The 72,089-nt window shown below is 39.2% G+C and overlaps 1 protein-coding gene across 1 annotated transcript; it reads right to left on the bottom strand.

Moving 5' to 3' along the window:
- Positions 1-43,610: 43,610 nt before the first annotated feature.
- On the bottom strand, positions 43,611-64,631 carry tk2 (thymidine kinase 2). Its single transcript, XM_080507975.1, has 10 exons — positions 64,366-64,631; positions 62,866-62,903; positions 61,508-61,582; positions 61,271-61,324; positions 58,357-58,446; positions 56,697-56,770; positions 49,587-49,675; positions 45,989-46,068; positions 45,745-45,825; positions 43,611-44,156 (listed from the first exon to the last, which is right to left on the bottom strand). Exons 1-10 carry the CDS (start codon positions 64,451-64,453, stop codon positions 44,070-44,072), a joined length of 756 nt encoding a protein of 251 aa, XP_080364101.1. The 5' UTR covers positions 64,454-64,631; the 3' UTR covers positions 43,611-44,069.
- Positions 64,632-72,089: the final 7,458 nt, after the last annotated feature.

Genomic DNA, 72,089 nt, shown 5'->3' with positions numbered 1-72,089 from the left:
ATAGAAGAGATAATAAGTGTGAAGGTAGGTCTTAATAACAAGGAGAGAAGAGATAATAAGTGTGAAGGTAGGTCTTAATAACAAGGATAATAGAAGAGATAATAAGTGTGAAGGTAGGTCTTAATAACAAGGATAATAGAAGAGATAATTAGTGTGAAGGTAGGTCTTAATAACAAGGATAATAGAAGAGATAATTAGTGTGAAGGTAGGTCTTAATAACAAGGAGAGAAGAGATAATAAGTGTGAAGGTAGGTCTTAATAACAAGGATAATAGAAGAGATAATAAGTGTGAAGGTAGGTCTTAATAACAAGGATAATAGAAGAGATAATAAGTGTGAAGGTAGGTCTTAATAACAAGGATAATAGAAGAGATAATAAGTATGAAGGTAGGTCTTAATAACAAGGAGAGAAGAGATAATAAGTATGAAGGTAGGTCTTAATAACAAGGATAATAGAAGAGATAATAAGTGTGAAGGTAGGTCTTAATAACAAGGAGAGAAGAGATAATAAGTGTGAAGGTAGGTCTTAATAACAAGGATAATAGAAGAGATAATAAGTGTGAAGGTAGGTCTTAATAACAAGGAGAGAAGAGATAATAAGTGTGAAGGTAGGTCTTAATAACAAGGATAATAGAAGAGATAATAAGTGTGAAGGTAGGTCTTAATAACAAGGATAATAGAAGAAATAATTAGTGTGAAGGTAGGTCTTAATAACAAGGATAATAGAAGAGATAATTAGTGTGAAGGTAGGTCTTAATAACAAGGAGAGAAGAGATAATAAGTGTGAAGGTAGGTCTTAATAACAAGGATAATAGAAGAGATAATAAGTGTGAAGGTAGGTCTTAATAACAAGGATAATAGAAGAGATAATAAATGTGAAGGTAGGTCTTAATAACAAGGAGAGAAGAGATAATAAGTATGAAGGTAGGTCTTAATAACAAGGAGAGAAGAGATAATAAGTGTGAAGGTAGGTCTTAATAACAAGGATAATAGAAGAGATAATAAGTATGAAGGTAGGTCTTAATAACAAGGATAATAGAAGAGATAATAAATGTGAAGGTAGGTCTTAATAACAAGGATAATAGAAGAGATAATAAGTGTGAAGGTAGGTCTTAATAACAAGGATAATAGAAGAGATAATAAGTGTGAAGGTAGGTCTTAATAACAAGGAGAGAAGAGATAATAAGTATGAAGGTAGGTCTTAATAACAAGGATAATAGAAGAGATAATAAATGTGAAGGTAGGTCTTAATAACAAGGAGAGAAGAGATAATAAGTATGAAGGTAGGTCTTAATAACAAGGATAATAGAAGAGATAATAAATGTGAAGGTAGGTCTTAATAACAAGGAGAGAAGAGATAATAAGTATGAAGGTAGGTCTTAATAACAAGGATAATAGAAGAGATAATAAATGTGAAGGTAGGTCTTAATAACAAGGATAATAGAAGAGATAATAAATGTGAAGGTAGGTCTTAATAACAAGGAGAGAAGAGATAATAAGTGTGAAGGTAGGTCTTAATAACAAGGAGAGAAGAGATAATAAGTATGAAGGTAGGTCTTAATAACAAGGAGAGAAGAGATAATAAGTGTGAAGGTAGGTCTTAATAACAAGGATAATAGAAGAGATAATAAGTGTGAAGGTAGGTCTTAATAACAAGGAGAGAAGAGATAATAAGTGTGAAGGTAGGTCTTAATAACAAGGATAATAGAAGAGATAATTAGTGTGAAGGTAGGTCTTAATAACAAGGATAATAGAAGAGATAATAAGTGTGAAGGTAGGTCTTAATAACAAGGATAATAGAAGAGATAATTAGTGTGAAGGTAGGTCTTAATAACAAGGATAATAGAAGAGATAATAAGTGTGAAGGTAGGTCTTAATAACAAGGATAATAGAAGAGATAATAAATGTGAAGGTAGGTCTTAATAACAAGGAGAGAAGAGATAATAAGTATGAAGGTAGGTCTTAATAACAAGGATAATAGAAGAGATAATAAATGTGAAGGTAGTTCTTAATAACAAGGAGAGAAGAGATAATAAGTATGAAGGTAGGTCTTAATAACAAGGATAATAGAAGAGATAATGAATGTGAAGGTAGGTCTTAATAACAAGGATAATAGAAGAGATAATAAATGTGAAGGTAGGTCTTAATAACAAGGAGAGAAGAGATAATAAGTGTGAAGGTAGGTCTTAATAACAAGGAGAGAAGAGATAATAAGTATGAAGGTAGGTCTTAATAACAAGGAGAGAAGAGATAATAAGTGTGAAGGTAGGTCTTAATAACAAGGAGAGAAGAGATAATAAGTGTGAAGGTAGGTCTTAATAACAAGGATAATAGAAGAGATAATAAGTGTGAAGGTAGGTCTTAATAACAAGGAGAGAAGAGATAATAAGTGTGAAGGTAGGTCTTAATAACAAGGAGAGAAGAGATAATAAGTGTGAAGGTAGGTCTTAATAACAAGGATAATAGAAGAGATAATAAGTGTGAAGGTAGGTCTTAATAACAAGGAGAGAAGAGATAATAAGTGTGAAGGTAGGTCTTAATAACAAGGAGAGAAGAGATAATAAGTGTGAAGGTAGGTCTTAATAACAAGGATAATAGAAGAGATAATAAGTGTGAAGGTAGGTCTTAATAACAAGGATAATAGAAGAGATAATAAGTGTGAAGGTAGGTCTTAATAACAAGGATAATAGAAGAGATAATAAGTGTGAAGGTAGGTCTTAATAACAAGGATAATAGAAGAGATAATAAGTGTGAAGGTAGGTCTTAATAACAAGGATAATAGAAGAGATAATAAGTGTGAAGGTAGGTCTTAATAACAAGGAGAGAAGAGATAATAAGTGTGAAGGTAGGTCTTAATAACAAGGAGAGAAGAGATAATAAGTGTGAAGGTAGGTTTTAATAACAAGGATAATAGAAGAGATAATAAGTGTGAAGGTAGGTCTTAATAACAAGGATAATAGAAGAGATAATAAGTGTGAAGGTAGGTCTTAATAACAAGGAGAGAAGAGATAATAAGTGTGAAGGTAGGTCTTAATAACAAGGATAATAGAAGAGATAATAAGTGTGAAGGTAGGTCTTAATAACAAGGATAATAGAAGAGATAATAAGTGTGAAGGTAGGTCTTAATAACAAGGAGAGAAGAGATAATAAGTGTGAAGGTAGGTCTTAATAACAAGGAGAGAAGAGATAATTAGTGTGAAGGTAGGTCTTAATAACAAGGAGAGAAGAGATAATAAGTGTGAAGGTAGGTCTTAATAACAAGGATAATAGAAGAGATAATAAGTATGAAGGTAGGTCTTAATAACAAGGATAATAGAAGAGATAATTAGTGTGAAGGTAGGTCTTAATAACAAGGATAATAGAAGAGATAATTAGTGTGAAGGTAGGTCTTAATAACAAGGATAATAGAAGAGATAATTAGTGTGAAGGTAGGTCTTAATAACAAGGAGAGAAGAGATAATTAGTGTGAAGGTAGGTCTTAATAACAAGGAGAGAATAGATAATAAGTGTGAAGGTAGGTCTTAATAACAAGGATAATAGAAGAGATAATTAGTGTGAAGGTAGGTCTTAATAACAAGGATAATAGAAGAGATAATAAGTGTGAAGGTAGGTCTTAATAACAAGGATAATAGAAGAGATAATTAGTGTGAAGGTAGGTCTTAATAACAAGGATAATAGAAGAGATAATTAGTGTGAAGGTAGGTCTTAATAACAAGGATAATAGAAGAGATAATTAGTGTGAAGGTAGGTCTTAATAACAAGGATAATAGAAGAGATAATTAGTGTGAAGGTAGGTCTTAATAACAAGGAGAGAAGAGATAATTAGTGTGAAGGTAGGTCTTAATAACAAGGAGAGAATAGATAATAAGTGTGAAGGTAGGTCTTAATAACAAGGATAATAGAAGAGATAATTAGTGTGAAGGTAGGTCTTAATAACAAGGATAATAGAAGAGATAATTAGTGTGAAGGTAGGTCTTAATAACAAGGATAATAGAAGAGATAATAAGTGTGAAGGTAGGTCTTAATAACAAGGATAATAGAAGAGATAATAAATGTGAAGGTAGGTCTTAATAACAAGGATAATAGAAGAGATAATAAATGTGAAGGTAGGTCTTAATAACAAGGAGAGAAGAGATAATAAGTGTGAAGGTAGGTCTTAATAACAAGGATAATAGAAGAGATAATAAATGTGAAGGTAGGTCTTAATAACAAGGAGAGAAGAGATAATTAGTGTGAAGGTAGGTCTTAATAACAAGGAGAGAATAGATAATAAGTGTGAAGGTAGGTCTTAATAACAAGGATAATAGAAGAGATAATAAGTGTGAAGGTAGGTCTTAATAACAAGGAGAGAAGAGATAATAAGTGTGAAGGTAGGTCTTAATAACAAGGATAATAGAAGAGATAATAAATGTGAAGGTAGGTCTTAATAACAAGGAGAGAAGAGATAATAAGTGTGAAGGTAGGTCTTAATAACAAGGATAATAGAAGAGATAATAAGTGTGAAGGTAGGTCTTAATAACAAGGAGAGAAGAGATAATAAGTGTGAAGGTAGGTCTTAATAACAAGGATAATAGAAGAGATAATAAGTATGAAGTTAGGTCTTAATAACAAGGATAATATAAGAGATAATTAGTGTGAAGGTAGGTCTTAATAACAAGGATAATAGAAGAGATAATTAGTGTGAAGGTAGGTCTTAATAACAAGGAGAGAAGAGATAATAAGTGTGAAGGTAGGTCTTAATAACAAGGAGAGAAGAGATAATAAGTGTGAAGGTAGGTCTTAATAACAAGGAGAGAAGAGATAATAAGTGTGAAGGTAGGTCTTAATAACAAGGATAATATAAGAGATAATTAGTATGAAGTTAGGTCTTAATAACAAGGATAATAGAAGAGATAATTAGTGTGAAGGTAGGTCTTAATAACAAGGATAATAGAAGAGATAATAAGTGTGAAGGTAGGTCTTAATAACAAGGATAATAGAAGAGATAATTAGTGTGAAGGTAGGTCTTAATAACAAGGATAATAGAAGAGATAATTAGTGTGAAGGTAGGTCTTAATAACAAGGATAATAGAAGAGATAATAAGTGTGAAGGTAGGTCTTAATAACAAGGATAATAGAAGAGATAATAAGTGTGAAGGTAGGTCTTAATAACAAGGATAATAGAAGAGATAATAAGTGTGAAGGTAGGTCTTAATAACAAGGATAATATAAGAGATAATTAGTATGAAGGTAGGTCTTAATAACAAGGATAATAGAAGAGATAATTAGTGTGAAGGTAGGTCTTAATAACAAGGATAATATAAGAGATAATTAGTATGAAGTTAGGTCTTAATAACAAGGATAATATAAGAGATAATTAGTGTGAAGGTAGGTCTTAATAACAAGGATAATAGAAGAGATAATTAGTGTGAAGGTAGGTCTTAATAACAAGGATAATAGAAGAGATAATTAGTGTGAAGGTAGGTCTTAATAACAAGGATAATAGAAGAGATAATAAGTATGAAGGTAGGTCTTAATAACAAGGAGAGAAGAGATAATAAGTGTGAAGGTAGGTCTTAATAACAAGGATAATAGAAGAGATAATTAGTGTGAAGGTAGGTCTTAATAACAAGGAGAGAAGAGATAATTAGTGTGAAGGTAGGTCTTAATAACAAGGATAATAGAAGAGATAATAAGTATGAAGGTAGGTCTTAATAACAAGGATAATAGAAGAGATAATTAGTGTGAAGGTAGGTCTTAATAACAAGGATAATAGAAGAGATAATAAGTATGAAGGTAGGTCTTAATAACAAGGATAATAGAAGAGATAATAAGTATGAAGGTAGGTCTTAATAACAAGGAGAGAAGAGATAATAAGTGTGAAGGTAGGTCTTAATAACAAGGATAATAGAAGAGATAATTAGTGTGAAGGTAGGTCTTAATAACAAGGAGAGAAGAGATAATAAGTGTGAAGGTAGGTCTTAATAACAAGGATAATAGAAGAGATAATTAGTGTGAAGGTAGGTCTTAATAACAAGGATAATAGAAGAGATAATTAGTGTGAAGGTAGGTCTTAATAACAAGGAGAGAAGAGATAATTAGTGTGAAGGTAGGTCTTAATAACAAGGATAATAGAAGAGATAATTAGTGTGAAGGTAGGTCTTAATAACAAGGATAATAGAAGAGATAATAAGTGTGAAGGTAGGTCTTAATAACAAGGATAATAGAAGAGATAATAAGTGTGAAGGTAGGTCTTAATAACAAGGATAATAGAAGAGATAATAAGTGTGAAGGTAGGTCTTAATAACAAGGAGAATAGAAGAGATAATAAGTGTGAAGGTAGGTCTTAATAACAAGGAGAATAGAAGAGATAATAAGTATGAAGGTAGGTCTTAATAACAAGGAGAGAAGAGATAATAAGTATGAAGGTAGGTCTTAATAACAAGGAGAGAAGAGATAATAAGTGTGAAGGTAGGTCTTAATAACAAGGAGAGAAGAGATAATAAGTATGAAGGTAGGTCTTAATAACAAGGATAATAGAAGAGATAATTAGTGTGAAGGTAGGTCTTAATAACAAGGAGAGAAGAGATAATAAGTATGAAGGTAGGTCTTAATAACAAGGAGAGAAGAGATAATAAGTATGAAGGTAGGTCTTAATAACAAGGAGAGAAGAGATAATAAGTGTGAAGGTAGGTCTTAATAACAAGGATAATAGAAGAGATAATAAGTATGAAGGTAGGTCTTAATAACAAGGATAATAGAAGAGATAATAAGTATGAAGGTAGGTCTTAATAACAAGGATAATAGAAGAGATAATAAGTATGAAGGTAGGTCTTAATAACAAGGATAATAGAAGAGATAATAAGTGTGAAGGTAGGTCTTAATAAAAAGGAGAGAAGAGATAATAAGTATGAAGGTAGGTCTTAATAACAAGGATAATAGAAGAGATAATAAGTATGAAGGTAGGTCTTAATAACAAGGAGAGAAGAGATAATAAGTATGAAGGTAGGTCTTAATAACAAGGATAATAGAAGAGATAATAAGTATGAAGGTAGGTCTTAATAACAAGGATAATAGAAGAGATAATAAGTATTAAGGTAGGTCTTAATAACAAGGATAATAGAAGAGATAATTAGTGTGAAGGTAGGTCTTAATAACAAGGAGAGAAGAGATAATAAGTGTGAAGGTAGGTCTTAATAACAAGGATAATAGAAGAGATAATAAGTGTGAAGGTAGGTCTTAATAACAAGGATAATAGAAGAGATAATTAGTGTGAAGGTAGGTCTTAATAACAAGGATAATAGAAGAGATAATTAGTGTGAAGGTAGGTCTTAATAACAAGGAGAGAAGAGATAATAAGTGTGAAGGTAGGTCTTAATAACAAGGATAATAGAAGAGATAATAAGTGTGAAGGTAGGTCTTAATAACAAGGATAATAGAAGAGATAATAAGTGTGAAGGTAGGTCTTAATAACAAGGAGAGAAGAGATAATAAGTGTGAAGGTAGGTCTTAATAACAAGGAGAGAAGAGATAATAAGTGTGAAGGTAGGTCTTAATAACAAGGATAATAGAAGAGATAATAAGTGTGAAGGTAGGTCTTAATAACAAGGATAATAGAAGAGATAATAAGTGTGAAGGTAGGTCTTAATAACAAGGATAATAGAAGAGATAATTAGTGTGAAGGTAGGTCTTAATAACAAGGATAATAGAAGAGATAATTAGTGTGAAGGTAGGTCTTAATAACAAGGATAATAGAAGAGATAATAAGTGTGAAGGTAGGTCTTAATAACAAGGATAATAGAAGAGATAATTAGTGTGAAGGTAGGTCTTAATAACAAGGATAATAGAAGAGATAATAAGTGTGAAGGTAGGTCTTAATAACAAGGATAATAGAAGAGATAATAAGTATGAAGGTAGGTCTTAATAACAAGGATAATAGAAGAGATAATTAGTATGAAGGTAGGTCTTAATAACAAGGATAATAGAAGAGATAATTAGTGTGAAGGTAGGTCTTAATAACAAGGATAATAGAAGAGATAATAAGTGTGAAGGTAGGTCTTAATAACAAGGATAATAGAAGAGATAATAAGTGTGAAGGTAGGTCTTAATAACAAGGATAATAGAAGAGATAATAAGTGTGAAGGTAGGTCTTAATAACAAGGATAATAGAAGAGATAATAAGTGTGAAGGTAGGTCTTAATAACAAGGATAATAGAAGAGATAATAAGTATGAAGGTAGGTCTTAATAACAAGGAGAGAAGAGATAATAAGTGTGAAGGTAGGTCTTAATAACAAGGATAATAGAAGAGATAATAAGTGTGAAGGTAGGTCTTAATAACAAGGATAATAGAAGAGATAATTAGTGTGAAGGTAGTCTTAATAACAAGGAGAGAAGAGATAATAAGTGTGAAGGTAGGTCTTAATAACAAGGATAATAGAAGAGATAATAAGTGTGAAGGTAGGTCTTAATAACAAGGATAATAGAAGAGATAATAAGTGTGAAGGTAGGTCTTAATAACAAGGAGAGAAGAGATAATAAGTATGAAGGTAGGTCTTAATAACAAGGATAATAGAAGAGATAATAAGTGTGAAGGTAGGTCTTAATAACAAGGATAATAGAAGAGATAATTAGTGTGAAGGTAGGTCTTAATAACAAGGATAATAGAAGAGATAATAAGTGTGAAGGTAGGTCTTAATAACAAGGATAATAGAAGAGATAATTAGTGTGAAGGTAGGTCTTAATAACAAGGATAATAGAAGAGATAATTAGTGTGAAGGTAGGTCTTAATAACAAGGATAATAGAAGAGATAATAAGTGTGAAGGTAGGTCTTATAACAAGGATAATAGAAGAGATAATAAGTGTGAAGGTAGGTCTTAATAACAAGGATAATAGAAGAGATAATAAGTATGAAGGTAGGTCTTAATAACAAGGATAATAGAAGAGATAATTAGTATGAAGGTAGGTCTTAATAACAAGGATAATAGAAGAGATAATTAGTGTGAAGGTAGGTCTTAATAACAAGGATAATAGAAGAGATAATAAGTGTGAAGGTAGGTCTTAATAACAAGGATAATAGAAGAGATAATTAGTGTGAAGGTAGGTCTTAATAACAAGGATAATAGAAGAGATAATAAGTGTGAAGGTAGGTCTTAATAACAAGGATAATAGAAGAGATAATAAGTGTGAAGGTAGGTCTTAATAACAAGGATAATAGAAGAGATAATAAGTATGAAGGTAGGTCTTAATAACAAGGAGAGAAGAGATAATAAGTGTGAAGGTAGGTCTTAATAACAAGGATAATAGAAGAGATAATAAGTGTGAAGGTAGGTCTTAATAACAAGGATAATAGAAGAGATAATTAGTGTGAAGGTAGGTCTTAATAACAAGGAGAGAAGAGATAATAAGTGTGAAGGTAGGTCTTAATAACAAGGATAATAGAAGAGATAATAAGTGTGAAGGTAGGTCTTAATAACAAGGATAATAGAAGAGATAATAAGTGTGAAGGTAGGTCTTAATAACAAGGAGAGAAGAGATAATAAGTATGAAGGTAGGTCTTAATAACAAGGATAATAGAAGAGATAATAAGTGTGAAGGTAGGTCTTAATAACCAGGATAATAGAAGAATAATAAGTGTGAAGGTAGGTCTTAATAACAAGGAGAGAAGAGATAATAAGTATGAAGGTAGGTCTTAATAACAAGGATAATAGAAGAGATAATTAGTGTGAAGGTAGGTCTTAATAACAAGGATAATAGAAGAGATAATTAGTGTGAAGGTAGGTCTTAATAACAAGGATAATAGAAGAGATAATAAGTGTGAAGGTAGGTCTTAATAACAAGGATAATAGAAGAGATAATAAGTGTGAAGGTAGGTCTTAATAACAAGGATAATAGAAGAGATAATAAGTGTGAAGGTAGGTCTTAATAACAAGGATAATAGAAGAGATAATAAGTATGAAGGTAGGTCTTAATAACAAGGAGAGAAGAGATAATAAGTGTGAAGGTAGGTCTTAATAACAAGGATAATAGAAGAGATAATTAGTGTGAAGGTAGGTCTTAATAACAAGGATAATAGAAGAGATAATAAGTGTGAAGGTAGGTCTTAATAACAAGGATAATAGAAGAGATAATAAGTGTGAAGGTAGGTCTTAATAACAAGGATAATAGAAGAGATAATAAGTGTGAAGGTAGGTCTTAATAACAAGGATAATAGAAGAGATAATAAGTGTGAAGGTAGGTCTTAATAACAAGGATAATAGAAGAGATAATAAGTGTGAAGGTAGGTCTTAATAACAAGGATAATAGAAGAGATAATAAGTGTGAAGGTAGGTCTTAATAACAAGGATAATAGAAGAGATAATTAGTGTGAAGGTAGGTCTTAATAACAAGGATAATAGAAGAGATAATAAGTGTGAAGGTAGGTCTTAATAACAAGGATAATAGAAGAGATAATTAGTGTGAAGGTAGGTCTTAATAACAAGGATAATAGAAGAGATAATTAGTGTGAAGGTAGGTCTTAATAACAAGGATAATAGAAGAGATAATTAGTGTGAAGGTAGGTCTTAATAACAAGGAGAGAAGAGATAATAAGTGTGAAGGTAGGTCTTAATAACAAGGATAATAGAAGAGATAATAAGTGTGAAGGTAGGTCTTAATAACAAGGATAATAGAAGAGATAATTAGTGTGAAGGTAGGTCTTAATAACAAGGATAATAGAAGAGATAATAAGTGTGAAGGTAGGTCTTAATAACAAGGATAATAGAAGAGATAATAAGTGTGAAGGTAGGTCTTAATAACAAGGATAATAGAAGAGATAATAAGTGTGAAGGTAGGTCTTAATAACAAGGAGAGAAGAGATAATAAGTGTGAAGGTAGGTCTTAATAACAAGGATAATAGAAGAGATAATAAGTGTGAAGGTAGGTCTTAATAACAAGGAATAGAAGAGATAATAAGTGTGAAGGTAGGTCTTAATAACAAGGATAATAGAAGAGATAATAAGTGTGAAGGTAGGTCTTAATAACAAGGATAATAGAAGAGATAATAAGTGTGAAGGTAGGTCTTAATAACAAGGATAATAGAAGAGATAATAAGTGTGAAGGTAGGTCTTAATAACAAGGAGAGAAGAGATAATTAGTGTGAAGGTAGGTCTTAATAACAAGGATAATAGAAGAGATAATAGTGTGAAGGTAGGTCTTAATAACAAGGAGAAGAAGAGATAATAAGTGTGAAGGTAGGTCTTAATAACAAGGATAATAGAAGAGATAATTAGTGTGAAGGTAGGTCTTAATAACAAGGATAATAGAAGAGATAATAAGTGTGAGGATAATAGAAGAGATAATAAGTGTGAAGGTAGGTCTTAATAACAAGGAGAGTAGAGATAATTAGTGTGAAGGTAGGTCTTAATAACAAGGATAATAGAAGAGATAATAAGTATGAAGGTAGGTCTTAATAACAAGGATAATAGAAGAGATAATAAGTATGAAGGTAGGTCTTAATAACAAGGAGAGAAGAGATAATAAGTATGAAGGTAGGTCTTAATAACAAGGATAATAGAAGAGATAATAAGTGTGAAGGTAGGTCTTAATAACAAGGATAATAGAAGAGATAATAAGTGTGAAGGTAGGTCTTAATAACAAGGATAATAGAAGAGATAATAAGTGTGAAGGTAGGTCTTAATAACAAGGATAATAGAAGAGATAATTAGTGTGAAGGTAGGTCTTAATAACAAGGATAATAGAAGAGATAATAAGTGTGAAGGTAGGTCTTAATAACAAGGATAATAGAAGAGATAATAAGTGTGAAGGTAGGTCTTAATAACAAGGATAATAGAAGAGATAATAAGTGTGAAGGTAGGTCTTAATAACAAGGATAATAGAAGAGATAATAAGTGTGAAGGTAGGTCTTAATAACAAGGATAATAGAAGAGATAATAAGTGTGAAGGTAGGTCTTAATAACAAGGATAATAGAAGAGATAATAAGTGTGAAGGTAGGTCTTAATAACAAGGATAATAGAAGAGATAATAAGTGTGAAGGTAGGTCTTAATAACAAGGATAATAGAAGAGATAATAAGTGTGAAGGTAGGTCTTAATAACAAGGATAATAGAAGAGATAATAAGTGTGAAGGTAGGTCTTAATAACAAGGATAATAGAAGAGATAATAAGTGTGAAGGTAGGTCTTAATAACAAGGATAATAGAAGAGATAATAAGTGTGAAGGTAGGTCTTAATAACAAGGATAATAGAAGAGATAATAAGTGTGAAGGTAGGTCTTAATAACAAGGATAATAGAAGAGATAATAAGTGTGAAGGTAGGTCTTAATAACAAGGATAATAGAAGAGATAATAAGTGTGAAGGTAGGTCTTAATAACAAGGATAATAGAAGAGATAATAAGTGTGAAGGTAGGTCTTAATAACAAGGATAATAGAAGAGATAATAAGTGTGAAGGTAGGTCTTAATAACAAGGATAATAGAAGAGATAATAAGTATGAAGGTAGGTCTTAATAACAAGGATAGAAGAGATAATAAGTGTGAAGGTAGGTCTTAATAACAAGGATAATAGAAGAGATAATAAGTGTGAAGGTAGGTCTTAATAACAAGGATAATAGAAGAGATAATAAGTGTGAAGGTAGGTCTTAATAACAAGGATAATAGAAGAGATAATAAGTGTGAAGGTAGGTCTTAATAACAAGGATAATAGAAGAGATAATAAGTGTGAAGGTAGGTCTTAATAACAAGGATATAGAAGAGATAATAAGTGTGAAGGTAGGTCTTAATAACAAGGAGAGAAGAGATAATAAGTGTGAAGGTAGGTCTTAATAACAAGGATAATAGAAGAGATAATAAGTGTGAAGGTAGGTCTTAATAACAAGGATAATAGAAGAGATAATAAGTGTGAAGGTAGGTCTTAATAACAAGGATAATAGAAGAGATAATAAGTATGAAGGTAGGTCTTAATAACAAGGATAAGAAGAGATAATAAGTGTGAAGGTAGGTCTTAATAACAAGGATAATAGAAGAGATAATAAGTGTGAAGGTAGGTCTTAATAACAAGGATAATAGAAGAGATAATAAGTATGAAGGTAGGTCTTAATAACAAGGATAATAGAAGAGATAATAAGTGTGAAGGTAGGTCTTAATAACAAGGATAATAGAAGAGATAATAAGTGTGAAGGTAGGTCTTAATAACAAGGATAATAGAAGAGATAATAAGTATGAAGGTAGGTCTTAATAACAAGGATAATAGAAGAGATAATAAGTAGTGAAGGTAGGTCTTAATAACAAGGATAATAGAAGAGATAATAAGTGTGAAGGTAGGTCTTAATAACAAGGATAATAGAAGAGATAATTAGTGTGAAGGTAGGTCTTAATAACAAGGATAATAGAAGAGATAATAAGTGTGAAGGTAGGTCTTAATAACAAGGATAATAGAAGAGATAATAAGTATGAAGGTAGGTCTTAATAACAAGGAGAGAAGAGATAATAAGTGTGAAGGTAGGTCTTAATAACAAGGATAATAGAAGAGATAATAAGTGTGAAGGTAGGTCTTAATAACAAGGATAATAGAAGAGATAATAAGTGTGAAGGTAGGTCTTAATAACAAGGATAATAGAAGAGATAATAAGTGTGAAGGTAGGTCTTAATAACAAGGATAATAGAAGAGATAATTAGTGTGAAGGTAGGTCTTAATAACAAGGAGAGAAGAGATAATAAGTGTGAAGGTAGGTCTTAATAACAAGGATAATAGAAGAGATAATAAGTGTGAAGGTAGGTCTTAATAACAAGGATAATAGAAGAGATAATAAGTGTGAAGGTAGGTCTTAATAACAAGGATAGAAGAGATAATAAGTGTGAAGGTAGGTCTTAATAACAAGGATAATAGAAGAGATAATAAGTGTGAAGGTAGGTCTTAATAACAAGGAAGAGAAGAGATAATAAGTGTGAAGGTAGGTCTTAATAACAAGGATAATAGAAGAGATAATAAGTATGAAGGTAGGTCTTAATAACAAGGATAATAGAAGAGATAATAAGTGTGAAGGTAGGTCTTAATAACAAGGAGAGAAGAGATAATAAGTGTGAAGGTAGGTCTTAATAACAAGGATAATAGAAGAGATAATAAGTGTGAAGGTAGGTCTTAATAACAAGGATAATAGAAGAGATAATAAGTATGAAGGTAGGTCTTAATAACAAGGATAATAGAAGAGATAATAAGTATGAAGGTAGGTCTTAATAACAAGGATAATAGAAGAGATAATAAGTGTGAAGGTAGGTCTTAATAACAAGGATAATAGAAGAGATAATAAGTATGAAGGTAGGTCTTAATAACAAGGATAATAGAAGAGATAATAAGTATGAAGGTAGGTCTTAATAACAAGGAGAGAAGAGATAATAAGTGTGAAGGTAGGTCTTAATAACAAGGAGAGAAGAGATAATAAGTGTGAAGGTAGGTCTTAATAACAAGGATAATAGAAGAGATAATAAGTATGAAGGTAGGTCTTAATAACAAGGATAATAGAAGAGATATTTAGTGTGAAGGTAGGTCTTAATAACAAGGATAATAGAAGAGATAATAAGTATGAAGGTAGGTCTTAATAACAAGGATAATAGAAGAGATAATAAGTATGAAGGTAGGTCTTAATAACAAGGATAATAGAAGAGATAATTAGTGTGAAGGTAGGTCTTAATAACAAGGATAATAGAAGAGATAATAAGTATGAAGGTAGGTCTTAATAACAAGGATAATAGAAGAGATAATAAGTATGAAGGTAGGTCTTAATAACAAGGATAATAGAAGAGATAATAAGTATGAAGGTAGGTCTTAATAACAAGGATAATAGAAGAGATAATAAGTATGAAGGTAGGTCTTAATAACAAGGAGAGAAGAGATAATAAGTGTGAAGGTAGGTCTTAATAACAAGGATAATAGAAGAGATAATAAGTGTGAAGGTAGGTCTTAATAACAAGGATAATAGAAGAGATAATTAGTGTGAAGGTAGGTCTTAATAACAAGGATAATAGAAGAGATAATAAGTGTGAAGGTAGGTCTTAATAACAAGGATAATAGAAGAGATAATAAGTGTGAAGGTAGGTCTTAATAACAAGGAATAGAAGAGATAATTAGTGTGAAGGTAGGTCTTAATAACAAGGATAATAGAAGAGATAATAAGTATGAAGGTAGGTCTTAATAACAAGGATAATAGAAGAGATAATAAGTATGAAGGTAGGTATTAATAACAAGGATAATAGAAGAGATAATTAGTGTGAAGGTAGGTCTTAATAACAAGGATAATAGAAGAGATAATAAGTGTGAAGGTAGGTCTTAATAACAAGGATAATAGAAGAGATAATTAGTGTGAAGGTAGGTCTTAATAACAAGGATAATAGAAGAGATAATAAGTGTGAAGGTAGGTCTTAATAACAAGGATAATAGAAGAGATAATAAGTGTGAAGGTAGGTCTTAATAACAAGGATAATAGAAGAGATAATAAGTGTGAAGGTAGGTCTTAATAACAAGGATAATAGAAGAGATAATTAGTGTGAAGGTAGGTCTTAATAACAAGGAGAGAAGAGATAATAAGTGTGAAGGTAGGTCTTAATAACAAGGATAATAGAAGAGATAATAAGTGTGAAGGTAGGTCTTAATAACAAGGATAATAGAAGAGATAATAAGTATGAAGGTAGGTCTTAATAACAAGGAGAGAAGAGATAATAAGTGTGAAGGTAGGTCTTAATAACAAGGATAATAGAAGAGATAATAAGTATGAAGGTAGGTCTTAATAACAAGGATAATAGAAGAGATAATTAGTGTGAAGGTAGGTCTTAATAACAAGGAGAGAAGAGATAATAAGTGTGAAGGTAGGTCTTAATAACAAGGATAATAGAAGAGATAATAAGTGTGAAGGTAGGTCTTAATAACAAGGATAATAGAAGAGATAATTAGTGTGAAGGTAGGTCTTAATAACAAGGATAATAGAAGAGATAATAAGTGTGAAGGTAGGTCTTAATAACAAGGATAATAGAAGAGATAATAAGTATGAAGGTAGGTCTTAATAACAAGGATAATAGAAGAGATAATAAGTATGAAGGTAGGTCTTAATAACAAGGATTATAGAAGAGATAATAAGTATGAAGGTAGGTCTTAATAACAAGGATAATAGAAGGATAGATAATAAGTATGAAGGTAGGTCTTAATAACAAGGATAATAGAAGAGATATTTAGTGTGAAGGTAGGTCTTAATAACAAGGATAATAGAAGAGATAATAAGTATGAAGGTAGGTCTTAATAACAAGGATAATAGAAGAGATAATAAGTATGAAGGTAGGTCTTAATAACAAGGATAATAGAAGAGATATTTAGTGTGAAGGTAGTCTTAATAACAAGGATAATAGAAGAGATAATAAGTATGAAGGTAGGTCTTAATAACAAGGATAATAGAAGAGATAATAAGTATGAAGGTAGGTCTTAATAACAAGGATAATAGAAGAGATAATAAGTATGAAGGTAGGTCTTAATAACAAGGATAATAGAAGAGATAATAAGTATGAAGGTAGGTCTTAATAACAAGGAGAGAAGAGATAATAAGTGTGAAGGTAGGTCTTAATAACAAGGATAATAGAAGAGATAATAAGTGTGAAGGTAGGTCTTAATAACAAGGATAATAGAAGAGATAATAAGTGTGAAGGTAGGTCTTAATAACAAGGATAATAGAAGAGATAATTAGTGTGAAGGTAGGTCTTAATAACAAGGATAGAAGAGATAATAGTGTGAAGGTAGGTCTTAATAACAAGGATAGAAGAGATATTAGTGTGAAGGTAGGTCTTAATAACAAGGAGAGAAGAGATAATTAGTGTGAAGGTAGGTCTTAATAACAAGGAGAGAAGAGATAATAAGTGTGAAGGTAGGTCTTAATAACAAGGATAATAGAAGAGATAATTAGTGTGAAGGTAGGTCTTAATAACAAGGATAATATAAGAGATAATTAGTGTGAAGGTAGGTCTTAATAACAAGGATAATAGAAGAGATAATTAGTGTGAAGGTAGGTCTTAATAACAAGGATATAGAAGAGATATTTAGTGTGAAGGTAGGTCTTAATAACAAGGAGAGAAGAGATAATTAGTGTGAAGGTAGGTCTTAATAACAAGGAGAGAAGAGATAATTAGTGTGAAGGTAGGTCTTAATAACAAGGATAATAGAAGAGATATTTAGTGTGAAGGTAGGTCTTAATAACAAGGATAATAGAAGAGATAATTAGTGTGAAGGTAGGTCTTAATAACAAGGATAATAGAAGAGATATTTAGTGTGAAGGTAGGTCTTAATAACAAGGATAATAGAAGAGATATTAGTGTGAAGGTAGGTCTTAATAACAAGGATAATAGAAGAGATATTAAGTGTGAAGGTAGGTCTTAATAACAAGGATAATAGAAGAGATAATAAGTGTGAAGGTAGGTCTTAATAACAAGGATAATAGAAGAGATAATAAGTAGTGAAGGTAGGTCTTAATAACAAGGATAATAGAAGAGATAATAAGTATGAAGGTAGGTCTTAATAACAAGGATAATAGAAGAGATAATTAGTGTGAAGGTAGGTCTTAATAACAAGGATAATAGAAGAGATAATAAGTGTGAAGGTAGGTCTTAATAACAAGGATATAGAAGAGATAATAAGTGTGAAGGTAGGTCTTAATAACAAGGATAATAGAAGAGATAATAAGTGTGAAGGTAGGTCTTAATAACAAGGATAATAGAAGAGATAATAAGTGTGAAGGTAGGTCTTAATAACAAGGATAATAGAAGAGATAATAAGTGTGAAGGTAGGTCTTAATAACAAGGATAATAGAAGAGATAATAAGTATGAAGGTAGGTCTTAATAACAAGGATAATAGAAGAGATAATTAGTGTGAAGGTAGGTCTTAATAACAAGGATAATAGAAGAGATAATAAGTGTGAAGGTAGGTCTTAATAACAAGGATAATAGAAGAGATAATTAGTGTGAAGGTAGGTCTTAATAACAAGGATAATAGAAGAGATATTTAGTGTGAAGGTAGGTCTTAATAACAAGGATAATAGAAGAGATAATAAGTATGAAGGTAGGTCTTAATAACAAGGATAATAGAAGAGATAATTAGTGTGAAGGTAGGTCTTAATAACAAGGATAATAGAAGAGATAATAAGTGTGAAGGTAGGTCTTAATAACAAGGAGAGAAGAGATAATAAGTGTGAAGGTAGGTCTTAATAACAAGGATAATAGAAGAGATAATAAGTGTGAAGGTAGGTCTTAATAACAAGGATAATAGAAGAGATAATAAGTATGAAGGTAGGTCTTAATAACAAGGATAATAGAAGAGATAATAAGTGTGAAGGTAGGTCTTAATAACAAGGATAATAGAAGAGATAATAAGTGTGAAGGTAGGTCTTAATAACAAGGATAAGAAGAGATAATTAGTGTGAAGGTAGGTCTTAATAACAAGGATAATAGAAGAGATAATAAGTATGAAGGTAGGTCTTAATAACAAGGATAATAGAAGAGATAATAAGTATGAAGGTAGGTCTTAATAACAAGGATAATAGAAGAGATAATTAGTGTGAAGGTAGGTCTTAATAACAAGGAGAGAAGAGATAATAAGTATGAAGGTAGGTCTTAATAACAAGGATAATAGAAGAGATAATAAGTGTGAAGGTAGGTCTTAATAACAAGGATATAGAAGAGATAATAAGTGTGAAGGTAGGTCTTAATAACAAGGATAATAGAAGAGATAATAAGTGTGAAGGTAGGTCTTAATAACAAGGATAATAGAAGAGATAATAAGTGTGAAGGTAGGTCTTAATAACAAGGATAATAGAAGAGATAATAAGTGTGAAGGTAGGTCTTAATAACAAGGATAATAGAAGAGATAATAAGTGTGAAGGTAGGTCTTAATAACAAGGATAATAGAAGAGATATTTAGTGTGAAGGTAGGTCTTAATAACAAGGATAATAGAAGAGATAATAAGTGTGAAGGTAGGTCTTAATAACAAGGATAATAGAAGAGATAATAAGTATGAAGGTAGGTCTTAATAACAAGGATAATAGAAGAGATAATAAGTATGAAGGTAGGTCTTAATAACAAGGATAATAGAAGAGATAATAAGTGTGAAGGTAGGTCTTAATAACAAGGAGAGAAGAGATAATAAGTGTGAAGGTAGGTCTTAATAACAAGGATAATAGAAGAGATAATAAGTGTGAAGGTAGGTCTTAATAACAAGGATAATAGAAGAGATGATAAGTGTGAAGGTAGGTCTTAATAACAAGGATAATAGAAGAGATATAAGTGTGAAGGTAGGTCTTAATAACAAGGATAATAGAAGAGATGATAAGTGTGAAGGTAGGTCTTAATAACAAGGATAATAGAAGAGATGATAAGTGTGAAGGTAGGTCTTAATAACAAGGATAATAGAAGAGATGATAAGTGTGAAGGTAGGTCTTAATAACAAGGATAATAGAAGAGATAATAAGTATGAAGGTAGGTCTTAATAACAAGGATAATAGAAGAGATAATAAGTGTGAAGGTAGGTCTTAATAACAAGGAGAGAAGAGATAATAAGTATGAAGGTAGGTCTTAATAACAAGGAGAGAAGAAATAATAAGTGTGAAGGTAGGTCTTAATAACAAGGATAATAGAAGAGATGATAAGTGTGAAGGTAGGTCTTAATAACAAGGATAATAGAAGAGATAATAAGTGTGAAGGTAGGTCTTAATAACAAGGATAATAGAAGAGATAATAAGTGTGAAGGTAGGTCTTAATAACAAGGATAATAGAAGAGATAATAAGTGTGAAGGTAGGTCTTAATAACAAGGATAATAGAAGAGATAATAAGTGTGAAGGTAGGTCTTAATAACAAGGATAATAGAAGAGATAATAAGTGTGAAGGTAGGTCTTAATAACAAGGATAATAGAAGAGATAATAAGTATGAAGGTAGGTCTTAATAACAAGGATAATAGAAGAGATAATAAGTATGAAGGTAGGTCTTAATAACAAGGATAATAGAAGAGATAATAAGTATGAAGGTAGGTCTTAATAACAAGGATAATAGAAGAGATAATAAGTGTGAAGGTAGGTCTTAATAACAAGGATAATAGAAGAGATAATAAGTATGAAGGTAGGTCTTAATAACAAGGATAATAGAAGAGATAATTAGTGTGAAGGTAGGTCTTAATAACAAGGATAATAGAAGAGATAATAAGTGTGAAGGTAGGTCTTAATAACAAGGATAATAGAAGAGATAATAAGTATGAAGGTAGGTCTTAATAACAAGGATAATAGAAGAGATAATAAGTGTGAAGGTAGGTCTTAATAACAAGGATAATAGAAGAGATAATAAGTATGAAGGTAGGTCTTAATAACAAGGATAATAGAAGAGATAATAAGTATGAAGGTAGGTCTTAATAACAAGGATAATAGAAGAGATAATAAGTATGAAGGTAGGTCTTAATAACAAGGATAATAGAAGAGATAATAAGTATGAAGGTAGGTCTTAATAACAAGGATAATAGAAGAGATAATAAGTGTGAAGGTAGGTCTTAATAACAAGGATAATAGAAGAGATAATAAGTGTGAAGGTAGGTCTTAATAACAAGGATAATAGAAGAGATAATAAGTATGAAGGTAGGTCTTAATAACAAGGATAATAGAAGAGATAATAAGTATGAAGGTAGGTCTTAATAACAAGGATAATAGAAGAGATAATAAGTATGAAGGTAGGTCTTAATAACAAGGATAATAGAAGAGATAATTAGTGTGAAGGTAGGTCTTAATAACAAGGATAATAGAAGAGATAATAAGTGTGAAGGTAGGTCTTAATAACAAGGATAATAGAAGAGATAATAAGTGTGAAGGTAGGTCTTAATAACAAGGAGAGAAGAGATAATAAGTGTGAAGGTAGGTCTTAATAACAAGGATAATAGAAGAGATAATAAGTGTGAAGGTAGGTCTTAATAACAAGGATAATAGAAGAGATAATAAGTGTGAAGGTAGGTCTTAATAACAAGGATAATAGAAGAGATAATAAGTGTGAAGGTAGGTCTTAATAACAAGGATAATAGAAGAGATAATAAGTGTGAAGGTAGGTCTTAATAACAAGGAGAGAAGAAATAATAAGTGTGAAGGTAGGTCTTAATAACAAGGATAATAGAAGAGATGATAAGTGTGAAGGTAGGTCTTAATAACAAGGATAATAGAAGAGATAATAAGTATGAAGGTAGGTCTTAATAACAAGGATAATAGAAGAGATAATAAGTATGAAGGTAGGTCTTAATAACAAGGATAATAGAAGAGATAATAAGTATGAAGGTAGGTCTTAATAACAAGGATAATAGAAGAGATAATTAGTGTGAAGGTAGGTCTTAATAACAAGGATAATAGAAGAGATAATAAGTGTGAAGGTAGGTCTTAATAACAAGGATAATAGAAGAGATAATAAGTGTGAAGGTAGGTCTTAATAACAAGGAGAGAAGAGATAATAAGTGTGAAGGTAGGTCTTAATAACAAGGATAATAGAAGAGATAATAAGTGTGAAGGTAGGTCTTAATAACAAGGATAATAGAAGAGATAATAAGTGTGAAGGTAGGTCTTAATAACAAGGATAATAGAAGAGATAATAAGTGTGAAGGTAGGTCTTAATAACAAGGATAATAGAAGAGATAATAAGTGTGAAGGTAGGTCTTAATAACAAGGAGAGAAGAGATAATAAGTGTGAAGGTAGGTCTTAATAACAAGGATAATAGAAGAGATATAAGTGTGAAGGTAGGTCTTAATAACAAGGATAATAGAAGAGATAATAAGTGTGAAGGTAGGTCTTAATAACAAGGATAATAGAAGAGATAATAAGTGTGAAGGTAGGTCTTAATAACAAGGATAATAGAAGAGATAATAAGTGTGAAGGTAGGTCTTAATAACAAGGATAATAGAAGAGATAATAAGTGTGAAGGTAGGTCTTAATAACAAGGATAATAGAAGAGATAATAAGTGTGAAGGTAGGTCTTAATAACAAGGATAATAGAAGAGATAATAAGTGTGAAGGTAGGTCTTAATAACAAGGATAATAGAAGAGATAATAAGTGTGAAGGTAGGTCTTAATAACAAGGATAATAGAAGAGATAATAAGTGTGAAGGTAGGTCTTAATAACAAGGATAATAGAAGAGATAATAAGTATGAAGGTAGGTCTTAATAACAAGGATAATAGAAGAGATAATTAGTGTGAAGGTAGGTCTTAATAACAAGGATAATAGAAGAGATAATAAGTATGAAGGTAGGTCTTAATAACAAGGATAATAGAAGAGATAATAAGTGTGAAGGTAGGTCTTAATAACAAGGATAATAGAAGAGATAATAAGTATGAAGGTAGGTCTTAATAACAAGGATAATAGAAGAGATAATAAGTGTGAAGGTAGGTCTTAATAACAAGGAGATAGAGAGATAATAAGTGTGAAGGTAGGTCTTAATAACAAGGATAATAGAAGAGATAATAAGTGTGAAGGTAGGTCTTAATAACAAGGATAATAGAAGAGATAATAAGTGTGAAGGTAGGTCTTAATAACAAGGATAATAGAAGAGATAATAAGTATGAAGGTAGGTCTTAATAACAAGGATAATAGAAGAGATAATTAGTGTGAAGGTAGGTCTTAATAACAAGGATAATAGAAGAGATAATAAGTATGAAGGTAGGTCTTAATAACAAGGATAATAGAAGAGATAATAAGTATGAAGGTAGGTCTTAATAACAAGGATAATATAAGAGATAATAAGTGTGAAGGTAGGTCTTAATAACAAGGATAATAGAAGAGATAATAAGTGTGAAGGTAGGTCTTAATAACAAGGATAATAGAAGAGATAATAAGTATGAAGGTAGGTCTTAATAACAAGGATAATAGAAGAGATAATAAGTATGAAGGTAGGTCTTAATAACAAGGATAATATAAGAGATAATAAGTGTGAAGGTAGGTCTTAATAACAAGGATAATAGAAGAGATAATAAGTGTGAAGGTAGGTCTTAATAACAAGGATAATAGAAGAGATAATAAGTGTGAAGGTAGGTCTTAATAACAAGGAGAGAAGAGATAATAAGTATGAAGGTAGGTCTTAATAACAAGGAGAGAAGAAATAATAAGTGTGAAGGTAGGTCTTAATAACAAGGATAATAGAAGAAATGATAAGTGTGAAGGTAGGTCTTAATAACAAGGATAATAGAAGAGATGATAAGTGTGAAGGTAGGTCTTAATAACAAGGATAATAGAAGAGATAATAAGTGTGAAGGTAGGTCTTAATAACAAGGATAATAGAAGAGATAATAAGTGTGAAGGTAGGTCTTAATAACAAGGATAATAGAAGAGATAATAAGTGTGAAGGTAGGTCTTAATAACAAGGAGATAAGAGATAATAAGTGTGAAGGTAGGTCTTAATAACAAGGATAATAGAAGAGATAATAAGTGTGAAGGTAGGTCTTAATAACAAGGATAATAGAAGAGATAATAAGTGTGAAGGTAGGTCTTAATAACAAGGATAATAGAAGAGATAATAAGTGTGAAGGTAGGTCTTAATAACAAGGATAATAGAAGAGATAATAAGTGTGAAGGTAGGTCTTAATAACAAGGATAATAGAAGAGATAATAAGTATGAAGGTAGGTCTTAATAACAAGGATAATAGAAGAGATAATAAGTATGAAGGTAGGTCTTAATAACAAGGATAATAGAAGAGATAATAAGTATGAAGGTAGGTCTTAATAACAAGGATAATAGAAGAGATAATAAGTATGAAGGTAGGTCTTAATAACAAGGATAATAGAAGAGATAATTAGTGTGAAGGTAGGTCTTAATAACAAGGATAATAGAAGAGATAATAAGTGTGAAGGTAGGTCTTAATAACAAGGATAATAGAAGAGATAATTAGTGTGAAGGTAGGTCTTAATAACAAGGATAATAGAAGAGATAATAAGTGTGAAGGTAGGTCTTAATAACAAGGATAAGAAGAGATAATAAGTGTGAAGGTAGGTCTTAATAACAAGGATAATAGAAGAGATAATAAGTGTGAAGGTAGGTCTTAATAACAAGGATAATAGAAGAGATAATAAGTGTGAAGGTAGGTCTTAATAACAAGGATAATAGAAGAGATAATAAGTGTGAAGGTAGGTCTTAATAACAAGGAGAGAAGAAATAATAAGTGTGAAGGTAGGTCTTAATAACAAGGATAATAGAAGAGATAATTAGTGTGAAGGTAGGTCTTAATAACAAGGATAATAGAAGAGATAATAAGTGTGAAGGTAGGTCTTAATAACAAGGATAATAGAAGAGATAATAAGTGTGAAGGTAGGTCTTAATAACAAGGATAATAGAAGAGATAATTAGTATGAAGGTAGGTCTTAATAACAAGGATAATAGAAGAGATAATAAGTGTGAAGGTAGGTCTTAATAACAAGGATAATAGAAGAGATAATAAGTGTGAAGGTAGGTCTTAATAACAAGGATAATAGAAGAGATAATAAGTGTGAAGGTAGGTCTTAATAACAAGGATATAGAAGAGATAATAAGTGTGAAGGTAGGTCTTAATAACAAGGATAATAGAAGAGATAATAAGTGTGAAGGTAGGTCTTAATAACAAGGATAATAGAAGAGATAATAAGTGTGAAGGTAGGTCTTAATAACAAGGATAATAGAAGAGATAATAAGTGTGAAGGTAGGTCTTAATAACAAGGATAATAGAAGAGATAATAAGTGTGAAGGTAGGTCTTAATAACAAGGATAATAGAAGAGATAATAAGTGTGAAGGTAGGTCTTAATAACAAGGATAATAGAAGAGATAATTAGTATGAAGGTAGGTCTTAATAACAAGGATAATAGAAGAGATAATAAGTATGAAGGTAGGTCTTAATAACAAGGATAATAGAAGAGATAATAAGTGTGAAGGTAGGTCTTAATAACAAGGATAATAGAAGAGATAATAAGTGTGAAGGTAGGTCTTAATAACAAGGAGATAAGAGATAATAAGTGTGAAGGTAGGTCTTAATAACAAGGATAATAGAAGAGATAATAAGTGTGAAGGTAGGTCTTAATAACAAGGATAATAGAAGAGATAATAAGTGTGAAGGTAGGTCTTAATAACAAGGATAATAGAAGAGATAATAAGTATGAAGGTAGGTCTTAATAACAAGGATAATAGAAGAGATAATAAGTATGAAGGTAGGTCTTAATAACAAGGATAATAGAAGAGATAATTAGTGTGAAGGTAGGTCTTAATAACAAGGATAATAGAAGAGATAATAAGTATGAAGGTAGGTCTTAATAACAAGGATAATAGAAGAGATAATAAGTATGAAGGTAGGTCTTAATAACAAGGATAATAGAAGAGATAATAAGTATGAAGGTAGGTCTTAATAACAAGGATAATAGAAGAGATAATAAGTATGAAGGTAGGTCTTAATAACAAGGATAATAGAAGAGATAATAAGTATGAAGGTAGGTCTTAATAACAAGGATAATAGAAGAGATAATAAGTATGAAGGTAGGTCTTAATAACAAGGATAATAGAAGAGATAATAAGTGTGAAGGTAGGTCTTAATAACAAGGATAATAGAAGAGATAATAAGTGTGAAGGTAGGTCTTAATAACAAGGATAATAGAAGAGATAATAAGTGTGAAGGTAGGTCTTAATAACAAGGATAATAGAAGAGATAATTAGTGTGAAGGTAGGTCTTAATAACAAGGATAATAGAAGAGATAATAAGTGTGAAGGTAGGTCTTAATAACAAGGATAATAGAAGAGATAATAAGTGTGAAGGTAGGTCTTAATAACAAGGATAATAGAAGAGATAATAAGTATGAAGGTAGGTCATAATAACAAGGATAATAGAAGAGATAATAAGTGTGAAGGTAGGTCTTAATAACAAGGAGAGAAGAGATAATAAGTGTGAAGGTAGGTCTTAATAACAAGGATAATAGAAGAGATAATAAGTGTGAAGGTAGGTCTTAATAACAAGGATAATAGAAGAGATAATAAGTATGAAGGTAGGTCTTAATAACAAGGATAATAGAAGAGATAATTAGTGTGAAGGTAGGTCTTAATAACAAGGATAATAGAAGAGATAATAAGTGTGAAGGTAGGTCTTAATAACAAGGATAATAGAAGAGATAATAAGTGTGAAGGTAGGTCTTAATAACAAGGATAATAGAAGAGATAATTAGTGTGAAGGTAGGTCTTAATAACAAGGATAATAGAAGAGATAATAAGTATGAAGGTAGGTCTTAATAACAAGGATAATAGAAGAGATAATAAGTATGAAGGTAGGTCTTAATAACAAGGATAATAGAAGAGATAATAAGTATGAAGGTAGGTCTTAATAACAAGGATAATAGAAGAGATAATAAGTATGAAGGTAGGTCTTAATAACAAGGATAATAGAAGAGATAATAAGTATGAAGGTAGGTCTTAATAACAAGGATAATAGAAGAGATAATAAGTATGAAGGTAGGTCTTAATAACAAGGATAATAGAAGAGATAATAAGTATGAAGGTAGGTCTTAATAACAAGGATAATAGAAGAGATAATAAGTATGAAGGTAGGTCTTAATAACAAGGGAGATAATAAGTAGTGAAGGGTAGGTCTTAATAACAAGGATAAATAGAAGAGATAATTAGTGTGAAGGTTAGGTCTTAATAACAAGGATAATAGAAGAGATAATAAGTGTGAAGGTAGGTCTTAATAACAAGGATAATAGAAAGAGATAATAAGTGTGAAGGTAGGTCTTAATAACAAGGTAATGAGTATGAGATAATAAGTGTGAAGGTAGGTCTTAATAACAAGGATAATAGAAGAGATAATAAGTGTGAAGGTAGGTCTTAATAACAAGGATAATAGAAGAGATAATAAGTGTGAAGGTAGGTCTTAATAACAAGGATAATAGAAGAGATAATAAGTTTGAAGGTAGGTCTTAATAACAAGGATAATAGAAGAGATAATAAGTGTGAAGGTAGGTCTTAATAACAAGGATAATAGAAGAGATAATAAGTATGAAGGTAGGTCTTAATAACAAGGATAATAGAAGAGATAATAAGTATGAAGGTAGGTCTTAATAACAAGGATAATAGAAGAGATAATAAGTATGAAGGTAGGTCTTAATAACAAGGATAATAGAAGAGATAATAAGTATGAAGGTAGGTCTTAATAACAAGGATAATAGAAGAGATAATAAGTATGAAGGTAGGTCTTAATAACAAGGATAATAGAAGAGATAATAAGTATGAAGGTAGGTCTTAATAACAAGGATAATAGAAGAGATAATAAGTGTGAAGGTAGGTCTTAATAACAAGGATAATAGAAGAGATAATAAGTGTGAAGGTAGGTCTTAATAACAAGGATAATAGAAGAGATAATTAGTGTGAAGGTAGGTCTTAATAACAAGGATAATAGAAGAGATAATAAGTGTGAAGGTAGGTCTTAATAACAAGGATAATAGAAGAGATAATAAGTATGAAGGTAGGTCTTAATAACAAGGATAATAGAAGAGATAATAAGTGTGAAGGTAGGTCTTAATAACAAGGATAATAGAAGAGATAATAAGTATGAAGGTAGGTCTTAATAACAAGGATAATAGAAGAGATAATAAGTGTGAAGGTAGGTCTTAATAACAAGGATAATAGAAGAGATAATAAATGTGAAGGTAGGTCTTAATAACAAGGAGAGAAGAGATAATAAGTATGAAGGTAGGTCTTAATAACAAGGAGAGAAGAAATAATAAGTGTGAAGGTAGGTCTTAATAACAAGGAGAGAAGAGATAATAAGTATGAAGGTAGGTCTTAATAACAAGGATAATAGAAGAGATAATAAGTGTGAAGGTAGGTCTTAATAACAAGGAGAGAAGAGATAATAAGTATGAAGGTAGGTCTTAATAACAAGGATAATAGAAGAGATAATAAGTGTGAAGGTAGGTCTTAATAACAAGGATAATAGAAGAGATAATAAATGTGAAGGTAGGTCTTAATAACAAGGAGAGAAGAGATAATAAGTATGAAGGTAGGTCTTAATAACAAGGAGAGAAGAAATAATAAGTGTGAAGGTAGGTCTTAATAACAAGGATAATAGAAGAGATGATAAGTGTGAAGGTAGGTCTTAATAACAAGGATAATAGAAGAGATGATAAGTGTGAAGGTAGGTCTTAATAACAAGGATAATAGAAGAGATAATAAGTGTGAAGGTAGGTCTTAATAACAAGGATAATAGAAGAGATAATTAGTGTGAAGGTAGGTCTTAATAACAAGGATAATAGAAGAGATGATAAGTGTGAAGGTAGGTCTTAATAACAAGGATAATAGAAGAGATAATAAGTATGAAGGTAGGTCTTAATAACAAGGATAATAGAAGAGATAATAAGTATGAAGGTAGGTCTTAATAACAAGGATAATAGAAGAGATAATTAGTGTGAAGGTAGGTCTTAATAACAAGGATAATAGAAGAGATAATTAGTGTGAAGGTAGGTCTTAATAACAAGGATAATAGAAGAGATAATAAGTATGAAGGTAGGTCTTAATAACAAGGAGAGAAGAAATAATAAGTGTGAAGGTAGGTCTTAATAACAAGGATAATAGAAGAGATAATTAGTGTGAAGGTAGGTCTTAATAACAAGGAGAGAAGAAATAATTAGTGTGAAGGTAGGTCTTAATAACAAGGAGAGAAGAGATAATAAGTATGAAGGTAGGTCTTAATAACAAGGATAATAGAAGAGATAATAAGTGTGAAGGTAGGTCTTAATAACAAGGATAATAGAAGAGATAATAAGTGTGAAGGTAGGTCTTAATAACAAGGATAATAGAAGAGATAATTAGTATGAAGGTAGGTCTTAATAACAAGGATAATAGAAGAGATAATAAGTGTGAAGGTAGGTCTTAATAACAAGGATAATAGAAGAGATAATTAGTGTGAAGGTAGGTCTTAATAACAAGGATAATAGAAGAGATAATTAGTGTGAAGGTAGGTCTTAATAACAAGGATAATAGAAGAGATAATAAGTATGAAGGTAGGTCTTAATAACAAGGAGAGAAGAAATAATTAGTGTGAAGGTAGGTCTTAATAACAAGGAGAGAAGAGATAATAAGTATGAAGGTAGGTCTTAATAACAAGGATAATAGAAGAGATAATAAGTGTGAAGGTAGGTCTTAATAACAAGGATAATAGAAGAGATAATTAGTGTGAAGGTAGGTCTTAATAACAAGGATAATAGAAGAGATAATAAGTGTGAAGGTAGGTCTTAATAACAAGGATAATAGAAGAGATAATTAGTATGAAGGTAGGTCTTAATAACAAGGATAATAGAAGAGATAATAAGTGTGAAGGTAGGTCTTAATAACAAGGATAATAGAAGAGATAATTAGTGTGAAGGTAGGTCTTAATAACAAGGATAATAGAAGAGATAATAAGTATGAAGGTAGGTCTTAATAACAAGGATAATAGAAGAGATAATAAGTGTGAAGGTAGGTCTTAATAACAAGGATAATAGAAGAGATAATTAGTGTGAAGGTAGGTCTTAATAACAAGGAGAGAAGAAATAATAAGTGTAAAGGTAGGTCTTAATAACAAGGATAATAGAAGAGATAATTAGTGTGAAGGTAGGTCTTAATAACAAGGAGAGAAGAGATAATAAGTATGAAGGTAGGTCTTAATAACAAGGAGAGAAGAAATAATAAGTGTGAAGGTAGGTCTTAATAACAAGGATAATAGAAGAAATGATAAGTGTGAAGGTAGGTCTTAATAACAAGGATAATAGAAGAGATGATAAGTGTGAAGGTAGGTCTTAATAACAAGGATAATAGAAGAGATAATAAGTGTGAAGGTAGGTCTTAATAACAAGGATAATAGAAGAGATAATAAGTGTGAAGGTAGGTCTTAATAACAAGGAGAGAAGAGATAATAAGTATGAAGGTAGGTCTTAATAACAAGGAGAGAAGAAATAATAAGTGTGAAGGTAGGTCTTAATAACAAGGATAATAGAAGAAATGATAAGTGTGAAGGTAGGTCTTAATAACAAGGATAATAGAAGAGATAATAAGTGTGAAGGTAGGTCTTAATAACAAGGATAATAGAAGAGATAATAAGTGTGAAGGTAGGTCTTAATAACAAGGAGAGAAGAAATAATAAGTGTGAAGGTAGGTCTTAATAACAAGGATAATAGAAGAGATGATAAGTGTGAAGGTAGGTCTTAATAACAAGGAGAGAAGAAATAATAAGTGTGAAGGTAGGTCTTAATAACAAGGATAATAGAAGAGATGATAAGTGTGAAGGTAGGTCTTAATAACAAGGATAATAGAAGAGATAATAAGTGTGAAGGTAGGTCTTAATAACAAGGAGATAAGAGATAATAAGTGTGAAGGTAGGTCTTAATAACAAGGATAATAGAAGAGATAATAAGTGTGAAGGTAGGTCTTAATAACAAGGATAATAGAAGAGATAATAAGTGTGAAGGTAGGTCTTAATAACAAGGATAATAGAAGAGATAATAAGTATGAAGGTAGGTCTTAATAACAAGGATAATAGAAGAGATAATAAGTATGAAGGTAGGTCTTAATAACAAGGATAATAGAAGAGATAATAAGTATGAAGGTAGGTCTTAATAACAAGGATAATAGAAGAGATAATAAGTATGAAGGTAGGTCTTAATAACAAGGATAATAGAAGAGATAATAAGTATGAAGGTAGGTCTTAATAACAAGGATAATAGAAGAGATAATTAGTGTGAAGGTAGCTCTTAATAACAAGGATAATAGAAGAGATAATAAGTGTGAAGGTAGGTCTTAATAACAAGGATAATAGAAGAGATAATTAGTGTGAAGGTAGGTCTTAATAACAAGGATAATAGAAGAGATAATAAGTGTGAAGGTAGGTCTTAATAACAAGGAGAGAAGAAATAATAAGTGTGAAGGTAGGTCTTAATAACAAGGAGAGAAGAAATAATAAGTATGAAGGTAGGTCTTAATAACAAGGATAATAGAAGAGATAATAAGTATGAAGGTAGGTCTTAATAACAAGGATAATAGAAGAGATAATAAGTGTGAAGGTAGGTCTTAATAACAAGGATAATAGAAGAGATAATAAGTGTGAAGGTAGGTCTTAATAACAAGGAGATAAGAGATAATAAGTGTGAAGGTAGGTCTTAATAACAAGGATAATAGAAGAGATAATAAGTGTGAAGGTAGGTCTTAATAACAAGGATAATAGAAGAGATAATAAGTGTGAAGGTAGGTCTTAATAACAAGGATAATAGAAGAGATAATAAGTGTGAAGGTAGGTCTTAATAACAAGGATAATAGAAGAGATAATAAGTGTGAAGGTAGGTCTTAATAACAAGGATAATAGAAGAGATAATAAGTATGAAGGTAGGTCTTAATAACAAGGATAATAGAAGAGATAATAAGTATGAAGGTAGGTCTTAATAACAAGGATAATAGAAGAGATAATAAGTATGAAGGTAGGTCTTAATAACAAGGATAATAGAAGAGATAATAAGTGTGAAGGTAGGTCTTAATAACAAGGATAATAGAAGAGATAATAAGTATGAAGGTAGGTCTTAATAACAAGGATAATAGAAGAGATAATAAGTGTGAAGGTAGGTCTTAATAACAAGGATAATAGAAGAGATAATAAGTGTGAAGGTAGGTCTTAATAACAAGGAGAGAAGAGATAATAAGTGTGAAGGTAGGTCTTAATAACAAGGATAATAGAAGAGATAATAAGTATGAAGGTAGGTCTTAATAACAAGGATAATAGAAGAGATAATAAGTGTGAAGGTAGGTCTTAATAACAAGGATAATAGAAGAGATAATTAGTGTGAAGGTAGGTCTTAATAACAAGGATAATAGAAGAGATAATTAGTGTGAAGGTAGGTCTTAATAACAAGGATAATAGAAGAGATAATAAGTATGAAGGTAGGTCTTAATAACAAGGATAATAGAAGAGATAATAAGTATGAAGGTAGGTCTTAATAACAAGGATAATAGAAGAGATAATAAGTATGAAGGTAGGTCTTAATAACAAGGATAATAGAAGAGATAATAAGTATGAAGGTAGGTCTTAATAACAAGGATAATAGAAGAGATAATAAGTATGAAGGTAGGTCTTAATAACAAGGATAATAGAAGAGATAATAAGTGTGAAGGTAGGTCTTAATAACAAGGATAATAGAAGAGATAATAAGTATGAAGGTAGGTCTTAATAACAAGGATAATAGAAGAGATAATAAGTGTGAAGGTAGGTCTTAATAACAAGGATAATAGAAGAGATAATAAGTATGAAGGTAGGTCTTAATAACAAGGATAATAGAAGAGATAATAAGTATGAAGGTAGGTCTTAATAACAAGGATAATAGAAGAGATAATAAGTGTGAAGGTAGGTCTTAATAACAAGGATAATAGAAGAGATAATAAGTGTGAAGGTAGGTCTTAATAACAAGGATAATAGAAGAGATAATAAGTGTGAAGGTAGGTCTTAATAACAAGGATAATAGAAGAGATAATAAGTATGAAGGTAGGTCTTAATAACAAGGATAATAGAAGAGATAATTAGTGTGAAGGTAGGTCTTAATAACAAGGATAATAGAAGAGATAATAAGTATGAAGGTAGGTCTTAATAACAAGGATAATAGAAGAGATAATAAGTATGAAGGTAGGTCTTAATAACAAGGAGAGAAGAAATAATAAGTGTAAAGGTAGGTCTTAATAACAAGGATAATAGAAGAGATAATAAGTATGAAGGTAGGTCTTAATAACAAGGATAATAGAAGAGATAATAAGTATGAAGGTAGGTCTTAATAACAAGGATAATAGAAGAGATAATAAGTATGAAGGTAGGTCTTAATAACAAGGATAATAGAAGAGATAATTAGTGTGAAGGTAGGTCTTAATAACAAGGATAATAGAAGAGATAATAAGTGTGAAGGTAGGTCTTAATAACAAGGATAATAGAAGAGATAATTAGTGTGAAGGTAGGTCTTAATAACAAGGATAATAGAAGAGATAATAAGTGTGAAGGTAGGTCTTAATAACAAGGATAATAGAAGAGATAATAAGTATGAAGGTAGGTCTTAATAACAAGGATAATAGAAGAGATAATAAGTGTGAAGGTAGGTCTTAATAACAAGGATAATAGAAGAGATAATAAGTATGAAGGTAGGTCTTAATAACAAGGATAATAGAAGAGATAATAAGTGTGAAGGTAGGTCTTAATAACAAGGATAATAGAAGAGATAATAAGTATGAAGGTAGGTCTTAATAACAAGGATAATAGAAGAGATAATAAGTATGAAGGTAGGTCTTAATAACAAGGATAATAGAAGAGATAATAAGTGTGAAGGTAGGTCTTAATAACAAGGATAATAGAAGAGATAATAAGTATGAAGGTAGGTCTTAATAACAAGGATAATAGAAGAGATAATAAGTGTGAAGGTAGGTCTTAATAACAAGGATAATAGAAGAGATAATAAATGTGAAGGTAGGTCTTAATAACAAGGAGAGAAGAGATAATAAGTATGAAGGTAGGTCTTAATAACAAGGAGAGAAGAAATAATAAGTGTGAAGGTAGGTCTTAATAACAAGGATAATAGAAGAGATGATAAGTGTGAAGGTAGGTCTTAATAACAAGGATAATAGAAGAGATAATAAGTATGAAGGTAGGTCTTAATAACAAGGATAATAGAAGAGATAATAAGTATGAAGGTAGGTCTTAATAACAAGGATAATAGAAGAGATAATAAGTATGAAGGTAGGTCTTAATAACAAGGATAATAGAAGAGATAATAAGTATGAAGGTAGGTCTTAATAACAAGGATAATAGAAGAGATAATAAGTATGAAGGTAGGTCTTAATAACAAGGATAATAGAAGAGATAATAAGTATGAAGGTAGGTCTTAATAACAAGGATAATAGAAGAGATAATAAGTATGAAGGTAGGTCTTAATAACAAGGATAATAGAAGAGATAATTAGTGTGAAGGTAGGTCTTAATAACAAGGATAATAGAAGAGATAATAAGTATGAAGGTAGGTCTTAATAACAAGGAGAGAAGAAATAATAAGTGTGAAGGTAGGTCTTAATAACAAGGATAATAGAAGAGATAATTAGTGTGAAGGTAGGTCTTAATAACAAGGAGAGAAGAGATAATAAGTATGAAGGTAGGTCTTAATAACAAGGATAATAGAAGAGATAATAAGTATGAAGGTAGGTCTTAATAACAAGGATAATAGAAGAGATAATAAGTATGAAGGTAGGTCTTAATAACAAGGATAATAGAAGAGATAATTAGTGTGAAGGTAGGTCTTAATAACAAGGATAATAGAAGAGATAATAAGTATGAAGGTAGGTCTTAATAACAAGGAGAGAAGAAATAATAAGTGTGAAGGTAGGTCTTAATAACAAGGATAATAGAAGAGATAATTAGTGTGAAGGTAGGTCTTAATAACAAGGATAATAGAAGAGATAATAAGTGTGAAGGTAGGTCTTAATAACAAGGATAATAGAAGAGATAATAAGTGTGAAGGTAGGTCTTAATAACAAGGATAATAGAAGAGATAATAAGTGTGAAGGTAGGTCTTAATAACAAGGATAATAGAAGAGATAATAAGTGTGAAGGTAGGTCTTAATAACAAGGATAATAGAAGAGATAATAAGTATGAAGGTAGGTCTTAATAACAAGGAGAGAAGAAATAATTAGTGTGAAGGTAGGTCTTAATAACAAGGAGAGAAGAGATAATAAGTATGAAGGTAGGTCTTAATAACAAGGATAATAGAAGAGATAATAAGTGTGAAGGTAGGTCTTAATAACAAGGATAATAGAAGAGATAATTAGTGTGAAGGTAGGTCTTAATAACAAGGATAATAGAAGAGATAATAAGTGTGAAGGTAGGTCTTAATAACAAGGATAATAGAAGAGATAATAAGTATGAAGGTAGGTCTTAATAACAAGGATAATAGAAGAGATAATAAGTATGAAGGTAGGTCTTAATAACAAGGATAATAGAAGAGATAATTAGTGTGAAGGTAGGTCTTAATAACAAGGATAATAGAAGAGATAATAAGTATGAAGGTAGGTCTTAATAACAAGGAGAGAAGAAATAATAAGTGTGAAGGTAGGTCTTAATAACAAGGATAATAGAAGAGATAATTAGTGTGAAGGTAGGTCTTAATAACAAGGATAATAGAAGAGATAATAAGTGTGAAGGTAGGTCTTAATAACAAGGATAATAGAAGAGATAATAAGTGTGAAGGTAGGTCTTAATAACAAGGATAATAGAAGAGATAATAAGTGTGAAGGTAGGTCTTAATAACAAGGATAATAGAAGAGATAATAAGTATGAAGGTAGGTCTTAATAACAAGGAGAGAAGAAATAATTAGTGTGAAGGTAGGTCTTAATAACAAGGAGAGAAGAGATAATAAGTATGAAGGTAGGTCTTAATAACAAGGATAATAGAAGAGATAATAAGTGTGAAGGTAGGTCTTAATAACAAGGATAATAGAAGAGATAATAAGTGTGAAGGTAGGTCTTAATAACAAGGATAATAGAAGAGATAATAAGTGTGAAGGTAGGTCTTAATAACAAGGATAATAGAAGAGATAATAAGTATGAAGGTAGGTCTTAATAACAAGGATAATAGAAGAGATAATAAGTGTGAAGGTAGGTCTTAATAACAAGGATAATAGAAGAGATAATTAGTGTGAAGGTAGGTCTTAATAACAAGGAGAGAAGAAATAATAAGTGTAAAGGTAGGTCTTAATAACAAGGATAATAGAAGAGATAATTAGTGTGAAGGTAGGTCTTAATAACAAGGATAATAGAAGAGATAATAAGTATGAAGGTAGGTCTTAATAACAAGGATAATAGAAGAGATAATTAGTGTGAAGGTAGGTCTTAATAACAAGGATAATAGAAGAGATATTTAGTGTGAAGGTAGGTCTTAATAACAAGGATAATAGAAGAGATAATAAGTATGAAGGTAGGTCTTAATAACAAGGATAATAGAAGAGATAATTAGTGTGAAGGTAGGTCTTAATAACAAGGATAATAGAAGAGATAATTAGTGTGAAGGTAGGTCTTAATAACAAGGATAATAGAAGAGATAATAAGTATGAAGGTAGGTCTTAATAACAAGGATAATAGAAGAGATAATTAGTGTGAAGGTAGGTCTTAATAACAAGGATAATAGAAGAGATAATAAGTATGAAGGTAGGTCTTAATAACAAGGAGAGAAGAGATAATAAGTGTGAAGGTAGGTCTTAATAACAAGGATAATAGAAGAGATAATAAGTATGAAGGTAGGTCTTAATAACAAGGATAATAGAAGAGATAATAAGTGTGAAGGTAGGTCTTAATAACAAGGATAATAGAAGAGATAATAAGTGTGAAGGTAGGTCTTAATAACAAGGAGAGAAGAGATAATAAGTGTGAAGGTAGGTCTTAATAACAAGGAGAGAAGAGATAATAAGTGTGAAGGTAGGTCTTAATAACAAGGATAATAGAAGAGATAATTAGTGTGAAGGTAGGTCTTAATAACAAGGAGAGAAGAGATAATAAGTATGAAGGTAGGTCTTAATAACAAGGATAATAGAAGAGATAATAAGTGTGAAGGTAGGTCTTAATAACAAGGATAATAGAAGAGATAATAAGTGTGAAGGTAGGTCTTAATAACAAGGAGAGAAGAGATAATAAGTGTGAAGGTAGGTCTTAATAACAAGGAGAGAAGAGATAATAAGTGTGAAGGTAGGTCTTAATAACAAGGATAATAGAAGAGATAATTAGTGTGAAGGTAGGTCTTAATAACAAGGAGAGAAGAGATAATAAGTATGAAGGTAGGTCTTAATAACAAGGATAATAGAAGAGATAATAAGTGTGAAGGTAGGTCTTAATAACAAGGATAATAGAAGAGATAATTAGTGTGAAGGTAGGTCTGAATAACAAGGATAATAGAAGAGATATTTAGTGTGAAGGTAGGTCTTAATAACAAGGATAATAGAAGAGATAATAAGTGTGAAGGTAGGTCTTAATAACAAGGATAATAGAAGAGATAATAAGTGTGAAGGTAGGTCTTAATAACAAGGATAATAGAAGAGATAATAAGTATGAAGGTAGGTCTTAATAACAAGGATAATAGAAGAGATAATTAGTGTGAAGGTAGGTCTTAATAACAAGGATAATAGAAGAGATAATAAGTATGAAGGTAGGTCTTAATAACAAGGATAATAGAAGAGATAATAAGTATGAAGGTAGGTCTTAATAACAAGGATAATAGAAGAGATAATTAGTGTGAAGGTAGGTCTTAATAACAAGGATAATAGAAGAGATAATAAGTATGAAGGTAGGTCTTAATAACAAGGATAATAGAAGAGATAATTAGTGTGAAGGTAGGTCTTAATAACAAGGATAATAGAAGAGATAATAAGTGTGAAGGTAGGTCTTAATAACAAGGAGAGAAGAAATAAAAAGCACATCAAATAGAGAAGAGAGGTTTCTCCATCTTTTGCCAGGTCAACAATATTAATTCCTTGTGGGTTCTTGCCAGGTTGAGGTTAATGTGATTCCACCTTGTTTCATAGTTCCCAGTAAGATTGATGTTGTTGAGATTTCATTGATCATATTGAAAGTTAGACCTTCTAGATCAACCCAGAAATGTAACTTGTTCGGCCGCCTGAGCCTGGAGATTCGTCTCGAGCGAAGCATTTGAAGGCTTTTTCAACTTCCTCCCTCCGGACCTCTGCATCACACTTTTCTAAAACACTCATCAATGTCGGGTGTCTGTTGTTTGGTAGATTCAAAGGAAGCCTCTGCAGCAGCGTGAGGAACAGGAGGACAACTGACTAGAAAAGTCAAACACGTCTTTGGAGATCCTCACAGGATCACCACATTCCTCACCATCAATTATTGGCGTTTTAATCACATTTCTTTCTCCTTTTCTATGCTCTACAGAAATAAGTTGAGCTTCTTTCTCCTTCCTCTCTCCATTTCACTCTTGATCTGACGTCCTGTCTGCTCCCGGGGCTTTGTTGACGTCGATGCTGTCTGGGGAAGAGAGCAATAGGATTCATGTTTGTTTTTCCGCTTCACTTAATGACTGTTTGTTGGAGGTGAAATGAATCTCTTTGACAATATTAACTTCCTTTTGTTTACTGGCTCGGTTTACAAGTTTACCGTGTGAAATCGAAAGCGGTCTTATTTTGTATTTGATAAATTCCCATTTCTCCCTGTATGTAGGGATATGAAGACATATCTAAAGTATGTTAAGATATGTCTTCAATAGTCCTTTTAATGTCCTGGTAAAAGGGCTCATGATTTCAAAGATTTGAGTTAAATTTCCAAAGCCTTTATTTTGCCGACATGTATTAGTGGTGGATAAAGTCAATTTAATCACACAATGATCCGTCAGCGGTGCAGCGCTGATTGAACAGTTCATCTGTAACCCAGGTGAGAATTCAGAAAAGAGCCAATAGTTCAATCTGGATTAGATGCTAGCGTCTGGTTTGAACAAAGTAAAAGCTTGGCTGTCTGGATCTTTCATGTGCCATATATCTTTATTGGAATATATTGCAAAATTGTGACAGAGGGCAATTATAATGATGGTTTTGAAATCTTGAAGGCTTCCTGTCTCGCCATTCATCCATGACCATATTGTAATATCACCTCACACCTGAAGTCCCTTTTTGTTGCAATGACTTTCCCAGGGAAGTAGTTGAGTACAGCGCCCCCTGCAGACCCATCTGTGCCATGGCTAACAGAGAGTTTTTCTCCCCACTGATTTGCCCACATTTTGTCATTTGTGTCGTTGCTGTGAGTTTCCTGAATCAAATAACAATTTGCTCTTTCATTTTTAAGGAACAGAAATATAGCTTTTCTTTTAATGGAATCTGTCAAAGCCTGAGCATTGAGCGGCGCAGAAGAGAAGGTGGCATTGGAAAAAGGCATAAAGAAAGTCATTAGGAAAAGTAAAGCAAACTCACAAAAACCTTTAAACTAAACTACTTTCGTTTTTTAGTTGTGGACTAAATACACAACAATAGTCCCCTGAATAGTGGCTTAACACTAGGTGATAACTCGTACCTTAATCATGTAGCAGGAGTGGATGGGTGCAATAACATGTTTCGTAAATCTATGAGATCAGTTGGAAAAATTGAACATTGCAAATATTGAAATACTGATAGTTAAAAACAAACTATCCTCAATGTCTACCTATAAAAGGAGGTAGGAACTTCAGTGCAAACAAAGGTAAATATTCTTGAATGACAGCTGCCAGTAAAATGCAAACTTTAAAAGGAGATATAAACGTTAACATTACAGTGGCTTGGCAGCGTGTCTATAAAGAACTTTATGTTGACTGGACATCACACTCTGATTGAACCATGACCATGAGTCAGTCTCTAGAAGTCCACCCTTCTACCCTCCATGGATCCAACGTGACCTTTGAACCAGACATTTCCTCCATTGGCTCGGTCTTGATCCAGCTTCGGCCGGCTGCTGCATGGAATCTGTCAGCTGTGCAGGAATCCTGTTGGAATCGATCCACGCTTCTTTGCAGAATTTGGAGTTTTTGGTCAGTGTCCAAATGTCTTGGCAGTGGTGTCGCATGACAAACTGGATGAGAACCTGGTGATTTCTTCCACTCTCTCGTTTTCCCAGTGGATGAAGGCTGTCACCACTGGTTCCCATGGCGGAGGTCCACTGGGGTGTGATCTTAGATACCATGTGGAGAACCTCTTCCCCGATCTGCTCCTTGTCTTTCTCTTGCATTCCATGTATCTTGAGGTTCCAGCACCTCTGTACCTTTCCATCTCAGTGATCCCTTCCTGTAGCTCTTAGTTTTGTTGGATAAGCCGGGGAAGTTCTTTATCAGAGCCCTGCATTTCGGTTTTGCACTCCTTGATGTCGGCGGTATTGATTCCAACAAGCCGGGTGACGCTGGCTCCCATTGTGGCGTCTCTCTGAGCCGTACCCCAAAACCATCCACCTTTTCAGTGAGCTTCGCAATCAAAGCTTCTATTAAGTTGTCATGAGACTGTTCCTGGGTGATTTCATCTTATCAGGTGGTGGCCCACACGTCTCTGTTGGGGTGCAAGGGGTATTTGTCCTCTTACCACAGCTGCTAGCCGAGGTTTCCATCGGTGTGTAGTGGAGGTCAGTGGTAGCAGTTAGCTTCACGCTTGGTTTGCCACCTGACATATTTAGCTCATTTGACCAGTTTTCCGGACGACTGGCTTGTGTTCAAACTCAGTCGGTGAAAGTACTGTCGTTCAGATTCATAGTTCAGAGCGTATTCTCTGTTTGGGTTGACTTACTGTTAAAATACCAGGGCTGAGTCGTGCGAGCCGAGAATGACGGGCTGGTCTGGTCCACCATCTTTTTCAGGCCGCGGACGTACAAAAACTGCGGTTACATCTGAATAGTCCCTCCTATCTTTCCTATTCCGGTCATCGTGACTTTGGTTACATGTGTTTGAGTTTTACTGCTACGGTCAGAGACAGTTTGTGTATTTGTGTGTGGTGTCTCCCATGTGATTTCTGTGCATTGAGTGACACCCTGAGCCGAGGGAGGCGGCTGGTGGTTCAAATCCACACCTTCCTGAACCTCCTGCTCCCTGCTTGCCACTGCTATCATTGTTATTCATGCTGGAGATCATTTACATACACTGACATTCATACATATGTATTCATTTAACAGTAAAAAACATTAGTATAAACATTAGTTTCACATCATAGAGAGGGTTTAATTACCTCATGGCTTTTTAAAGAATTTTAATGTTTTGAAGTTCACCGACTACTGGACTAATTACTACTAATTACTAGCAGGAAGACTAATTACAAGTGATTACTGATCATTATGAACATGAGTAATTACTGTCTTCAGCAGTTCAATAATGCTCTGTCCGAGTTCCTGTCTCTTCAACATTAAAGCTCATCTAATTAGATCAGTTCAGCCGTTAATATTTATTTCAACATGAATAATCCAAACCAGTAGAACACTTCTGGGCTCTCAAAGACCCTTTATATAAAGAAAAGAATTAAAGAAGAATATAATGAAGCGTTTTGAAAAGTTATTTTGCCAATGATTTGACAATAACTTCAGCATGCCTCACTGACAGATAAAGGTACTAAGGCGAGTAGAGGAACCCTCCTGGAGGAGCTGGAGAACCTCCTGGAGGAGCTGGAGAATCTCAGGATGAGCTGGAGCACCACCTGGAAGACCTGGAGAACCTCCTGGAGGAGCTGGAGAATCTCAGGATGAGCTGGAGCACCACCTGGAAGACCTGGAGAACCTCCTGGAGGAGCTGGAGAATCTCAGGATGAGCTGGAGCACCACCTGGAAGACCTGGAGAACCTCCTGGAGGAGCTGGAGAATCTCAGGATGAGCTGGAGCACCACCTGGAAGACCTGGAGAACCTTCTGGAGGAGCTGGAGAACCTCCTGGAGGACTGAGAGAACCTCCTGGAGGAGCTGGAGAACCTCAGGATGAGCTGGAGCACCACCTGGAAGACCTGGAGAACCTTCTGGAGGAGCTGGAGAACCTCCTGGAGGAGCTGGAGAACCTCAGGAGGACTGGGAGAACCTCAGGAGGACTGGGAGAACCTCCTGGAGAGGAGCTGGAGAACCTCAGGAGGACTGTGAGAACCTCAGGAGGACTGGGAGAACCTCCTGGAGGAGCTGGAGAACCTCAGGAGGACTGTGAGAACCTCAGGAGGACTGGGAGAACCTCCTGGAGGAGCTGGAGAACCTCAGGAGGACTGGGAGAACCTCAGGAGGACTGGGAGAACCTCAGGAGGAGCTGGAGAACCTCAGGAGGACTGTGAGAACCTCAGGAGGACTGGGAGAACCTCCTGGAGGAGCTGGAGAACCTCAGGAGGACTGGGAGAACCTCAGGAGGACTGGGAGAACCTCAGGAGGAGCTGGAGAACCTCAGGAGGACTGTGAGAACCTCAGGAGGAGCTGGAGAACCTCAGGAGGACTGTGAGAACCTCAGGAGGAGCTGGAGAACCTCAGGAGGAGTGCCTCTCCTCCTCGTTACTTCTGCCACGGATTCTACACAGATTCTTAGAGTCCTGGAGTTCAGCCAACAGCCCACTGGTCAACCCAAAACAACGCTGAACACAATCTGAGCTGGGACTTTCAAAATAAAATCGAGGGACACTGGTCTAGAACTGCCACTGGAAAATGTTAATGTGACCTTTTGTAATCAATTATTGATCAATCGTGAAAACACACCTGATCACCTTCAGTTTTATTCAATTCAACAAGAAAAACATAAAAAATAATAATTTTTCTGTTAAAACAAAGAAAAAGAAATATCATTAACCTGGTCTTCATGAGCAGCTTTTAACACTGTGTGTGGGTGTGTGTGGGTATGTGGGTGTGTGGGTGTGCGGGTGTGTGGGTATGTGGGTGTGTGGGTGTGTGTGGGTATGTGGGTGTGTGGGTGTGTGTGGGTATGTGGGTGTGTGGGTGTGTGGGTGTGCGGGTGTGGGTGTGTGTGGGTATGTGGGTGTGCGGGTGTGTGTGGGTATGTGGGTGTGCGGGTGTGTGGGTGTGTGTGGGTGTGCGGGTGTGTGGGTGTGTGTGGGTATGTGGGTGTGCGGGTGTGTGGGTGTGTGTGGGTATGTGGGTGTGTGGGTGTGTGTGGGTATGTGGGTGTGTGGGTGTGTGTGGTATGTGGGTGTGTGGGTGTGTGTGGGTATGTGGGTGTGTGGGTGTGTGGGTGTGCGGGTGTGGGTGTGTGTGGGGTATGTGGGTGTGCGGGTGTGTGTGGGTATGTGGGTGTGGCGGGTGTGTGGGTGTGTGTGGGTGTGCGGGTGTGTGGGTGTGTGTGGGTATGTGGGTGTGTGGGTGTGCGGGTGTGTGTGGGTATGTGGGTGTATGTGGGTATGTGGGTGTGTGGGTGTGCGGGTGTGTGGGTGTGTGTGGGTATGTGGGTGTGTGTGGGTATGTGGGTGTGCGGGTGTGTGGGTGTGTGTGGGTGTGCGGGTGTGTGGGTGTGTGTGGGGTATGTGGGTGTGCGGGTGTGTGGGTGTGTGTGGGTATGTGGGTGTGTGGGTGTGCGGGTGTGTGGGTGTGTGTGGGTATGTGGGTGTGTGTGGGTGTGGGTGTGCGGGTGTGTGTGGGTATGTGGGTGTGTGTGGGTGTGCGGGTGTGAGGGTGTGTGTGGGTATGTGGGTGTGCTGGTGTGTGGCTGTGTGTGGGTATGTGGGTGTGCGGGTGTGCGGGTGTGTGTGGGTGTGCGGGTGTGTGGGTGTGCGGGTGTGTGGTGTGTGTGGGTATGTGGGTGTGCGGGTGTGTGGGTGTGTGTGGGTGTGCGGGTGTGTGTGGGTATGTGGTGTGGGGGTGTGTAGGTGTGTAGGTGTGTAGGTGTGCGGGTGTGTAGGTGTGTGGGTGTGTAGGTGTGCGGGTGTGTAGGTGCGTGGGTGTGTGGGTGTGTAGGTGTGTGGGTGTGCGGGTGTGTGGGTGTGTGGGTGTGCGGGTGTGTAGGTGTGTGTGTGTGTGGGTGTGTGTGGGTGTGTAGGTGTGTGGGTGTGTGGTGTGTGGGTGTGTGTGGGTGTGTAGGTGTGTGTGTGTGGGTGTGTGGGTGTGTGTGGGTGTGTAGGTGTGTGGGTGTGTAGGTGTGTAGGTGTGTGGGTGTGTAGGTGTGTGGGTGTGTAGGTGTGCGGGTGTGTAGGTGCGTGGGTGTGTGGGTGTGTAGGTGTGTGGGTGTGCGGGTGTGTGGGTGTGCGGGTGTGTAGGTGTGTGTGTGTGTGGGTGTGTGTGGGTGTGTAGGTGTGTAGGTGTGTGGGTGTGTGGGTGTGTGTGGGTGTGTGGGTGTGTAGGTGTGTGTGTGTGTGGGTGTGTGGGTGTGTGGGTGTGTGTGGGTGTGTGTGGGTGTGTAGGTGTGTGGGTGTGTAGGTGTGTAGGTGTGTGGGTGTGTAGGTGTGTAGGTGTGTGGGTGTGTAGGTGTGTGGGTGTGTAGGTGTGTGGGTGTGTAGGTGTGTAGGTGTGTGGGTGTGTAGGTGTGTAGGTGTGTGGGTGTGTAGGTGTGTGGGTGTGCGGGTGTGTGGGTGTGTGGGTGTGCATGCATGCGTCAGGGCAGTGTTGCAGCCAGGATCTGCTCTCGGATTTCTTCATAGTGGGGCATCATGTCCTGAAGGTCGAGGTCTGCAGGAATCACCTGAGAGTGCAGAAAGGTCAAAGGTCACAATGGTTTTACTTTTTCCAAGAGAAAAAAATACAAAAACCTTGTAAAGAACAAGTGAAAAACACTTAATCTATCAGTAACGCAGTCTTGAACAGACTGAAAATATCTGAATGTCTAAGGCTTCATCCCAATTCTCTTTTGTACCCCCCCGCCTACCCCTCCACCCCCCACCTACCCCTCCGCCTACCCCTCCACCCCCCGCCCTACCCCTCCACCTACCCCTCCACCCCCCGCCTACCCCTCCACCTACCCCTCCACCCTCCGCCTACCCCCTCCGCTCTCCGCCTACCCCTTCACCCTCCGCCTACCCCTTCGCCCTCCGCCTACCCCTTCACCCTCCGCCTACCCCTTCACCCTCCGCCTACCCCTCCGCCCTCCGCCTACCCCTTCGCCCTCCGCCTACCCCTCCGCCCTCCGCCTACCCCTTCACCCTCCGCCTACCCCTTCACCCTCCGCCTACCCCTTCGCCCTCCGCTTACCCCTCCCGCCTACCCCTTCACCCTCCGCCTACCCCTCCGCCCTCCGCCTACCCCTCCGCCCTCCGCCTACCCCTTCGCCCTCTGCTTACCCCTCCGCCTACCCCTCCACCCTCCGCCTACCCCTCCGCCCCACCCCTTCGCCCTCTGCTTACCCCTCCGCCTACCCCTTCACCCTCCGCCTACCCCTCCACCCTCCGCCTACCCCGTCACCCTCCGCCTATCCCTTCGCCCTCTGCTTACCCCTCCGCCTACCCCTTCATCCTCCGCCTACCCCTCCGCCCTCCGCCTACCCCTCCACCCTCCGCCTACCCCCTCCGCCCTCCGCCTACCCCTTCGCCCTCCGCCTACCCCTTCACCCTCCGCTTACCCCTCCGCCTACCCCTTCACCCCCCTCTCCCTCTCCCACTCTGCATCAATCCAGTGAACTGTTAAACTCAGCATTGCTCCATATATCAGTGGTGAAACATAGAGGATGAGAGATGTTCTTTAAGGAGACGTTGGGTGTGACAGTACACTGTGTGGAGCTCTACTGACGTAGCCCTGCCATGACCCCCCCCCCCCCCCCCCAGGACCAAAATCAGACCAGTCCCGTTAAACCAAGTGCCGGAACAGTCGCAGGTTTTTTGCACTTTGTCAGTAAAAGTTGTTTTAATTGCAGATGTTTTAGCTGATGTGACCATTACTACTTTTATTATTTGGTGACTATCATCATTATTATGAGTAGTAGTCAAGGTGATTGTAGTAATAATTTGAGCCTGGGATTTTAAAAACTTGTGTTGAGGGTCGAATAAAAAAGCATCCTTGAAAAAAAAAGTACATGTAAAGCGGTGAAATATAAATCTGTGGGGGTGTACATGGTACATACCAGCGGAGCAGCATTGACACAATTACATCAGATGTGCTCAGGCTCCAGCTTTGACTACGGTGTGGGATGAGGATTAAAAAGGTCGAGCAGCACATTTTTTTACCCACAAATTCCGCTATATTTCACGTTGATGTGCTCATGGGCCACGCGGGCCAGACAGGTGGCTCCTGTTGAGGACCCCTGCTGTAGAAACTGTCGAGACTCTGTAGTGACTCACCAGGACTGGCGCAGGGAGGGGGAACGAGGACCCTCTGATGAGCCAGTCCTCGTACAGCTGGTGGATGGACTGCAGGTACTCCTGGTGACACACACACACACACACACACACACACACACACACACACACACACACACACACACACACACACACACACACACACACACACACACACACACACACACACACACAGCTGACACACACGCTGTGCACAGAGTAAACACATGCTGTGCTGCTTCCTCACCAGTGGAATGATTTTCTCCTCTTCTCGACATCGATGCTGCAGCCGCTGGAGACACTTCACTGGAGACGTCTGCAGGTAGACTGAGAGAGAGAGAGAGAGAGAGAGAGAGAGAGAGAGAGAGAGAGAGAGAGAGAGAGAGAGAGAGAGAGAGAGAGACACCTTTGACCTTTAAACAGTCCTTTACTTTCTCCTTTTATTTTCAATTTGATTTGATTTTAAAAAGAAAACTCATACAAGAATGATAGGAATTGAAAGTAAAAAATAAATACTTACAATATATACATGCCATGAAAAATCACACACACACACACACACACACACACACACACACACACACACACACACACACACACACACACACACACACACACACACACACACACACACACACACACACACACACACACTAGAAGTGCAGCAGTAGTTCTTCCTGCTCTATGGCACACAGAGCCTCATCAGACCTGCACCCTGGCTTCTGTTGCGCCGTGATAACCAGATCCCCATTGTCGCCTGTCCTATGAGGAAGTTAACCAGACAGACGTTTCTGCGTTGGGCTGCAGAGTACTTTGGTCCGAATATGAAGAGGGTGCTGTTGAAAACATGGTCTAACTGGGTCAACCACTGCTGCAGCAGAGCAAAGAGGGAACTCAGTCTCTGACAGTGCAGCCAGAGGTGATCCAGAGGTGATCCAGAGGTGATCCAGAGGTGATCCAGAGGTGATCCAGAGGTGATCCAGGGTTTCCTCGGCTTGGCAGAAAACACATCGACTGTCACTTTGGGGATTGAGTCGTGCCACGTGTCTGTTTGTGGCCACGGCCCCATGTACCACCCTCCACTGGAGGTCCCCCCATGTACCACCCTCCACTGGAGATCCCCCCATGTACCACCCTCCACTGGAGGTCCCCCCATGTCCACCCTCCACTGGAGATCCCCCCATGTACCACCCTCCACTGGAGGTCCCCCCATGTACCACCCTCCACTGGAGATCCCCCCATGTACCACCCTCCACTGGAGATCCCCCCATGTGCCACCCTCCACTGGAGATCCCCCCATGTACCACCCTCCACTGGAGATCCCCCCATGTACCACCCTCCACTGGAGATCCCCCCATGTACCACCCTCCACTGGAGGTCCCCCCATGTACCACCCTCCACTGGAGATCCCCCCATGTGCCACCCTCCACTGGAGATCCCCCCATGTACCACCCTCCACTGGAGATCCCCCCATGTACCACCCTCCACTGGAGGTCCCCCCATGTACCACCCTCCACTGGAGATCCCCCCATGTACCACCCTCCACTGGAGGTCCCCCCATGTCCACCCTCCACTGGAGATCCCCCCATGTACCACCCTCCACTGGAGGTCCCCCCATGTACCACCCTCCACTGGAGATCCCCCCATGTACCACCCTCCACTGGAGGTCCCCCCATGTACCACCCTCCACTGGAGATCCCCCCATGTACCACCCTCCACTGGAGATCCCCCCATGTACCACCCTCCACTGGAGATCCCCCCATGTACCACCCTCCACTGGAGATCCCCCCATGTGCCACCCTCCACTGGAGATCCCCCCATGTACCACCCTCCACTGGAGGTCCCCCCATGTCCACCCTCCACTGGAGATCCCCCCATGTACCACCCTCCACTGAGATCCCCCCATGTACCACCCTCCACTGGAGATCCCCCCATGTACCACCCTCCACTGGAGATCCCCTCATGTGCCACCCTCCACTGGAGATCCCCCCATGTACCACCCTCCACTGGAGGTCCCCCCATGTACCACCCTCCACTGGAGATCCCCCCATGTGCCACCCTCCACTGGAGATCCCCCATGTACCACCCTCCACTGGAGGTCCCCCCATGTACCACCCTCCACTGGAGATCCCCCCATGTACCACCCTCCACTGGAGGTCCCCCCATGTACCACCCTCCACTGGAGATCCCCCCCATGTACCACCCTCCACTGGAGATCCCCCCATGTACCACCCTCCACTGGAGATCCACGGTGTGTTTCTCAATGGGGGCTTTGTACAGGGACCTCCAGCTGCCTCTGGGTGAGGACCCTGGTGCCAATGTTTTGCCAGTTCCTGACCTTCACTGTGACGGTGTAGAGGTCCTTCTTCTTCAGCTTGGAAAAGTCAGGGAGTTCTGGTGTAGCGAAGGAGAGCAGAACTTTTGTCTTGTTCTTATGGCTTCACAAAGGGAGTCTGCAGGGGCCAACACCATGTTCCTAATTATTATGCAAATTGCATGTAAGTGTCATAAAGATTAAATTGTTTGTTTTTCAATTAAACTTGAGGAAGGTATTGTGTGTCAGGGCTCTTTGGATCATTGGAATCAATCTCAGACACCTGTGGTAAGTAGTTTGCCAGGTGAGCCCAATTAAAGGGAAAACTACAAGAGAAGGATGTTCCACAATATTAAGCAGAATATGGGAAAGAAAAAGGACCTCTGCTGCTGAAAAGCGTCAAATAGTTGGACACGGTTGGACAAACTATGAACCTTGGATATTTCACTAAAACTGAATCGTGATCATTGTGCTGTTAAGAAAGTTGTGGCTGATTCAGACCATACACCGTTGGAGCAGAAAAAGGCACAATGAGGAAGATTCCTGCAGAGAAACACATCCCATTAAGAGAGCAGCGACTAAAATGCCATCACAAAGCCACAAACGGATATTTGAAGCTGCTGGTGCCTCTGGAGTTCTACGAACATCAAGGTGTAGGATCCTCCAGAAGCCTGCAGTTCTGCCTAAACCTTCCATTGGGCCACCCCCTAACCACTGCTCACAAGCAGAAACGGCTGCAGTGGGTCCAGACGTGCATGAAGACTCATTTTCAAACCGTCTTGTTCACTGATGAGTGCCGCGCCACCCTGGATGGTCCAGATGGAGTAGTGGGTGGTCGGTGAATGACCACCATGTCCCAACAAGGCTGTGACATCAGCAAGGAGGTGGTGGAGTCATGTTTTGGGCCCGGAATCCTGGGGAGAGAGCTGGTCGACCCCTTTAGGGTCCTGAAGGTGTGAAGATGACCTCTGAGAAGCATGTGAGTTTCTGACTGGCCACTTTCTCCCATGGTACAAAAAGAAGAACCGGCACAAAATCCTCTTCGTGCATGACGATGCACCTTCTCATGCTGCAAGGAATCCCTCTTCATCCTCAGCGCTATGGGCATTAAAGGAGAGGATGGATGGCGGCTGGACGGACGCCGGCGTCTCGGGGGACACCATGTCTCCCAGAGGAGACACTCCCACAGAGACACTCCTCACAGCAACACTCAGTGAAAGAACACTGACCTGCCTGATCGTGCAGTGAGAAACAGTGAAGAGCAGTAGAAACACTAGATACATCCACACCGAATGAAGTTTGGAGAGTCTCACACTCCCATCACCTCACTCACGCTCAGAGAGAGAGAGAGAGAGAGAGAGAGAGAGAGAGAGAGAGAGAGAGAGAGAGAGAGAGAGAGAGAGAGAGAGAGAGAGAGAGAGAGAGAGAGAGAGAGAGAGAGAGAGAGAGAGAGAGAGAGAGAGAGAGAGAGAGAGAGAGAGAGAGAGAGAGAGAGAGAGTGTGTGTGTGTGTGTGTGTGTGTGTGCCTCACCGATGAAATCAATAGGAAGTGACACATTGCAGGTGATCCAGTCGAACCACTCACTGAGCACAGCGAAGTCCACCTCGGGCATCTTCCCACTGCAGGGACAGGAGTTCATTCATCATGACTTCATGAGTTCATTCATGAGTTCATTCATTCATTCAGTCATTCATGAGTTCATTCATTCATTCAGTCATTCATGAATTCATTCATGAGTTCATTCATCATGAGTTCATGAGTTCATTCATGAGTTCATTCATTCATTCAGTCATTCATGAGTTCATTCATGAGTTCATTCATCATGAGTTCATTCATGAGTTCATCATGAGTTCATTCATCATGAGTTCATTCATCATGAGTTCATTCATGAGTTCATAGTTCAAGACACTCGTCCTGCTGTACCATACAATACTAACGCTAAAATAGTAATGCTACAATACTAACGCTAAAACAGCAATGCTACAATACTAACGCCACAATACTAACGCTAAAATAGTAATGCTACAATACGAACGCCACAATACTAACGCTAAAATACTAATGCTACAATACTAATGCCACAATACTAACGCTAAAATACTAATGCTACAATACTAACGCCACAATACTAACGCCACAATACTAACGCTAAAATAGTAATGCTACAATACTAATGCCACAATACTAACGCTAAAATACTAACGCTACAATACTAACGCTAAAATAGTAATACTACAATACTAACGCCACAATGCTAATGCTAAAATAGTAATGCTACAATACCAACGCCACAATGCTAATGCTAAAATAGTAATGCTACAACACCAACGCCACAATGCTAATGCTAAAATAATAATGCTACAATACTAACGCCAAAATACTAACGCTAAAATAGTAATGCTACAATACTAACGCCACAATACTAACGCTAAAATAGTAACGCTACAATACTAACGCCACAATACTAACGCTAAAATAGTAATGCTACAATACTAATGCCACAATACTAACGCTAAAATAGTAATGCTACAATACTAATGCCACAATACTAACGCTAAAATAGTAATGCTACAATACTAATGCCACAATACTAACGCTAAAATAGTAATGCTACAATACTAACGCCACAATGCTAACGCTAAAATAGCAACGCTACAATACTAATGCTAAAATAGTAACGCTACAATACTACCGCCACAATACTAATGCTAAAATAGTAATGCTACAATACTAACGCTAAAATAGTAACGCTACAATACTACCGCCACTATACTAACGCTAAAATAGCAACGCTACAATACTAATGCTACAATACTAATGCTAAAAGAGTAATACTACAATACTACTGCCACAATACTACTGCCACAATACTAACGCTAAAATAGTAATGCTACAATACTAACGCATCAATACTAATGCTAAAATAGTAATGCTACAATACTAACACCACAATACTAACGCCACAATACTAATGCCACAATACTAACACAACAATACTAAAGCCACAATACTAATGCTACAATACTAACACCAAAATACTAACGCCACAATACTAACGCTAAAATAGTAACGCTACAATACTAATGCCACAATACTAACGCTAAAATAGTAATGCTACAATACTAATGCCACAATACTAACGCTAAAATAGTAATGCTACAATACTAATGCCACAATACTAACGCTAAAATAGTAATGCTACAATACTAACGCCACAATGCTAACGCTAAAATAGCAACGCTACAATACTAATGCTAAAATAGTAACGCTACAATACTACCGCCACAATACTAATGCTAAAATAGTAATGCTACAATACTAACGCTAAAATAGTAACGCTACAATACTACCGCCACTATACTAATGCTAAAATAGCAACGCTACAATACTAATGCTACAATACTAATGCTAAAAGAGTAATACTACAATACTACTGCCACAATACTACTGCCACAATACTAACGCTAAAATAGTAATGCTACAATACTAATGCATCAATACTAATGCTAAAATAGTAATGCTACAATACTAACACCACAATACTAACGCCACAATACTAATGCCACAATACTAACACAACAATACTAAAGCCACAATACTAATGCTACAATACTAACACCAAAATACTAACGCCACAATACTAATGCTAAAAGAGTAACGCTACAATACTACTGCCACAATACTACTGCCAAAATAGTAATGCTACAATACTAACGCATCAATACTAATGCTAAAATAGTAATGCTACAATACTAACACCACAATACTAACGCCACAATACTAACGCTACAATACTAACACCACAATACTAATGCTACAATACTAACACCGCAATACTAATGCTAAAATAGTAATGCTACAATACTAACGCCACAATACTAACACCCCAATACTAACGCCACAATACTAACACCACAATCTTAACACCACAATACTAACGCCACAATACCAACACAATACTAACCCTACAATACTAACACCACAATACTAACTCTACAATACTAACACCACAACACTATCGCTACAATACTAACACCACAATACTAACGCTAAAATAGTAATGCTACAATACCAACACCACAATACTAACACCATAATACTAATGTTACAATACTAACGCTACAATACTAACGCCACAATACTAAAGCCACAATACTAATGCTACAATACTAACACCAAAATACTAACGCCACAATACTAATGCTAAAAGAGTAACGCTACAATACAACTGCCACAATACTAATGCTAATATAGTCATGCTACAATACAAACGCATCAATACTAATGCTAAAATAGTAATGCTACAATACAAACACCACAATACTAACGCAACAATAGTAACGCTACAATACTAACACCACAATACTATTGCTACAATACTAACACCACAATACTAACACCGCAATACTAATGCTAAAATAGTAATGCTACAATACAAACGCCACAATACTAACACCCCAATACTAACACCACAATACTAACGCCACAATACTAACACCACAATGTTAACACCACAATACTAACGCTACAATACTAACGCCACAATACTAACACCACAACACTATCGCTACAATACTAACACCACAATACTAACACTAAAATAGTAATGCTACAATACTAACACCACAATACTAACACCATAATACTAACGTTACAATACTAACGCTACAATACTAACGCTACAATACTAACGCCACAATACTAACGCTACAATACTAACACCACAATAGTAATGCTACAATAGTAATGCTACAATAGCAATGCTCCACAATACTAGCACTACAATAGCAATGCTACAATAATAATGCTCCAATACTAACACCACAATACTAACGCTACAATAGTAATGCTCCAATAGTAATGCTCCAATACTAACACCACAATACTAGCGCTACAATAGTAATGGTACAATAGTATCGCTCCAATACTAATACCACAATACTAACGCTACACTAGTAATGCTATAATAGTGATGCTCCAATACTAACACATTACTAACACCTAAATACCAACGCCACAATACTAAAGCCACAATACTAAAGCCACAATACTAACGCCACAATACTAAAGCCACAATACGAACGCCACAATACTAACACTACACTACTAACACCACAATACTAATGCTAAAATAGTAATGCTACAATACTAACACCACAATACTAATGCCACAATCTTAACACCATAATACTAACGCCACAATACTAACACTACAATAATAACACCACAATACTAACGCTACAATAGTAATACTACAACAGTAATGCTACAATAGTAATGCCCCAATAGTAACGCTACAATACTAACACCACAATACTAACGCTACAATAGTAATGCTACAATAGTAATTCTACAATATTAACACCACAATACTAACGCTACAATAGTAATGCTACAATAGTAATTCTACAATATTAACACCACAATACTAACGCTACAATACTAACACCACAATACTAATGCTACAATAGTAATGCTCCAATACTAACACCACAATTCTAACGCTACTATACTAACACCACAATACCAACGCTACAATAGTAACACTAGAACAGTAATGCTCCAATACTAACACCACAATAGTTATGCTACAATAACAATGCTACAATAGTAATGCTCCAATACTAACACCACAATACTAACGCTACAATAGTAATGCTACAATAGTAATGCTACAATACTAACACCACAATACTAACGCTACAATAGTAACAATACAACAGTAATGCTCCAATACTAACACCACAATACTAACGCTACAATAGTAACACTACAACAGTAATGCTTCAATACTAACACCACAATACTAATGCTACAATAGTAAGGGTACAATACTAACACCACAATACCAACACTACAATACTAACACCAGAATACTAGCGCTACTATACTAACACCACAATACTAACGCTACAATAGTAATGCTCCAATACTAAGACCACAATAGTAATGCTACAATAACAATGCTACAATAGTAATGCTACAACACTAACGCTACCATAGTAAGGGTGCAATACTAACACCACAATACTAACGCTACTATACTAACACCACAATACTGACGCTACAATAGCAATGCTCCAATACTAACACCACAATACTAACACCACAATACTAAGGCTACTATACTAACACCAAAATACAAACGCTACAATAGTAATGCTCCAATACTAACACCACAATACTAACGCTACAACAGCAACACCACAATACTAACGCTACAATAACAATGCTGCAATAGTAATGCTACAATACTAACACCACAATACTAGCTCTACAATAGTAACACTACAATAGTAATTTTCCAATACTAACGCCACAATACTAACGCTACAATAGTAATGCTCCAATACTAACACCACAATACTAACGCTACTATACTAACACCACAATACTAACGCTACTATACTAACACCACAATACTAATGCTACAATACTAACGCTACAATAGTAATGCTAGAATAGTAATGCTACAATACAAACACTACAATACTAACACCATAATAGCAACGTATGATGGTGGTCATCTGATTAGCTGATGATACTGTCACTCTACATTTTAACCCAATAGCAATGTCCAGCTTCCTTCAGAGGGTAGGAATGAAGCTACTGCTAGCCCCAGCAGAGGAAAGGAGCTGTGATGCATTTAGAGGACATAGGAGATTTGAGCTCCATAAAATAGAACCAGTCATCTTCTGTAAGTTGATAAAGTCACTAATTGATTCCAGACACAGATTTCAGAATCACTTTATAATTAAAAAAAGAAATAGAAATTTTTTTTTTGACAGGGCGAGCAATGCTAGCTCTAAAATAGTAACACTGCAATAGTGACGCACAGTGACTTTTGAGAAGTAACTTTACTTGGATTACTGGTTTAGAAATAGCAACATGTTAGATTACTCGTTACTGAAAAAAGTGGTCAAAGGAAAGTACCAGCATCACTGGTGGCAATGAATAGGAATAGCCATAATAGGAACAGCTGATAGGAAGGGCCAATAGGAACGATTGATAGGAAGAGCCAATAGGAACAGCTGATAGGAAGAGCCAATAGGAACGATTGATAGGAAGAGCCAATAGGAACAGCTGATAGGAAGAGCCAATAGGAACAGCTGATAGGAAGTGTCAATAGGAACGATTGATAGGAAGAGCCAATAGGAACAGCTGATAGGAAGTGTCAATAGGAACGATTGATAGGAAGGGCCAATAGGAACGATTGATAGGAAGAGCCAATAGGAACGATTGATAGGAAGTGCCAATAGGAACGATTGATAGGAAGAGCCAATAGGAACAGCTGATAGGAAGGGCCAATAGGAACGATTGATAGGAAGTGCCAATAGGAACGATTGATAGGAAGTGCCAATAGGAACGATTGATAGGAAGAGCCAATAGGAACAGCTGATAGGAAGGGCCAATAGGAACGATTGATAGGAAGTGCCAATAGGAACGATTGATAGGAAGTGCCAATAGGAACGATTGATAGGAAGTGCCAATAGGAACGATTGATAGGAAGAGCCAATAGGAACGATTGATAGGAAGGGCCAATAGGAACAGCTGATAGGAAGAGCCAATAGGAACGATTGATAGGAAGTGCCAATAGGAACGATTGATAGGAAGAGCCAATAGGAACGATTGATAGGAAGAGCCAATAGGAACAGCTGATAGGAAGAGCCAATAGGAACAGCTGATAGGAAGTGTCAATAGGAACGATTGATAGGAAGAGCCAATAGGAACAGCTGATAGGAAGTGTCAATAGGAACGATTGATAGGAAGGGCCAATAGGAACGATTGATAGGAAGAGCCAATAGGAACGATTGATAGGAAGTGCCAATAGGAACGATTGATAGGAAGAGCCAATAGGAACAGCTGATAGGAAGGGCCAATAGGAACGATTGATAGGAAGTGCCAATAGGAACGATTGATAGGAAGAGCCAATAGGAACGATTGATAGGAAGAGCCAATAGGAACAGCTGATAGGAAGAGCCAATAGGAACGATTGATAGGAAGTGCCAATAGGAACGATTGATAGGAAGGGCCAATAGGAACGATTGATAGGAAGAGCCAATAGGAACAGCTGATAGGAAGAGCCAATAGGAACGATTGATAGGAAGTGCCAATAGGAACGATTGATAGGAAGAGCCAATAGGAACAGCTGATAGGAAGAGCCAATAGGAACGATTGATAGGAAGTGCCAATAGGAACGATTGATAGGAAGAGCCAATAGGAACGATTGATAGGAAGAGCCAATAGGAACAGCTGATAGGAAGTGTCAATAGGAACGATTGATAGGAAGAGCCAATAGGAACAGCTGATAGGAAGTGTCAATAGGAACGATTGATAGGAAGGGCCAATAGGAACAGCTGATAGGAAGAGCCAATAGGAACGATTGATAGGAAGTGCCAATAGGAACGATTGATAGGAAGGGCCAATAGGAACAGCTGATAGGAAGAGCCAATAGGAACGATTGATAGGAAGTGCCAATAGGAACGATTGATAGGAAGAGCCAATAGGAACAGCTGATAGGAAGGGCCAATAGGAACAGCTGAGAGGAAGAGCCAATAGGAACGATTGATAGGAAGAGCCAATAGGAACCAATACCATCATGAAGAAGCAGAACCATGATGAAGAAGGTGCAGTTCAAACCTTCTGAAGAGATTCTCCACAAAGATGTACTTTGCACTGAAGATGGACCTCTCCATCATCCTGACTGGAGCCTCCTGCAACACACACACAATTATGTTCAGCAGCGTGTTCAGTAGTGTTCAGCAATGTGTTCAGCAGTGTGTTCAGTAGTATTCATTAGTGTTCAGCAGTGTTCAGTAGTGTTCAGTAGTGTTCAGTAGTGCTCAGCAGTGTGTTCAGCAGTACTCAGTAGTGTTCAGCAGTGTGATCAGTAGTATTCAGTAGTGTATTCAGCAGTATTCAGTAGTGTTCAGCAGTGTGTTCAGTAGTGTATTCAGTAGTGTGTTCAGCAGTATTCAGTAGTGTTCCGTAGTGTGTTCAGTAGTGCTCAGCAGTGTGTTCAGTAGTGTTCAGCAGTATTCAGTGGTGTTCCGTAGTGTGTTCAGTAGTGTTCAGCAGTGTGTTCAGCAGTATTCAACAGTGTGTTCAGCAGTGTTAAGCAGTGTGTTCAGTGGTATTCAGTAGTGTTCAGCAGTGTGTTCAGTAGTGTTCGGCAGCATTCAGTAGTGTTCAACATTGTGTTCAGCAGTGCTCAGCAGTGATCAGTAGTGTTCAGTTGTGTGCTCAGTAGTATTCAGCAGTGTGTTCAGTAGTGTTCAGCAGTGTGTTCAGCAGTATTCAGTAGTATTCAGTAGTGTTCAGCAGTATTCAGTAGTGTTCAGCAGTGTTCAGCAGTATTCAGCAGTATTCAGCAGTGTGTTCAGCAGTGTTCAGCAGTATTCAGTAGTGTGTTCAGTGGTGTTCAGCAGTATTCAGTAGTGTGTTCAGTGGTGTTCAGCAGTATTCAGTAGTGTTCCGCAGTATTCAGTAGTGTTAAGCAGTGTGTTCAGTAGTGTTCAGCAGTATTCAGTAGGGTTCAGCAGTATTCAGTAGGGTTCAGCAGTGTGTTCAGTAGTGTTCAGCAGTATTCAGTAGGGTTCAGCAGTGTGTTCAGCAGTGTGTAGCAGTATTCAGCAGTGTGTTCAGCAGTGTGTTCAGCAGTGTGTTCAGTAGTGTTCAGCAGTGTGTTCAGCAGTGTTCAGCAGTGTTCAGCAGTGTTCAGTAGTGTTCAGCAGTGTTCAGCAGTGTTCAGTAGTGTTCAGTAGGGTTCAGCAGTATTCAGTAGTGTTCAGTAGGGTTCAGCAGTGTTCAGCAGTGTTCAGCAGTGTTCAGTAGTGTTCAGCAGTGTTCAGTAGTGTTCAGCAGTATTCAGTAATGTTCAGTAGTGTTCAGTAGGGTTCAGCAGTATTCAGTAGTGTTCAGTAGTGTTCAGCAGTGTTCAGTAGTGTTCAGCAGTGTTCAGTAGTGTTCAGTAGGGTTCAGCAGCGTGTTCAGCAGTGTTCAGTAGGGTTCAGCAGTGTGTTCAGCAGTGTTCAGCAGTGTGTTCAGCAGTGTGTTCAGCAGTGTTCAGTAGTGTTCAGCAGTATTCAGTAGTGTTCAGTAGGGTTCAGCAGTGTTCAGTAGTGTTCAGTAGGGTTCAGCAGTGTTCAGCAGTGTTCAGTAGTGTTCAGCAGTGTTCAGTAGTGTTCAGTAGGGTTCAGCAGTGTGTTCAGTAGTGTTCAGCAGTGTTCAGTAGTATTCAGTAGGGTTCAGCAGTGTGTTCAGCAGTGTTCAGTAGTGTTCAGTAGTGTTCAGGACTCACTGCAGTTGATGTGTGTTGCTCCAACATGGTGAGCTGGACGAAGGTCTGCAGTGTCAAACCCCAACGTTCAGGGTCCTGGTACATCAGAGCCTGCAGGGACAGTCCTGACACTGTAGCTCCACCCAGAACCAACCCCACCCTCACTCTCACCTCCACCCAGAACCAACCCCACCCACACTCTCACCTCCACCCAGAACCAACCCCATCCACACTCTCACCTCCATCTACACTCTCACCTCCACCCAGAACCAACCCCACCCACACTCTCACCTCCACCCAGAACCAACCCCACCCACACTCTCACCTCCACCCAGAACCAACCCCATCCACACTCTCACCTCCATCTACACTCTCACCTCCACCCAGAACCAACCCCACCCACACTCTCACCTCCACCCAGAACCAACCCCATCCACACTCTCACCTCCACCCACACTCTCACCTCCACCCAGAACCAACCCCACCCACACTCTCACCTCCACCCAGAACCAACCCCACCCTCACTCTCACCTCCACCCAGAACCAACCCCATTCACACTCTCACCTCCACCTACACTCTCACCTCCACCCAGAACCAACCCCACCCACACTCTCACCTCCACCCCCACTCTCACCTCCACCCAGAACCAACCCCACCCACACTCTCACCTCCACCCAGAACCAACCCCACCCTCACCTCCACCCAGAACCTACCCCACCCTCACTCTCACCTCCACCCAGAACCAGCTCCACCTCACTCTCACCTCCACCCAGAACCAGCTCCACCTCACTCTCACCTCCACCCAGAACCAACCCCATCCACACTCCCACACTCTCACCTCCACCCAGAACCAACTCCACCCTCACCTCCACCCAGAACCAGCTCCACCCTCACTCTCACCTCCACCCAGAACCAGCTCCACCCTCACTCTCACCTCCACCCAGAACCAGCTCCACCCACACTCTCACCTCCACCCAGAACCAGCTCCAACTCACTCTCACCTCCACCCAGAACCAACCCCACCCTCACTCTCACCTCCACCCACAACCAGCTCCACCTCACTCTCACCTCCACCCAGAACCAACCTCACCCTCACTCTCACCTCCACCCAGAACCAACCCCATTCACACTCTCACCTCCACCTACACTCTCACCTCCACCCAGAACCAACCCCACCCACACTCTCACCTCCACCCACACTCTCACCTCCACCCAGAACCAACCCCACCCACACTCTCACCTCCACCCAGAACCAACCCCACCCTCACCTCCACCCAGAACCTACCCCACCCTCACTCTCACCTCCACCCAGAACCAGCTCCACCTCACTCTCACCTCCACCCAGAACCAGCTCCACCTCACTCTCACCTCCACCCAGAACCAACCCCATCCACACTCCCACACTCTCACCTCCACCCAGAACCAACTCCACCCTCACCTCCACCCAGAACCAGCTCCACCCTCACTCTCACCTCCACCCAGAACCAGCTCCACCCTCACTCTCACCTCCACCCAGAACCAGCTCCACCCACACTCTCACCTCCACCCAGAACCAGCTCCAACTCACTCTCACCTCCACCCAGAACCAACCCCACCCTCACTCTCACCTCCACCCACAACCAGCTCCACCTCACTCTCACCTCCACCCAGAACCAACCCCACCCTCATTCTCACCTCCACCCAGAACCAGCTCCACCTCACTCTCACCTCCACCCAGAACCAACCCCACCCTCACTCTCACCTCCACCCAGAACCACCTCCACCCACAACCAGCTCCACCTCACTCTCACCTCCACCCAGAACCAACCCCACCCTCATTCTCACCTCCACCCAGAACCAGCTCCACCTCACTCTCACCTCCACCCAGAACCAACCCCACCCTCACTCTCACCTCCACCCAGAACCAACCCCATCCACACTCTCACCTCCACCCACACTCTCACCTCCACCCAGAACCAACCCCATCCACACTCCCACTCTCACCTCCACCCAGAACCAACCCCACCCTCACTCTCACCTCCACCCAGAACCAACCCCACCCTCACTCTCACCTCCACCCAGAACCAGCTCCACCTCACTCTCACCTCCACCCAGAACCAACCCCATCCATACTCCCACACTCTCACCTCAACCCAGAACCAACCCCATCCACACTCTCACCTCCACCCAGAACCAACCCCACCCTCACTCTCACCTCCACCCAGTACCAACCCCATCCACACTCTCACCTCCACCCACACTCTCACCTCCACCCAGAACCAACCCCATCCACACTCTCACCTCCACCCACACTCTCACCTCCACCCAGAACCAACCCCATCCACACTCACCTCCACCCACACGCTCACCTCCACCCAGAACCAACCCCACCCTCATTCTCACCTCCACCCAGAACCAACCCCATGCACACTCTCACCTCCACCCACACTCTCACCTCCACCCAGAACCAACCCCATCCACACTCTCACCTCCACCCACACTCTCACCTCCACCCAGAACCAACCCCACCCTCACTCTCACCTCCACCCAGAACCAACCCCATCCACACTCTCACCTCCACCCACACTCTCACCTCCACCCAGAACCAACCCCACCCTCACTCTCACCTCCACCCAGAACCAACCCCATGCACACTCTCACCTCCACCCACACTCTCACCTCCACCCAGAACCAACCCCATCCACACTCTCACCTCCACCCACACTCTCACCTCCACCCAGAACCAACCCCACCCTCACTCTCACCTCCACCCAGAACCAACCCCATCCACACTCTCACCTCCACCCACACTCTCACCTCCACCCAGAACCAACCCCACCCTCACTCTCACCTCCACCCAGAACCAGCTCCACCCAGAACCCCAGACACACGTTAACTCCTCCCTCCTGGGTCCTGGTCTACCTGCTACCAGACTGGGCCTCCATCAGGTCTCACCAGAGGGTTGTGTCCTCGTACCTCCCTCCACCTGCAGACCGGCTCCGGGAGAACCTGCACCCAGACCAGACCAGAAGATCAGAGGACCAGAGGACCAGGACCAGAGAACCAGGACCAGGACCAGAGGACCAGAGGACTAGGACCAGAGGTCCAGGACCAGGACCAGAGGACCAGGGCCAGGGCCAGGACCAGGACCAGAGGTCTCCAGAAGAACAAGCAGTAACAGGGCTGTTGTACCTCGACGGTGCTGGTTTTGCTGAAGTAGTCCAGACATGTGGTCTTTCCACTGGCAATGTTCCCCTCAATACAGACCTGCACCAACACACAGACACCAGGTCAACAGAAACAGGGAGCAGTCTACGGGGGCCAGGTCAACAGAAACAGGGAGCAGTCTACGGGGACCAGGTCAACAGAAACAGGGAGCAGTCTACGGGGACCAGGTCAACAGAAACAGGGAGCAGTCTACGGGGACCAGGTCAACAGAAACAGGGAGCAGTCTACGGGGACCAGGTCAACAGAAACAGGGAGCAGTCTACGGGGACCAGGTCTGCAGAAACAGGGAGCAGTCTACGGGGACCAGGTCAACAGAAACAGGGAGCAGTCTACGGGGACCAGGTCAACAGAAACAGGGAGCAGTCTACGGGGACCAGGTCAACAGAAACAGGGAGCAGTCTACGGGGACCAGGTCAACAGAAACATGGAGCAGTCTACGGGGACCAGGTCAACAGAAACAGGGAGCAGTCTACGGGGACCAGGTCAACAGAAACAGGGACCAGGTCAACAGAAACAGGGAGCAGTCTACAGGGACCAGGTTAACAGAAACAGGGAGCAGTCTACGGGGACCAGGTCAACAGAAACAGGGACCAGGTCAACAGAAACAGGGAGCAGTCTATGGGGACCAGGTCAACAGAAACATGGAGCAGTCTACGGGGACCAGGTCAACAGAAACAGGGAGCAGTCTACGGGGACCAGGTCAACAGAAACATGGAGCAGTCTACGGGGACCAGGTCAACAGAAACATGGAGCAGTCTATGGGGACCAGGTCAACAGAAACAGGGAGCAGTCTACGGGGACCAGGTCAACAGAAACAGGGACCAGGTCAACAGAAACAGGGAGCAGTCTACAGGGACCAGGTTAACAGAAACAGGGAGCAGTCTACGGGGACCAGGTCAACAGAAACAGGGAGCAGTCTACGGGGACCAGGTCAACAGAAACAGGGAGCAGTCTACGGGGACCAGGTCAACAGAAACAGGGAGCAGTCTACGGGGACCAGGTCTGCAGAAACAGGGAGCAGTCTACGGGGACCAGGTCAACAGAAACATGGAGCAGTCTACGGGGACCAGGTCAACAGAAACAGGGAGCAGTCTACGGGGACCAGGTCTGCAGAAACAGGGAGCAGTCTACGGGGACCAGGTCTGCAGAAACAGGGAGCAGTCTACGGGGACCAGGTCTGCAGAAACAGGGACCAGGTCTGCAGAAACAGGAACCAGGTCTGCAGAAACAGGGAGCAGTCTACGGGGACCAGGTCTGCAGAAACAGGGACCAGGTCTGCAGAAACAGTAACCAGGTCTGCAGAAACAGGGACAGGAGCTCACCACAGTTTTCTTTTTCCCTCCATTCCGCTGAAGCTTCCCTTCAAACACAAAGAGGCCAGAGTCAGTCTCTGTTACTGCAGCTCAGCAAGAACAGAGTCAGTCAGAAGGAACAGAGACCAGAAGGAACAGAGACTAGAAGGACCAGAGACTAGAAGGAACAGAGGCCAGAAGGACCAGAGACTAGAAGGACCAGAGACTAGAAGGACCAGAAGACCAGAAGGACCAGAGACCAGAAGGACCAGAGACTAGAAGGAACAGAGACTAGAAGGACCAGAGACCAGAAGGAACAGAGACCAGATGGACCTGAGACTAGAAGGAACAGAGACTAGAAGGACCAGAGACCAGAAGGAACAGAGACTAGAAGGACCAGAGACTAGAAGGAACAGAGGCCAGAAGGACCAGAGACTAGAAGGACCAGAGACTAGAAGGACCAGAAGACCAGAAGGACCAGAGATCAGAAGGACCAGAGACTAGAAGGAACAGAGACTAGAAGAACCAGAGACCAGAAGGAACAGAGACCAGATGGACCTGAGACTAGAAGGGCCAGAGACTAGAAGGACCAGAAGACCAGAAGGACCAGAGACCAGAAGGACCAGAGACTAGAAGGACCAGAGACCAGAAGGACCAGAAGGACCAGAAGACCAGAAGGAACAGAGACCAGAAGGACCAGAGATCAGAAGGACCAGAGACTAGAAGGACCAGAGACTAGAAGGAACAGAGACTAGAAGGACCAGAGACTAGAAGGACCAAAAGACCAGAAGGAACAGAGACCAGAAGGACCAGAGATCAGAAGGAACAGAGACTAGAAGGAACAGAGACCAGAAGGAACAGAGACCAGAAGGACCAGAGACTAGAAGGACCAGAGACTAGAAGGAACAGAGATCAGAAGGAACAGAGACTAGAAGGACCAGAGACTAGAAGGAACAGAGACTAGATGGACCAGAGACTAAAAGGACCAGAGACCAGAAGGACCAGAGAGCAGAAGGACCAGAGACCGTAGCAAGACCAACAGCAACAGTAGACATTACAGTACATAACAGTAGAGTACATTACAATAGAGTACAGTAGAGTACATTACAGTACAGTACAATAGAGTACAGTAGAGTACATTACAGTACAGTAGAGTACATTACAGTACAGTACAGTAGAGTACATTACAGTACATTACAATAGAGTACAGTAGAGTACATTACAGTACAGTAGAGTACATTACAGTACAGTACAATAGAGTACAGTAGAGTACATTACAGTACAGTACAGTAGAGTACATTACAGTACATTACAATAGAGTACAGTAGAGTACATTACAGTACAGTACAATAGAGTACAGTAGAGTACATTACAGTACAGTAGAGTACATTACAGTACAGTACAATAGAGTACATTACAGTACAGTACAGTAGAGTACATTACAGTACATTACAATAGAGTACAGTAGAGTACATTACAGTACAGTACAATAGAGTACAGTAGAGTACATTACAGTACAGTAGAACTGACCTGTGTGGTTCTTCGCTGCACTGACGAGTCTCTTCCATCCTGAACAAGGAGCTTTGATCACCTGGAGGAGGGGGCGAGAGGACCACATCTCTCTCTCTCTCTGCCTCTGTCTGTCTGTCTCTCTCTCTCTCTCTGTCTGTCTCTCTCTCTCGCTCTATCTCTCTGTCTGTCTCTCTCTCTCTCTCTGTCTGTCTCTCTCTCTCGCTCTATCTCTCTGTCTGTCTCTCTCTCTCTCTCTCTCTGTCTGTCTCTCTCGCTCTATCTCTCTGTCTGTCTCTCTCTGTCTGTCTCTATCTCTCTCTGTCTCTCTCTCTCTCTCTGTCTGTCTCTCTATCTCTCCCTATCTCTCTCTCTCGCTCTATGTCTCTGTCTGTCTGTCTCTCTGTCTCGCTCGCTCTGTGAGTGAGTGTATGTGTGTGTGCGCGCGTCTCCCTCACACTGTAGTCATTCATCTCCACACTCGCAGGCACGGAAGCAGCAGTGTGAAGAACCTGGAGTCCAGCTCTCTGCTGCCACCTGCCGGTCCGGAGGCGAACTACACCACCAACATCAGACTGTTTCAGATCCTTGGAGAGTTCAGTGCTCAGCAACACACACACACACACACACACACACACACACACACACACACACACACACACACACACACACACACACACACACACACACACACACACACACACACACACACACACACACACACACACACTGATACACATAAACACACACACTGCCAATGCAGACGGAGAGACCTTTGATCTTTAACCAGTACAGAGACTCTTTAACCCCCACCACACTGAAACCAAGATTTTTGTGGATTTTCTATCCTGGGATCCATAGATGAGAGAGAGAGAGACAGCTAGAAGGAGAGAGAGAGACAGCTGGAGAAAGAGACTGCTGGAGAGACAGGAGGAGGGAGAGAGAGACAGATGGATGGATAGAGAGACAGCTGGAGGGAGAGAGAGATGAGAGCGAGAGAGAGACAGACCTTTGATCTTTAACCAGTACTTCATTGATTTGTTTAAATAAAAGCTAAATTATGTACAACACATAGCACATATAAATAGTTTAGTCAAAAAAGAGAAAAAACAAGGCAGATAAAAACAGAAGCAAAGGTCACATCTCTGTGTTTAGACACTGGTGACCAACAGTGGTTGTTCCACAGTGCAGAGCACCTCTTTGACTCCCCACACTGAAACCAGTTCCTGGAGGTGAGACACCATCTGGTACCAGGTGAACTCTACTCTGAGACAAGCTGCCACCACACCTCTGAACATCACATCTACTTTGTCTGACCCTGAAGCTTCTCTTCTGTTTCTCCTTGTCAGCCAGACACTCAGTTGGCCAGACCGACGTTTGTCTGCTGTGCTGGTGTGAACCTGGGGCCAAAGAGGAAGAGACTGTGTTCATACATGAACCCTAGACCAGCCGGCCCTGCTGCAGTGGAGCAGAGACTGACCGTATTGAGGGAGGATGGATGGAACCATGTATGGTGAGACCTGGGCCAACAACCTCCTTCCCTCAGTAAGAGCACTGAAGATGGTCTTCTCAAGGTCTCATCTCAAGGTCCTGGAGTGGCTCCGTAGGAAGCGTCTCCAGGTCCTGGAGTGGCTCCGTAGGAAGCGTCTCCAGGTCCTGGAGTGGCCTTGCCAGTCTCCAGACCTGAATCCAATAGAAAATCTCTACAGAGAGATGAAAGCCCTGAAACCTGAACGCTCTGGAGAACATCTGTATGGAGGAGTGGCCAGAATCCCTGCTGCAGTGTTTCTGTACCAAATATTGAGTTCTGTTTGTCTGATGTATCAAATACTTGTGTCATGAATACAATGGAAATGAATGATTTAAAAATCCTCCACTGAGATGTTCTGCATTCTAGTTTTAGATTGTGTCCCTCACAGTACAAGAGGACCTGTGATACACATTACACACCTCTACATGCTTTGTAAGAGGGAGTACTTCAACAATCAGCAGTGTGTCAAGTACTTCTTCTCCCCACTGTGTATGTATATGGTATGTGTTTACATTTGCCATGTATTCCATAGGGGGGAAGCATGTTTGTGGTTGATCACTGTGACGTGCCAACATGGCGACAACCAACAGCCTGCAACACACTGAAAACCTTACCTGTAAGTACACCATGTCATACCATGTCATTCAATAAAATTGCAATTCTTAAGCATTTTCACTGTTTTCATTCAAATGATTCCTTTCTATCAGAGCCATGCTCCAGTCAAAGATCCTGTTGTGGTTCCTGTGTAGAAAGCTGCTCTCCTGCTCTCTGCCAGTAATGGTGCTCACTGTGACATGCAACTTTTATAGCTAAACATTATCAAATGTTCATTAAAAATATTAGTTTTATATAAGATGTGTTGTCTTGTGATGTGTTGTTGTCTTGTTCTTTCACACAATGTTGAGTTCAAATGTCTGGAAGGTTTTGAAGCCAACAATGAGCATGTTTGTATGTCTGAAGAAGAGCAGTGCACTAATGTGTCTTCCAGACTGGACGTCCCTCCACCAGGTGGAGACGACAGAGGAAGACAGTCTGGTTTCAGTCTCTGCTGGTCAAATCACTAATGTGAGGAACAGATCCTTCAGTACTGGACATGGAGGAACAGGACCTTCAGTACTGGACATGGAGGAACAGACCCTTCAGTACTGGACATGGAGGAACAGGCCCTTCAGTACTGGACATGGAGGAACAGACCCTTCAGTACTGGACATGGAGGAACAGGTCCTTCAGTACTGGACATGGAGGAACAGGACCTTCAGTACTGGACATGGAGGAACAGACCCTTCAGTACTGGACATGGAGGAACAGACCCTTCAGTACTGGACATGGAGGAACAGGACCTTCAGTACTGGACATGGAGGAACAGACCCTTCAGTACTGGACATGGAGGAACAGGCCCTTCAGTACTGGACATGGAGGAACAGGTCCTTCAGTACTGGACATGGAGGAACAGACCCTTCAGTACTGGACATGGAGGAACAGACCCTTCAGTACTGGACATGGAGGAACAGGACCTTCAGTACTGGACATGGAGGAACAGACCCTTCAGTACTGGACATGGAGGAACAGGCCCTTCAGTACTGGACATGGAGGAACAGGTCCTTCAGTACTGGACATGGAGGAACAGACCCTTCAGTACTGGACATGGAGGAACAGGACCTTCAGTACTGGACATGGAGGAACAGACCCTTCAGTACTGGACATGGAGGAACAGGCCCTTCAGTACTGGACATGGAGGAACAGGCCCTTCAGTACTGGACATGGAGGAACAGACCCTTCAGTACTGGACATGGAGGAACAGGACCTTCAGTACTGGACATGGAGGAACAGGTCCTTCAGTACTGGACATGGAGGAACAGGTCCTTCAGTACTGGACATGGAGGAACAGGCCCTTCAGTACTGGACATGGAGGAACAGACCCTTCAGTACTGGACATGGAGGAACAGGCCCTTCAGTACTGGACATGGAGGAACAGACCCTTCAGTACTGGACATGGAGGAAAAGGCCCTTCAGTACTGGACATGGAGGAACAGACCCTTCAGTACTGGACATGGAGGAGCAGGAACAGGTCCTTCAGTACTGGACATGGAGGAACAGGCCCTTCAGTACTGGACATGGAGGAACATGTCCTTCAGTACTGGACATGGAGGAACAGGCCCTTCAGTACTGGACATGGAGGAGCAGGAACAGGTCCTTCAGTACTGGACATGGAGGAACATGTCCTTCAGTACTGGACATGGAGGAACAGGCCCTTCAGTACTGGACATGGAGAAGCAGGAACAGGTCCTTCAGTACTGGACATGAGGGAGCAGGAACTGGTCCTTCAGTACTGGACATGGAGGAACAGGCCCTTCAGTACTGGACATGGAGGAGAAGGAACAGGCCCTTCAGTACTGGACATGGAGGAACAGGCCCTTCAGTACTGGACATGGAGGAGAAGGAACAGGCCCTTCAGTACTGGACATGGAGGAGAAGGAACAGGCCCTTCAGTACTGGACATGAAGGAACAGGAACAGGCCCTTCAGTACTGGACATGGAGGAACAGGAACAGGCCCTTCAGTACTGGACATGGAGGAACAGGAACAGGTCCTTCAGTACTGGACATGGAGGAACATGTCCTTCAGTACTGGACATGGAGGAACAGGCCCTTCAGTACTGGACATGGAGGAGCAGGAACAGGTCCTTCAGTACTGGACATGGAGGAACAGGTCCTTCAGTACTGGACATAGAGGAACAGGCCCTTCAGTACTGGACATGGAGAAGCAGGAACAGGTCCTTCAGTACTGGACATAAGGGAGCAGGAACAGGTCCTTCAGTACTGGACATGGAGGAACAGGTCCTCAAGTACTGGACATGGAGGAACAGGTCCTTCAGTACTGGACTTGGAGGAACAGGCCCTTCAGTACTGGACATGGATGAACAGGAACAGGTCCTTCAGTACTGGACATGGAGGAACAGGCCCTTCAGTACTGGACATGGAGGAACAGGCCCTTCAGGACTGGACATGGAGAAACAGGAACAGGCCCTTCAGTACTGGACATGGAGGAACAGGCCCTTCAGTACTGGACATGGAGGAACAGGAACAGGCCCTTCAGTACTGGACATGGAGGAACAGGAACAGGTCCTTCAGTACTGGACATGGAGGAACAGGAACAGGCCCTTCAGTACTGGACATGGAGGAACAGGAACAGGTCCTTCAGTACTGGACATGGAGGAACAGGTCCTTCAGTACTGGACATGGAGGAAAAGGCCCTTCAGTACTTGACATGGATAAGCAGGTCCTTCAGTACTGGACATGGAGGAACAGGAATAGGTCCTTCAGTACTGGACATGGATGAGCAGGTCCTTCAGTACTGGACATGGAGGAACAGGAACAGGTCCTTCAGTACTGGACATGGAGGTACAGGTCCTTCAGTACTGGACATGGAGGAACAGGCCCTTCAGTACTGGACATGGATGAGCAGGTCCTTCAGTACTGGACATGGAGGAACAGGAATAGGTCCTTCAGTGCTGGACATGGATGAGCAGGTCCTTCAGTACTGGACATGGAGGAACAGGAACAGGTCCTTCAGTACTGGACATGGAGGAACAGGCCCTTCAGTGCTGGACATGGAGGAACAGGCCCTTCAGTACTGGACATGGATGAGTAGGTCCTTCAGTACTGGACATGGAGGAGCAGGAACAGGTCCTTCAGTACTGGACATGGAGGAACAGGTCCTTCAGTACTGGACATGGAGGAACAGGTCCTTCAGTACTGGACATGGAGGAACAGGTCCTTCAGTACTGGACATGGAGGAACAGGCCCTTCACTACTGGACATGGAGGAACAGGAACAGGTCCTTCAGTACTGGACATGGAGGAACAGGCCCTTCACTACTGGACATGGAGGAACAGGTCCTTCAGTACTGGACATGGAGGAACAGGTCCTTCAGTACTGGACATGGAGGAACAGGTCCTTCAGAACTGGACATGGAGGAGCAGGAACGGGCCCTTCAGTACTGGACATGGAGGAACAGGCCCTTCACTACTGGAGATGGAGGAACAGGCCCTTCAGTACTGGACATGGAGGAACAGGCCCTGCCGTACTGGACATGGAGGAGCAGGAACAGGCCCTTCAGTACTGGACATGGAGGAACAGGCCCTTCACTACTGGACATGGAGGAACAGCCCTTCACTACTGGACATGGAGCAACAGGCCCTTCAGTACTGGACATGGAGGAACAGCCCCTTCAGTACTGGACATGAAGGAACAGGCCCTTCAGTACTGGACATGGAGGAACAGGCCCTTCAGTACTGGACATGGAAGAGCAGGCCCTTCAGTACTGGACATGAAGGAACAGGACCTTCAGTACTGGACATGAAGGAACAGGCCCTGCACTACTGGACATAGAAGAGCAGGCCCTTCAGTACTGGACATGAAGGAACAGGCCCGTCAGTACTGGACATGGAGGAATAGGCCCTTCAGTACTGGACATGAAGGAACAGGCCCTTCAGTACTGGACATGGAGGAACAAGTCCTTCAGTCCTGGACATGGAGGAACAGGCCCTTCAGTACTGGACATGGAGGAACAGGCCCTTCAGTACTGGATATGGAGGAACAGGTCCTTCAGTCCTGGACATGGAGGAACAGGCCCTTCAGTACTGGACATGAAGGAACAGGTCCTTCAGTACTGGACATGGAGGAACAGGCCCTTCAGTACTGGACATGGAGGAACAGGCCCTTCAGTACTGGACATGGAGGAACAGGTCCTTCAGTCCTGGACATGGAGGAACAGGTCCTTCAGTACTGGACATGGAGGAACAGACCCTTCAGTACTGGACATGGAGGAACAGACCCTTCAGTACTGGACATGGAGGAACAGGACCTTCAGTACTGGACATGGAGGAACAGACCCTTCAGTACTGGACATGGAGGAACAGGCCCTTCAGTACTGGACATGGAGGAACAGGTCCTTCAGTACTGGACATGGAGGAACAGACCCTTCAGTACTGGACATGGAGGAACAGGACCTTCAGTACTGGACATGGAGGAACAGACCCTTCAGTACTGGACATGGAGGAACAGGCCCTTCAGTACTGGACATGGAGGAACAGGCCCTTCAGTACTGGACATGGAGGAACAGACCCTTCAGTACTGGACATGGAGGAACAGGACCTTCAGTACTGGACATGGAGGAACAGGTCCTTCAGTACTGGACATGGAGGAACAGGTCCTTCAGTACTGGACATGGAGGAACAGGCCCTTCAGTACTGGACATGGAGGAACAGACCCTTCAGTACTGGACATGGAGGAACAGGCCCTTCAGTACTGGACATGGAGGAACAGACCCTTCAGTACTGGACATGGAGGAAAAGGCCCTTCAGTACTGGACATGGAGGAACAGACCCTTCAGTACTGGACATGGAGGAGCAGGAACAGGTCCTTCAGTACTGGACATGGAGGAACAGGCCCTTCAGTACTGGACATGGAGGAACATGTCCTTCAGTACTGGACATGGAGGAACAGGCCCTTCAGTACTGGACATGGAGGAGCAGGAACAGGTCCTTCAGTACTGGACATGGAGGAACATGTCCTTCAGTACTGGACATGGAGGAACAGGCCCTTCAGTACTGGACATGGAGAAGCAGGAACAGGTTCTTCAGTACTGGACATGAGGGAGCAGGAACTGGTCCTTCAGTACTGGACATGGAGGAACAGGCCCTTCAGTACTGGACATGGAGGAGAAGGAACAGGCCCTTCAGTACTGGACATGGAGGAACAGGCCCTTCAGTACTGGACATGGAGGAGAAGGAACAGGCCCTTCAGTACTGGACATGGAGGAGAAGGAACAGGCCCTTCAGTACTGGACATGAAGGAACAGGAACAGGCCCTTCAGTACTGGACATGGAGGAACAGGAACAGGCCCTTCAGTACTGGACATGGAGGAACAGGAACAGGTCCTTCAGTACTGGACATGGAGGAACATGTCCTTCAGTACTGGACATGGAGGAACAGGCCCTTCATTACTGGACATGGAGGAGCAGGAACAGGTCCTTCAGTACTGGACATGGAGGAACAGGTCCTTCAGTACTGGACATAGAGGAACAGGCCCTTCAGTACTGGACATGGAGAAGCAGGAACAGGTCCTTCAGTACTGGACATAAGGGAGCAGGAACAGGTCCTTCAGTACTGGACATGGAGGAACAGGTCCTCAAGTACTGGACATGGAGGAAC

The sequence above is a fragment of the Blennius ocellaris genome (genome assembly GCF_963422515.1).
Source record: "Blennius ocellaris genome assembly, chromosome: 13".
Lineage (NCBI taxonomy): Eukaryota > Metazoa > Chordata > Actinopteri > Blenniiformes > Blenniidae > Blennius > Blennius ocellaris.
Note: the sequence above shows the minus strand (reverse complement) of the source record. Positions and strands in the feature narration are given on the sequence as shown.

Coding starts and splice junctions, on each gene's coding strand:
- tk2 (XM_080507975.1), bottom strand. CDS start 64,453: ATGTGGTCCTCTCGCCCCCTCCTCCAGGTGATCAAAGCTCCTTGTTCA. Junction 61,583..62,865: donor GAGGGAAAAAGAAAACTGTG/GTGAGCTCCTGT, acceptor GTGTTGGTGCAG/GTCTGTATTGAGGGGAACAT. Junction 44,157..45,744: donor CCCTCCCTGCGCCAGTCCTG/GTGAGTCACTAC, acceptor CTGCACTCTCAG/GTGATTCCTGCAGACCTCGA.